The 72,089-nt window shown below is 40.6% G+C and overlaps 2 protein-coding genes across 4 annotated transcripts; both read right to left on the bottom strand.

Annotated features, from left to right (window-relative positions):
• Window positions 1-12,941: 12,941 nt before the first annotated feature.
• On the bottom strand, window positions 12,942-43,331 carry phf2 (PHD finger protein 2). 2 transcript variants are annotated; one of them, XM_062394615.1, is made up of 22 exons: window positions 42,955-43,331; window positions 30,392-30,477; window positions 30,127-30,241; window positions 29,562-29,722; window positions 28,108-28,249; window positions 27,796-27,982; window positions 27,391-27,553; window positions 27,028-27,115; window positions 26,609-26,715; window positions 24,688-24,779; window positions 24,510-24,599; window positions 23,527-23,871; window positions 23,265-23,381; window positions 21,471-21,586; window positions 21,075-21,253; window positions 20,470-20,537; window positions 19,600-19,766; window positions 18,389-18,702; window positions 17,559-17,654; window positions 17,365-17,474; window positions 16,968-17,283; window positions 12,942-15,561 (listed from the first exon to the last, which is right to left on the bottom strand). In XM_062394615.1, the coding sequence occupies exons 1-22, from the start codon at window positions 43,050-43,052 to the stop codon at window positions 15,473-15,475; spliced, it is 3,246 nt and encodes a 1,081-aa protein (XP_062250599.1). In that variant the 5' UTR covers window positions 43,053-43,331; the 3' UTR covers window positions 12,942-15,472. The 2 variants fall into 2 exon arrangements, with proteins under 2 accessions (XP_062250599.1, XP_062250600.1); XM_062394616.1 differs by having other exon boundaries at window positions 18,389-18,681.
• Window positions 43,332-45,211: 1,880 nt separating this feature from the next.
• LOC133959727 (constitutive coactivator of PPAR-gamma-like protein 1 homolog) lies at window positions 45,212-71,033 on the bottom strand. Of its 2 annotated transcripts, none has more exons than XM_062394619.1 (17): window positions 70,232-71,033; window positions 68,416-68,662; window positions 68,247-68,329; window positions 63,592-63,720; window positions 62,156-62,246; window positions 57,088-57,176; window positions 56,745-56,995; window positions 56,208-56,292; window positions 55,889-56,110; window positions 55,569-55,740; window positions 54,771-55,020; window positions 54,479-54,593; window positions 52,786-52,995; window positions 50,452-50,632; window positions 49,781-49,919; window positions 49,585-49,681; window positions 45,212-46,841 (listed from the first exon to the last, which is right to left on the bottom strand). In XM_062394619.1, exons 1-17 carry the CDS (start codon window positions 70,703-70,705, stop codon window positions 46,530-46,532), a joined length of 3,147 nt encoding a protein of 1,048 aa, XP_062250603.1. In that variant the 5' UTR covers window positions 70,706-71,033; the 3' UTR covers window positions 45,212-46,529. The 2 variants fall into 2 exon arrangements, with proteins under 2 accessions (XP_062250603.1, XP_062250601.1); XM_062394617.1 differs by having other exon boundaries at window positions 50,437-50,632; window positions 70,232-71,031.
• Between the last annotated feature and the right edge of the window lie 1,056 nt (window positions 71,034-72,089).

Genomic DNA, 72,089 nt, shown 5'->3' with positions numbered 1-72,089 from the left:
GTAAATACTTGCGCTCTGACAGTTCATTTATTTTGTTTGATTGCTGCCGACTATTTATAGAGGAAGCCAGCCTGAATGCAGATTCCATGTGTCATCTAGATTCTGCAACGGGACAAAAGTGGCTGGGATGATTATCGACTGGTTTCAGGGTGTTTATGTACTCACTGAGGTCAAGGAGAATATGGCTGTAATTGACATGCATTCAATCTTAGGTTGGCATTCCTCCAGCTCCGCATGGGAGTGTCTGACAGCAGCAAACACGACTCATTATCTCACAAACTTGTGTTCTGTGCAGAGTAATTGCTTACCATTGTTTTCTGTTGTAGACTGATGTCTAATGTGCACAGATTTTCTAGGTGCTGTTGCATGTAATCGCACCAATGGAACATGAACGCAGTCAAGACGATTGAGCTCAAATAACGGGCAATAGGACGTGAGCCTTTAAAGTGCTGTTTGTACTTGTAAATCAACATATGTAAAGCTTGTCAAATAAATCTGCATGAGAAGTTTTTACAAATGTTATCTTGGGTGACGTTTCACAAAGACAGAGGAAAAGGAAGTCAATAGATCATTTAAATTGTACTTGTACAGCCCTTATTCACAAATCCTAATTTGTCTCATAGGAAGATGTGACATCCTCTGCCATTAACCTTCAAAAAGAGTGAGGAAAAACTAGCCAAAAATCTGAAACATAGAAACCTCGGCAAGCACATCAATAGATGCAATAGAACATCAACAAAATAACAATATTCACAACATTCATGAGAAAAGGCAGTGTCTAACATAAATGGAGTGGTGTACCAAAGTTTAAAGTATATAAACATAAGAAAAGTCTGAAAGAGATGAAGGGAACTGCAACAAAAGTGTAATCTCTGCAGATCTGACTGCTGCACATTCATGCTGTCAATCTCCTGCTGTACCACATCACAAAGATGCTCTACTGGATTCACACCTGGTGACTGGAGGTCACTGAGGCTCACTGAACTCACTGTCCCGTTCTTGAAACCAGTTTGAGCCTGCTGGAAGAATCCATTACAAGATGGTAAACTGTGGCCATAACATGGTGAGCAACGATACTAGATAGACTGTGACATTTAAACTATGAATGATTGCTCAAATCAAGCAATCAATTAAAAGTCCAATGTGTAAGATTTAGGTGAAAGGGATCTATTGGAAGAAACTGAATATAAAATAATCTTACTAATGTTTTAACTATTGTGTTTCATCTAAACTTCATTAAATGTTGATCTCTGCCCAAGAATGAGTCCTTCATATTTAAATAGTTTATATTTACATCTACGCGCATATTCACAAATCACAATTTGCGTCACATTAAGAAGGTGTGACATCCTCTGTCCTTAACCCTCATTAAGAGTGAGGAAAAACGACCACAAAAAAACATTCAGCAAAGTGTGAAAAGAAAAATATCTCCACACCGTCACACCAACAGCAGCATGGACTGTTGATCATCGCAAGCTCCATGAATTCATGATGATGACATTCTGACTGTACCATCTGCAGCCTCAGCAGAAATCCAGATTCATGTTTGCGGAGCCTGAATGATCTCTGCTGTTGTGCACCATTCACCTTAAGGTCGAACATGAGAGATCACTTTTCACAGCTCTCATCAACCTCATTTCCAGCCACAGCTGTTTTGTATGAAAAGGTTTGAATATACCGACTGTACATTACCTACCCAGGATCAAACAACTGTGGCTGAGTGGCCGTCCTCCAACCTGACGGTCGGCAGTTCGATCCCTAGTCTTCCCCTTCTGCATGCCGAAGTGTCCTTTGGCAAGATGCTGAACCCTGAATTTCCCCTCACAGAACAACAAAGTGCTGCTAATAGATGCACTGTATGAATGTGTGTGTGAATGGGTGAATGTAAAACTGTACTGTAAAGCGCTCTGAGTGGTCATCAAGACTAGAAAAGCGCTATATAAATACAACAAAACCAACTACTGTAGTGGGGCTTTAACAGGTAAACAGCCGATGTCTCACTCATGAGTTGGTGGAGACCAAAAACAGAGCTAAAACCAGAATATTACATTTACAAGGTGACCAGAAACATGACTCCAAGCTGCTTTAGAATTAGAATCAGAATCAGAAGGTATTTATTGCCAAGTAGGTTTACACCTACCAGGAATTTGCTCTGGTTATTGGTGCATACAATGAACATAGAAAAAAAAAAAAACACAATAAATACAACACACAAAAGAAACCATCAAAACATTTTTTATATATATATTACTCACTATTTACAAAAAAAATACAAAATGGCGCCGTACTAACGGGTGCCTGTCGTAGCAGCTCCTGGTATTACTGTCGGTTTTTTGTGTTTTTATAACGTTTGCTATTTGTTTTTTATATTTATTTTTGCACTACTCTGTGCATCTTCGTACCGCAATAAGACTGTACAACGCATCTACCTCTGTCAGAGCCACCATCACAGAACTGCACTAAACATACCTGTCTCAATTCATCACTTTATACAATAATATTGTCTTTTGCACAACCAGTCTACATATTCTTACACTCATAGTATATTATATTATCTCTTGTATCGCCAAATACTTATATTTATACCCGTACTATATATCATATATTATATCATACTCTTTATATATTCTTTGTATATATAAGTCTATATACACATATTTATACATGTGTACATTGTTATTATTATTATTATTATATTTTACTATTTTACTACTACTACTATTATTATTATTATATATACTGTTGCTGCTATTATTACTATATACTGCTATTATATTGATATAATTACTTTCATATATAAATATATATTATATACTATATATACTGTACTATTTTTTATATACTGTCTAACAATAACATTACCATCATATCATCAGTACTATTACCATCATCTGCCACTGCACCTTATCTACCATTTATCTTGTGTTTCTGTTTTTATTCTTTCTACCGCAATATTTTATATTTTATTTTTTATTCTATTGTATTGTATTGTATTTTATTGTATTCAAATGTACCGGCTGCTATGATGACTTAATTTCCCTTCGGGGATGAATAAAGTTATCTATCTATCTATCTATCTATCTATCTATCTATCTATCTATCTATCTATCTATCTATCTATCTATCTATCTATCTATCTATCTATCTATCTATCTATCTATCTATCTATCTATCTATCTATCTATCTATCTATCTCATTTATTCACTTTTTCTAATATTAATACAAAGTAACGTTTATTTAGGCATAAACATATCTAAATAAAAATATATAAAAAATTTAAGATATAAAAAGTGAAGAAAAAGTTAAAAGTGTCAAATTGCAATATGCAATGTAATGCAGTACAATATAATGTAATATATTGTGTTAATTTAACACATCCTAGAGGCGTGGGGGCGGAATAAAAGTCAGTGTCAGGTGGGGGTCCCGGGCCTTGTTGATAAGGCCAACTGCAGCCGGGAAGAAGCTGGTCTTGTGGCCTGAGGTTTGGTCCTGATGGACCGCAGCCTCCTGCCCGAGGGAAGAACCTCAAAGAGTTTGTGACCCGGGTGGGAAGGATCAGCCACAATCTTGCCTGCACGCCTCAGGGTCCTCGAGGCAACAGGTCCTGTAGAGATGGCAGATTGCAGCCGATCACCTTCTCAGCAGAACGGATGATACGCTGCAGCCTCCTTTTGTCGTTAGCGGTGGCAGCAGCGAACCAGATGGTGATGGAGGAGGTGAGGATGGTGTCGATGATGCAGGTGTAGAAGTGCACCATCATTGACTTTGGCAGGTTGAATTTCTTCAGCTGCTTCAGGAAGCACATCCTCTGATGACCTCTTTTGGTCAGGGAGCTGATGTTCAGCTCCCATTTGAGGTCCTGGGAGATGATGGTGCCCAGAAAGAGGAAGGACTCCGCAGTGACGACTAGGGCGTCTCTCAGGGTGATGGGGGTGGGTGGGGCTGGGTTCCTTCTGAAGTCCACAACCATCTCCACTGTTTTCAGAGCATTGAGCTCCAGGTTGTTCTGATCACACCAGGTCACCAGATGGTCAATCTCCCACCTGTAGGCAGACTCATCCCCACCAGAGATGAGCCCAAGGAGGGTGGTGTCATTTTAGTTCCTTAAATGTGTCCGACTCTTAATCAAGATCCATGAATTATTTCCTGAGAAAATGTTAATATAGAAAGTGAAAAAAAATCCTGAATCCACCTCCTGGATAGTTTCATTATCTAAACTAAAATGTATTGGATTCTTCCCTGACTCCCAATCATATCCTTTCAATAAGTTTCCTGGTAATCTGTCCTGGAGTTTCATGTGTGATCTTGCTTGTAAACAAACAAACATACAAATCATTCAACAAATGAAAGGACTTAGGTGAAAACAGAACGTCCTTGGAGGAGGTCTTTCAAACTACTATCAACTCAGAGTTAAAAAAAAGAAGAAAAAAAGTGGCGTAATTCTGTTTTCCTGTGTATACTTTCATTTTGATCATGATCCCTGATAAAGTCAGCTGCACACACACACACACACACAAACATATGTGTACATATAGGTAACACAAGTCTTTTCACTCTCTACGATATCTAAAATATATTAAAACAGCAGAAACTCCACGGGAACCACATTTGACATTTTTTAAATCCATAGCCACTGATCATGATTAACTTCAGCAAAGCAATTCTAAGGTGTCACATACTTTAAAAGAACAAACTCTTGACTCTTTGTCCGCCCTCTCATGCTGTTTTCTCAGCAGTAGGCTGCACCCCCATCCCTGACACCTATGCTCCTCCAGCACACGGACAATTAAGCACAAAGGGGTGACAATGTGGCTGCCGTCCATCTCCTGAGAGTGCCACGCTCCGTTTCAGATCCACAAACACTGACTGAAGACCTGATAACGTGGCTGCGGTTGAACAGTGGCAGCTTGGCAGCCTAACTGCGTCACTGACACTGTCATACGGCGAGATGAGGCCAAACGTTCCTCCAGCTAGATAACTTCCAGAGTAATTGCCAGAATTAAGTATAATCAAGGACTCTTCAGTGATTGCTTTTTATTGCGATTTCAAAGTCGCAGTTTTCTTTTTGTCAAAGAGATTCAACAGCAGGATAGTTGTGAGTAGTGATGAGGGATTTTGGTAAGTACCCCAGTTTGGATCATTGCAGCTCAAGGCTCACATGGGACCTACACACAATGGCTAAAAAATTTGAGGATGATAAAATACACAAATTTGAAGTAAGACAGAGTCTCACACCACAATCTAATCATTTCCAGGTCCAAGTCAATGGGTGCGTGCAAACTTTCCTTGAAAGCCATTTTAATAATTTATCACTGATGATTCAGATCACCATGATGACCAGAGGATGTATCGTAATTGTTTCTTTTACCATGGCCTTTCAACTCTCCCCTGTATTCAAGTTTAGTGTCTGCAAGATAACTGCAAAACATTTATTTTCATAATCGAGCCTGGTTGGATTTGTCCCCCATAAGGAGCCCAACTTAGCTGGGTTAAAGGAAAGCATTACAGCCAGCAGGCATGTGACCGCGTAATTTCAGCCAGAGGCCTACGCTTCCTCTGCTAGCTGTCATTATGCCCTCAGTAAGCCACAAAAAGGCCCCAGCCATCCTGTGGAGATCACTGCACTCCTCGCCGCTCCGCCTGATTGGCTATTATCTAAATGAACCAATGTTCTATATCAGGGCTTTTGACTACATAACTACCCTGTTAATATTCGGAGGAAGTGCTGGAGGTCAGGGAGCTCTCAGCCGCTTGACCTCAGGGTTGCAGGAACCTGAGCCGCAGAGTGGCACATGGCAATGAATGAGCCCTAATGATTTAGATGGTATCTGTTACACAGCCCGGAGAAAGCCAATCTCTCTGGGCAATCTGGCTGTGGAGAAAAAGCAGAGGTTCGAAAATAAACCCCACTTGTTTCAGAGAGGGGCAAAGCCGCCTCACCAGCGCAGCACGTCATCGGAATCTACAACGATGAATAATTACACACAGATGACCACACGGCCACTCTAGATGCGCTGCCGCTGGACGCATGCTGTGCATGGAGCTGTTTGGAGAGCCGAGTCCAGGAAATGCAGCGGGTGATTGGAATTGTTTGTTTGCTCTGCGCTTAAGTGACTTCAGCACCTTGTTAAAGAGGCCCCACACAGTCTTTGACGGCGGGGCCCGTCACAGGGGCCTCTTCGGAGGATTAGCTGAGCAATGGCTTTAGTCGGGCTAGAAACAGGCCCTTTGTGCAGCCATTTAAGACGCTTGTTGATGCGTGGCGTGGCTCTGAGTTTCCACCAAATACTCTGGTAAACATTGGCCTTATGCACAGCAGCAAAACCATGACCTTAAAGAACGCTTTCAAGAGCAATTCTCCTCCTCTAGCGCTGCATGTAAACAGTGTAATTGTACTTGGGAGACTCCCAGTGCCAGCTGAGTGTACTCTATTTCCATGTCATCCACAATGAAATCAGAGCCACTGTGATATGAGCTGAAAACAAAACTGCATTTCTCCATAGTAATTTATTACTACCAAGACATCGCATCATGCTGTTATCATCCCAGCTCAGCTAATACTTCCTGTATGAGGCTAATGACCCCCCCCCCCAAAAAAAAAAAAAACCTTTACAGAGAAGAAGAGGCAGAAACCTGACTGATACTTGTAAGTGTGGGATCCATCATTCAGGACAGGAGGGTCTTGACAAATATATATATTAGAAAAATATATATGTTAAACATATTTAAACATGCTACAAATACATTAATGCACCAGCACAATAATACACAACAGTAAAACACTGACAAAAGTAATTTTTCAATATTATGGTAAATTCCGCTTTCGATAGGCGTCCACACTAATCCAGCGTTTTCCATCCCATAAAACAGAGAAGTTTGACAAAGCTGCTGGTCTCATTATAGTCTAAACTTTCAGGAGTTGTGTTTTAGTCTGGATGGGCAGGAAGTGACAGTTTTAGAAACATCCACATACACCTCCTGATTGGGTGTTATCAGTCACGACTCAAGTGTGCTAACACTTACTGTCAGTAGCAGTTACACCTCGTTGTTGGTCCAAGAAAAGAAATCCCTGCCCTTACTTTTCACCATTGCTATTTGTAGTTTGTAGAATTTTCTGCAACTAAGCCACCAACTGTATAGTGGACAGTCTTCTTCCCCTTTACATGGCACATGTGTGACCAGTATGTCGCTGTTTTCAGACATGCACTTATCTCCTGACAATATCCGGTGGGGCTGCATGTGAGAGCAGAAATGCCCTAGTCAGTTGCTGCGGACACTCTCCGGAGTTTCTCCAGCCACCAAGTACAAACTCCAGATAAGGAGTGTGAAAGAAAAGGTTATGAAACATTGCTGGATGCAAGCCTTTTTCTGGATCCATTCTAAAATAGTTTCTGAGTAACCCTGCGGACACATAGTTATGACAGCATTACTTCCTTGGCAGGGCAATAACGACGTCAACTGGATAACCTACGTTATGTTAGTGGGCATGATAATCACTAGACAAGAGGCATCCTTGAAAGCCAGTGGTGACAGTATTTTTCTACTTCTCCACCCAACATTAAACAATTAAAAAATCTGACAAATGATTCAAGAATCAAAATTAATATTAATTATGCTTCCAAAAAAAAACAATGCTTAAAAAAAAGAAAATTATATATAAAATGTTTATTTGGTCATCGCTTGTCGTAATTTAGTAAAGCGGCCTTGGGTACTAAAGTTCACCACTGAGGAGGAGGATAATGTCAGTATTAATGAATGTTCTGTTAACAGTCTAACGTAAACAAAAGTCCTCTAAAAATAACTTCTCAGCTATGTGAACTGATGTTTGCCTGTGGGTTTGCAGCGTGGCTGAATATGTTGCATCTGTTGTTTGGCTTCTCTGTTTACAAGGATCAGTCGCACAGTACACATCCTAGATGTTTTGAAGTCAGAAGGCATTGACGCAATGACAGTGTTCAACACTTGACTCCCTTATTTCCTCCCTCTCTATGTAATACTCTCAGAAACTGTGTTCACCTCTGAAACTTTCCAGCTTCTCCTTCCTCTTCTCCATCCCTATCCCCCTTCCCCGGAATCCCTTTGCTTTATCACCCGCAGATCCAGGGCCTCTATGGCCACACCATGGATTGCGGTTTGTGGATCGCGCACCGGGGGTCGCGGTGTTGGATCCAGTGTGGTGGATTCTGAGTCATGTGGGCTGATCGTGGTGCTGGTGGCGGACCCTGTGTCGCGTTGGCATTGGGCACGGGCGGTGGACCAGGACCGCGGTGGTGGCTTGTGATGGGTCCTGGTGGGCGGCGGTGGACGGTGACTGAGGACTGGAGTGGCGTCTGGTCTGGATGGTGGATCGTGGTCTAGATGGTTGCTGAGCATGGACTGTGCTTGCAGCGGGACTGCTTGGCATGTCATGTTGGGGTTGTCCTTCGGGATGTCTACCCTCATCAATGCTGCTAGAGACTTTGATTATTGATGATGTTCTCCTGCACGTGGCATCTATTGCACTTCTGTCCGTCCTGGGAGAGGGATCCCTCACATGTGGCTCTCTCTGAGGTTTCTACATATTTTTACCCTGTTAAAAGGGTTTTTTGTAGTTTTTCCTTACTCTTGCTGAGGGTTAAGGAAAGAGGATGTCACACCCTGTTAAGCCCTATGAGATGAATTGTAATTTGTGAATATAGGCTATACAAATAAAATTTGATTGATTGATTGAAACTATTGGATTAATTTAGCACTTACAGCTTTGTGTTTCCTGAGGATGAGTCAGGGGATAAAGGTGGAAAGTAAGAAATATAATAGAAATTAAAATGATGCAGGAGGTCTGTTCATTATAAAGTGATAAGAAAACCAGAGAAAGAGTCATTTATCCAAGGTTCTGTGCAACTATAAAAAATATGTGTAACAAAACATACCGGAAAATCTGACTGTCTAATGCCACAATGTTGTTAATATTCATTGAGTCTATCTCTGTCTCTCCCATTTCTATAACTATGTTAATTAGACAAATTATTACCTAAGTTAACATATTTATTATGTGACTTTCATTTTTAAATAAAAATGAGAGCACAGCTGTAATGTTACTGCTTCTGCTGCTTGCTAACGAGAAGGAGCTAGGTTTATTCTCTTCATCATGATTAATTTTAATCTCTCTCTTCATGTCAATTCAAACTCACAGAAACCAGCTTAAAAAAATACGGTAACTAACTTCAGTTGAAGTTAGTTGGATATATTTTATCTTGCTGACCAGTTGGCTGCCTCTTAATTGGTGGGGTTTATATTTGTACATCAGCCGATGAGTGTGATTCCAAGACATCAGAAATGCAACAGCTGAAGTGTTAATAAATAAAGATACAACATTAAATGCTACATTAGCTCTACTTCAGTCAGTTCAGCAACTGCAGCTAATTGACAATTTAAGTTGTTGCTATGAAAATATGTGAATGGGTGGTAAAAATAAAACCACTCTAATGGAGATTGCCTATGAGAGCAGTCCTGTTGTGTGTCTGATGTTGTGTGAGTGATAGCAGTAATTTAGGTGGGACCTTCTCTGCTCTTAACCTTCGACCAGAGTGAGCATTCTTTCCTAAATACAAATCAATTAGGCCAATATGGTGACTTAAGGGTGTTTTTTCATGTGTTGTTTCTAATGCTGAAAGAACTCTTCCCTGTTATTTCTCGCTGTCTATGTCTGTAGGAAATACAAAAGTATAATACAGCTCTTTTTTATAATGTAGTATAATGTTAAATGTATTTTTTTTATTTGCCTAATGTCTTTTTTTAATGGATGAATATTTTTCACAGCAGTTTGGTGAGTGTTTTTCTATTTTGTCAATTAGGTATATTTTGGGGTTATGTTTTGCATTTGGTAGTGCATTATTATTTTTGTGTTTATTTTATTTCATCATATTTTCAAATGATGATAATACAGCTAATTTAGTGATGTATGCAGAGCAGCAGTTGGTAATCATGGAATAATGTTAAGTGGGAATAACATTACAGAGCCCGAATGCACTATTTTCCATAGTGTATTTATGGAAATGATACATCTCTAAAGTATAATAATATTTTATATGGTAAAGCTAATATCAATGAGGCAGATCTAGTATTTAACTTGAGGAGATATATAGAGTGTGTTTGGGTAAAATGGTATTTTTCTTTATCATGGTGAACTTTAAACTTTATTATAATTACAAAACTTGAATGTGCTTACAAATGAAGCAAAACGTGTAAAGAAAACCACCAAGTGAAAGCAACCTGAACACATGCACAGCTGTCCTGCTGTGACTGTCACTGAGACAGGCAGCAGGTAGTGAATGAAACAAACTTTCCACCAGGCCTTGATCACGCTCACATTAATAACACTCTCATTTGGGTGGGCTCTCCCTTCACTCGTGACAGTCATTTCCTTGATGGGTGTCAGAAATTAACGATGAAGTGTTGTCTTCCAGTTCCAACATTTTAAGCCTGCCAAAGGTTAAGGAAACACGGCACCATAACACAGAGGCTCGGTGTTTGTCTTGAAACCAGGCAGCGCTCGCATCTGCACTCCTACTCTGGAGCTGTCGGACACTCGTTCCTACGCTGAGCGAACACTGTGTTTGGTCTCACAACTGGTCGTACTTCATTAGTGAAGGATCTTTAAAACCGCAAATAGAAATCTAGAAGAATATGAACTCTTTTTACACTTGGCAGAGCATTTGTCCTGAAAGTCAAACAGATGTGTCCAAAATGACTCAGGTTGGAATCAACGCTCCCTCAGTCAAAACCGACAGTGAAGTGCTATTTATAACAACAACCATCATAATAATAATAATAATAATAATAATAATGATAAAAATTAATAATAATAATACATCTTAAAAAAAATAAGTACATTGATACTGTGTGGGAAGCAAAATAAGAAACACTAAGAAAGTGTGTGTGTGTGTGTGTGTGTGTCAAACATCACTCTGCACTTGTGTGTGAGACACCAGCAGATAGTTCCTGTTGTCTGACAGAACAGTTAATCCACACAGTGGGGAGCGATGGCGAAATGCAGAGAAACACAGGTCTAGGAGTCGTCACTTTTCATCACCGCCACAAAAACAGGCAACTTAGGACTCTTTGTGAGGAGATGGCTGCAGGGCCCGGACACAGTTGCTGCTCCCCATAGCTTTACCAATCTGTTGGCAGGGGAATCACTGCTTATGATCACTAATGACAGGCCTGAACTCAGAGGAATGGGAAGAATAAAAGGCAGAGTAATGGGGGGGGCATTTTAACAACTTGCATCATTGCACAGCCACACAAAGGCAAAGCTTAACCTGACATTCCTGCGTAATTAAGACATCTCTTACATGGCACGTTTCTCCTGACCACTGGGGACTCCCATACAGAACGGGAGGGCTTTCAAAGCAGGCGAGGGCGGCCCATTCACATCTGTGATCACTAAGCATGTGCAGCGTGGCCATGAATGCAGTTAGACTGTAACACTCTGCAGGCGATGTTTTTAATACACTGACATTTAAATTGTGATCCCACTTGCCCTTTAGTGGGGACCAACAGCACCGGTGAAACTGAGGGACGACCAGAGAAAATGTTCAGCCAGTGAAACTTTAATAAGGAATTTAAATTATGTAGAGCAGTTTGTTTTTTATTATTAAAATAGGATAATATTTTATTTTATTTTAGTTTCCTATGCAATCCATTTTCACAATGTGACTCATTAAGATTTATTCTGGACAAATGAATTTGTTATATTTACTACTCTTACTACACTGAACATGTGGGGTTTATTAGAAAAACTGATTTTGGGCCTCAGTTATAGATAAAAGAAATATTACATGATTGATGATTTGCACTAAATTGACTTTGATTGTAAATGTCACATTCACACCTATATTGGGATTGCAAATATACAAAAGCAGGTTGAACATTTAAATGTAATTTTTTGTAATATTTTGCCTGTAGTTTTTCTGCAGCCACATTTCAGTTTTTTATTCAACTGCAAACAATGCAGCAGTGAATCTCTGAGTCTGTGTGTGTGTGTGCGTGTGTTTGTATGCCTCCACTTTCATCCCAGTGTAAACCTGCTTTCATGTCAGTGTGTGAAAATGATCCTGAGCGGACAAATTATGTGATTGTTTCGTGCGCTGATGTCGGCGCACTTCACGATCTTGTGTTAACAATTAGCCAACAATAACAACTCACTTTGATGCTCGCCAGGGTGGAAACGGGGTCACGACCTTAAAACAACCACACCGGTTCAATGCAGCCCCTCCCCCCCACCACCCGGATCTCATTCACACACATCTGATTGAGAAATTTAATAAAACACTGGTGCAGGAGGAAATGCAAGTTCCCATGAAGCCCACTGCTCACGTTTTATTCTTGTGTGAAATCAATTGTGTCCAGATGTGTTATTAGGCCTGGATTGACACAGTGGAGCAGAACGTATGAAGGCATCACATCATTTATCAGTTGATGTAATCAGGCTTTAATTGCACAGAGTGAGACTTGTTTTTGTTGGAGATGCTGATTTGAAACGTCCTGTAAATAAAAATGTATGATCTCGTTCTTTCCCCAAAAATTAGTTTTCCTTTCTTTTCTCTAGTTATAATAATACAGCTGGGAAAATTTTATAAAATCAGATAGAAAGCATCAGAATGTGTATTTAAATCAAAAAATTCAGCTCAACACGGCATCCTGCATTTTCACTCTACTCCAACAGCACTGCATTTTGTGTATTTAAAAAAATGCACATACACTTTATGACTCCATCTAGTGGCGTAGACTAATACAGGCTGCCACAGACTGGAGAACACAATCAAATTTTGTGAAGATGTTAATGTGAAAATGGGTATTTATTTCTATGAATTGTTTTGAACTGGTAAATCCTGTATGGATTTCTGTGTAGCTACATGATATTTAAACTTGGCAAAAAAAGAGTCTGACTACTGGAGAGCACGTTCACGTTAATACAGTTTTAATGGTGTTGACTTTGGCTTGGTTTTAATTAATGACTTGGCTAAAATAGCTGCTACAGCTTTGGGAGACAAGATCCCGAACCGAGACCAGGGGCTGAAGCTCGGCCTGAAAAAAAAAGGGAGCCGGATCAGAGTGTGATCAGTGTGCACTGGTAAAGGGTATGATGCAACTTGAAATATGACAATGTGAAGCAGGAAAAACATTTTTAGTCGACACCACAGAAGCCGTCACATTGCAAGTGGGAGAGGAACACATTACAAAGGAGGTTTTCCACAGTAACTGTATTGCAAAAGTAAACAAGGCGGACAATCATATCATTCAACAACAATATGTTTGCTCCTCGGAGTTTGCCATTTCTCTATGTCTTAAAAAAGTGAGCAATGATCTCAAACAGAATTGTCTAAATACAGAAAAATATAGATTCAGGTCAAAAAGGATTGTAAATACTTACTAGTACTGTAAATAACAGTGAGGGAAGACAGCTACAACAGGTATCATTCACTGCCCTGGCACAGTGGATGCATTTAATAGGTCGGACATAAAAAATAAACCACAACAACGCAACACACAAATTGTACAAATAAAAACCTGAAAATATGTCTCACTGGCAGAGTTTGATCGGAGCGCATCTCATGTGTGAGGAGTGGACTTGTGGTTTACATCTGTGACTAAAACACTGCTGCTATAGAGTGCAGCACATTAAACCAGGTTTAAATATGTCCTGACCCAAATGAAACGGCGTGACGGAGGCGAGGACGCGTCTGCTCGGACCTAGAATATTAACAATAATAACATGTCACATTTGAAATGGTTACCATGGCATCATGATAACATTGACAATGAGTGAAGATGGGATGGGGATGGGGAAAAAAGTTTTCTAAAGAAGATTCTGGTGCGATAAATGTCTGCGATGCCCCAAAACACACACACACACACACACACACACGCACACACACGTCCAAAACAAAAAAGGAAAAAAGAAATACTCAAATTTTCTGCTGGGGGAAATTTCACAAGTGGATGAAATATTCAAAACAATAACTCTTAAGAATTGTACAAGTATAAAAAAGCTACAAACATTAATAAATTACATCACTGACACATAAACACTTCACAAGGTGCTAGTAAAATAATTCCGAAACCCTTCAGGATACTAGAACTCGAACAAGAGGCTGGTCATAGAAACTTTAAGTATTTTTTTTTTCTTTTTATATCCTTTTTCCTCAAAGCTTCGTGTCTTGTTCAAACAGAATAACAATACAATTAGCTTTGTGTATGTAAGGCCATATGACAATAAAATGTATTAGTTCTTCAGTTGTTTTCCAGGCAACACCTTTCAATCTAAGGGGGGGGGGGGGAGGAAACAAGGTTAAAATTAATCTCTGCTGATTGAAAGAAAAAGCAAAACAACAAAATAAAAGTTCAAATATTAGGACTATTATGTATATCCATATATATATATTTGTATTCATTTATTCATAATTAGCAAAACCGGTAGAAATGTAGGATTAAGCCTTAAGGAAAAAAGATAAAAAAAGTAGTAATTTAAAAGGCTATGTACAAGCTACATTCTATATACTGTACTGTGTGAAGCTGTATAAATGCAGAGAGAGGCCTAAGTTGTCGGTGCTGCCTGCGAAAGCAAAAGAAGAGAGAAAGTATCCCCATGCAACTGCAGACCTGACATGGATGAGGCTTATCATTAGCTACAGGTCCCGCGTGGTGTGAGCAGTCCTATGCTTCTCATGTCCAAACACACAAATCCTCGGAGGCGTCCATGGCCATTTAGTCGTACGCTTTTCCTATGTTTAACTGCAGGAAACTTCCAGATGCCGCCGCCTCCTGGTGCACAGTGCTACTTGTGATTCACTTTGTGCTTTACAGTTGTTCCGTGAACTCTCATTTCCTATCTACGACACGAATAAATAAATATCAGGGCTGATAGTGCTCTGCAAACGTCAGTGTTAACATAAAGGGATAAATGCTTGAGTTGACTCCAATCAAAACCGTGCTCGACAGCAACACACAGGGAATCCGCGCTCCTGGGAGAGGCCGATCCATCCATCATCAGTGTTGCAATGATAAGCTGCATCCATACAGAAGGAATTAACAAGTCAAATCCCCAGACCCTGGCCAAAGCACACATGCAACTGAATACATGCAAGGGATACTTTCAAAAATCTTGGAATGACTGCAATGCACTTCTACTTCATGTTTTAGCAACCCCTGATAAACTAACAGCTGTAGTAAAATGACATGTTCTCTTAAAAAATATTTATAGTAGGTTCTGTACACTTTAATATCTGAAAGTTATAAAGTATAAGTAGAGGCAAAAACCTATTTGAGTGATGTTCTTCTTAGAAATTGAAAAATGCATGATTTTCTTCTTCTCCCATCTTGTTGCAGTTATTGTTTTTTTCCATTGTTGGCTTTAATCAGTGAACAGGGAGGGAGGTTGGGATGGGACCCAGCTCATGAGTTCCCAGTCCTACAACAGTCCGCTGCATACTACAGGAGAAGCTTTCCATTTCGATGGATCTTTAAAATCTTTCCAAGTCTTTGTTTGGCTGTTGCCATGCCTTTCTTTAGCCGCTTCGCTGTAGAAAGAACAAGAGGAGACAGGAGGTAAGACAGGGTGTCCAGCTACAGTGTGAGGGCTAATAACACAAGATATACTTTGTCTTCATCCATGTTTGCGAGCTGGGAGTCTTCTTCTTCCCCTTAACGCTGGAGCATTGATATGTTGCTTCCTAGAAGGCGGGACGTGTATTGTTCCTCTCTCCTCCTAAACTCATAAACATGCTCTATAGCACCACCAGTGGGCAAAACCCCACCGAGTGCCTTTACCCTAAAACACTATCACAGCAATATGTATTGTCATTCCTATTTGTTGCCAGCAGTGGTCCATCATTTCCGTGGACTATTCGGTATTCATTTAAAGAGCAATCAGTAGCTGGAGTCGTTTCAAGTCACTTCATTTTTTACTGTAGGAAATAACTGACTTCAAATGATATAAATTAATCAAATTAAATTCATTGAGTTATTTATGAAGCCATTTTCAGACATTTCAGCAAAATTGAATTACTTCTGGAGTCTTTGTCGTTCAAAAAATGTCCATCGCAGCAGGAGATTCCCCGCTTAGACACGCTCACGAAAACACAGAAATCTCTGGCGTGGTCCGGTGAGGGACGGATCAGCAGGTATAGGCATGTGTAGTTTACAGGACATGGATATAGCGTCAGCCCTTATCACCAAAAACTCTCTTGAAATCTTCGTCTGTGTCTTCTATGCTTATGGGCCTGCTTTTTCATCCTGAGATATTTGTATTCTTTCTTCCTTTTTTTTCATTTTTGCACCCATCACGTGTTATAAACTTCACCAACACGCCCACTCGCTTGTGTTCTATCATGGGTTCAATCAGGCATTCGGACACTCTTCAGAGGTTTTACCACTAGCTGGCAGGAGAAACTCTGGAGAAAGTGTGCAGCTTCTCACTTCTCACGCAGACATTTGTATTCTCTCATGCAGCCCCTCCAGAGATTCTCTGGAGTTCAGTGCATGTCTGAAAGCAGCTTCATTTACTTATCTGAGGAGGTCAGAGGTCATCCATCTCCAGTTTATAGACCCTTTCCGCATAAGAATATTAACTCAGACAATTTCCTGAAAAGATGTTTGATGATAACTACAACTACACACCCAGGTATATGGATGGAATGTTCATGGTCAATATGCTAAATTTAGGATATAGCTGAAAACTGTTGTGGAACCAGAATATTCCATTTAGAGTTGTATATGCATAATTTTCCATAATCAGCTACTTCAGCCCTTTATCTGTTTGCACATGGATTCAGTCAGAACTACTTTACAATCTACGAGAGTAAACTCTTGCTGGATTGACATGTTACACGTCATGCTGCTAGCGTGGCTAAAAAAAACCTACACACAGGAATCTTTAGACATGACACTGTAACATGGTGAATAAGGGTCTCTGATTACAGCCCACCTTTGGCATCTGCTGCTCCCACACGATCCCCCTTCGCCGTGCTGCTGCTGTTGGTGCTCGTGGAGTTGGTGCTGTTGTTGGGAGAAGACATGGACGGTCGCCTCTGACTGAGGAAGACCCCAGGAGCCATGGGCTGCGGCCCCCCCGGCGACTTGACCGTTCCAGTGTTGAACTCGTGGTCTGTCAGGCTGCCATCTTGGGAGTCCAGATTGTGCTCTGGCGAGCTACTGTCCTGAGAGATTTTTAGGGGCTCCTCAATTACTATTGCCTTCTTTTTGGTGCTTTTCTTCTTCTTCTTGGTTTTTTGTTGCTCCTCCTGTTGACACATAAAGGTTTTTGAGCACCACTTTCATCAATACTTATTAATATTGTGTAAAAGTATTGTTAATTAACAAACCTGATGAGAAAGCTTTGCTGCGGCTGCGGCCAGCCCCGTCTCTATGGACGCCACTCGGGCTCCTTCTCTTGCCGGCCTCTCTTGTCGGGGAACTGAGGGTCCTACACGGGCTGCAATCAGATTGGTATAGAGGTTAAATCCCACTCAATCCATAAAATACAGTTAACGTCCTTCAATAATATGCTTGTAATTACCTGTCGGGCTGTAGGGCGTGTCATCACTGCTTTTCCGTTTTTTCGATCTCGATTTGAAAACAGGGTTATCCTCTTCGGACTCCAACGAGGGGTAAACTACAATCACAAGTTGTAAAAGATTACTTACATGTGCTTCGTTGTCGAAGAGAATACAATATACTGTACAAGAATTGTCATATATAATGAACATAGGAACGAATGTGTGTACTTGTCTCTGCTTCCCAACTAACTAGAATAGTGGAAGTAGCAGGACAGCTGTGAGACAGCTGCTAAACGCTTCCTGCTCAGCACAACCATCACGATCTAGATCTTTAATAACTGATAATTGGATGATCAAGATAAAAAATGACCTGTTTACAAAAGAGGAAACGAGAGCCAGCATGTGAGAAACACTTCACGCTATACAGAGGATTTCAGAAGAGAACGTTTTTGCTTTGAAAAACTAATTAGACCATAATTAGAAGTTAAAAAAGGATGTAAAATAACAATTGATAATGCGTGTTAATGGCTTATTAAAGAGAATCTGAGCTTTTTATCACAAATTGGAGCAACACGAAAGGGAGGCATTGGAAAGAATGCATGAAAAATAAACATAAACCCTATCATCTAGTCCTAATGAAAAGATCAAATGAAAAGGCCAAATCTATAGTTAAAGAGCCACATGTTGATCCACTGGGGTCAAACAGTTTTTAACAGCACCTGTTGTGGAGCACTGAGAATCATGGCAGATCATTATTTTCTCATTCATTGCTTACAAAATAACCGTGTGACACTGGGCCGACCCCCGTGAGGGGATCAAATGGCACAGGAACAAGAGAAATTAGTCTCACCATAATCAGAGTCCTTGAAACACGCGTCTATGTGATCCCGGTCGTCATCGTAATCCAGACTCTCAATGCTGCTGCTTTTCCTGGGTTTCTTGGGGAGCCGTTTGGTGGGCCGCTTGCTGCTGTTGCTGCCTCCGCCGGCGCCTCCGCCGCCCTTCTTGCCGGCCTGCGCGCTGTGTGAGTTGCTCTTCGACTGGCTATTGTTTTTGGACTGGCTGTTGCTCCACGGCTGCTGCAAGCTGTCGGAAGACGACAGGTTGGCCATGGACAGCATGCCCTGAATGGCCTCCTGTGTGCTGGGAGATGCAGGTGGCTGACTGTAAGTACGTCAATAAGAAATACACAACAACGCAGCCATTACACAGCGGTCAACATGCAGGAAGAGGAGAAGAGCGACTGAGAAAATAAATTGAAGTCGGTTTTGAACTCCACGTCAATGTCACCAGTCGTGCTATTAAGCATCATTATCGTTTGACATCTGAAAAATGTTTAAAAAAAAACTCACAGAATCTGGAAAAGCAAAGTAAAACTGTCAAACCTAAATATTCTCCACAGACGTGCGATTGCTTTTAGAAGCAGCAATGAAAATAATTTCCCACACCTATTAGGGTTATTAGCTGCAGCAGTGAGCAAAGCGACCATCAACTCCCACAACGAGCTGTAGGTGGGCTGCTCTCCATGCTTTAACAAAGTTTCCTCTTCAAAGAATTTAAATGATTTGAGAAATTAACATATTTCAGTCGACGTTTGGCTCATTTGTAGCTTTCAGTGCGGTGGAAACAGACCATCAAGGGCTGAACAAAACAGCAAACAATAAAAGGCGAAAAGGAAGAGCCCTGAGCCACGCAGCGCTTGATAGATTAACACGGGATGAAACAAACATCGACTTAACGCTAACTGCTGACAGATTCTGTGTAAATTGTTGCCCCAGTCACTAGTTGATTTTTCAACTCTGAGCAAAGTTAAAATTCAGCTTTTTCATCCACTTATGTCCGCGCTGACTGGGCCGTCAGGTTGTCAGCGTGTCACCCCATTAAGTGGAGTAAGACCTACATTTCATTTATGCAGGGGAGAAAGTCCATTGGGAGCCATTTACAGAGTAAGACTTTGCACGTGCTGCAACTCGAGTTTGTTTAGACGTGAGCGTTTCATTGGTGTTGAAGGAAATGGAGTGAAAAAGTAGAAAGTAATGATGCGAGGAGAAGTCAGTCTACCTGTTGGTGCTGTAGTCAATCCCTCCCACTTGTTTGCTCGCCTGCAGCAGGTCAAGAATCCCTGCGGCACTGCCGGCCTTTTTCTTGACCTTAGAGTTGCGACCTTTGACCTCAGGCTTGGTCTCTGTGTCTATGTGCAGAGTCTCCTCATCTGAAGAGTCGGCGCTCTGATTTTGGAGAAAGCGGACAGAGTGGAAACAGACATGAGAGACAAATAAACAGTTTAACGCTCGGACATTCTGCAGGACACTTTCTTGAATTGAATGTGATTTATAGGAGATATTTTATTGGAGCTGTATTTCCTGAGTCTTAACCATTTCTTCTAGTTTAGTTTAGAGGGTATTTTTTCACCCAAGTTCATTAGTTGGTTGGTCGGTTGTTCGTTTGTTTGTTTGTAAGCAACATTACACAAAATGGGTTTTACTGCAGCCAGCCAGCAGGGGGAGATTCAGATGTTTTGGTTTACCTTTTGGGTGCTGTCCTAAAGTCCATCTTTATTATTCAAATTTTTCTCTGAACATAATCGTAAAGTAACTTGAAAGGAATTCCCACAAACTAAGTGACACAAAGTAAATCTGGTGTTTCTGCCACCTCTGAGGAAGTGGATCCACTGGGAGAGTTTCCTGTTTTTGACATTAATTATGAGTCTTCTGCCTAGTCGGAAGTGGAGAGGAAGCTCAGTGAAAATCAAGGTTGGGATATGGTTTGCATTCATGTGAAGTTTCAGTGTAAATGATACTGTACGGTACAAGTTACAGCATCCTGTACAAAGTGTATAATGACATCACAAACTGGTGAATAGCAGCTACTTAAGGGGAAAGGCACAACGTTTGGTTAATGTGTAGAACATTAGTCACATTTGATACGTACCTTAGTCACCAAGGGTTGCAACTTTGTTTTTTTGGCTGCCTGAATGGGCTCTCTGATATCTGACAGAACTGGGAAATACAGGAATTATAAATTGTGAGAATTACAAAAACAACTTTCCAGAATGAAAAAAAAACATCATATAGCTAAATAATTTCTCAGATTTACACCTAAAAATAATGCAACAAAAGAAGCCTTTTTTGATATGAACTCTGGAGGATGTCTGGACAGTTGGGTCCGGATTTTCTCCAGAGTTTACCTTCACACATGAACAGCGCAGTAGGAGATTCTCCACTCAAGCACATTCACAACAACACACTTATCGCTAGATTTTGGTTTTTATCTTTTCAGTTTTATACGATGGGGCTGGGAGGAGAAACTCCGGAAAAAGTCCAGAGTCTCTCCAAAGAATGTCCGGAGATTATTCAGAGCTCAGTACATGTAAGTAACCAAAAGTAATAATATGACCCAGCATTCAATGCCAATTTTTCACACTTTACAATACTCAATGCTGTGTATACTGAGACTTTAGAAGTTTTGAGGTTTGATAGTGGATTGTCCAAATCAATTGAAACCCAACAGTTTCCAATAAGTCCAAAAATACTCACAGGAAAGATCTCTCTTAACGGTGTTCTTTTTCCGTCTGATGGGGAATTCATCAATCTTCAGCTCTCCCTCATCTGAGACGTACTCATACTCGTCTCTCACTGGCTTGCTTTTGTCCTCTTTTAGGTTTTGTAATGAACCAAAAACACTTGAGTTGGTCTGAGGTTTCAGCGTCTTGGAGCTGGAGAGGAAACCACAGGACAATAAAGGGGTGATGTGAGGCTCAGCCAGGCCACTGGCAGCGAGAAGTCCTTGAATTAGCTCTAATGGACGTGGTGCTGATAGCCACATAGCTCTGTAATCACTGTTATATGCCACATGAGAAGGTTGACATGCTCTTCCCTCAAAAGACCTTTTATGAAACATTTATGTGGCAATCAGAGCTATACCATACATACCCAAGCATTTTCTTGTGAGACACAGTAAAGCTGAATTTGTCTTTATTGCTTGACAGTGGTGTTCTGTCGAATTTGCCCTCCTCTTCCATTTTCAGCAGGGAGTCAGGTTTACTGTTCTGTAAAGTTCAAAAGGAATCAAGTTTAGGTCATGGTGTTATATGACAGACAGTGATCAGCAACTGTAAAAAATATCACACTTTGAAAATTGATTTACAGCTGCACTGATCACTATTCCTAATATTAGACAAACTGAAATGATTATGTCTTATAATAATGAAAACGTGTTGATGAATGACAGAGAAATGTCATCCAGCTGCCCTCAGGTCACCAGAGCTTTTCAGCCTCGTTAGCTCATTGTTTTGTCTTTTCAGTCAACAAACCAATCCACATCATAAATCTTTCAACCCGCTGCACACCTCATTAGCGACTAGCTGCTGAACAGAGAGGAGCCTGTAGCTACCTCATTTTTCTCAAGCGTTGGTGGAGACCAAAATCTGAGCTAAAAGCACAGAGAATATTGAACTTCCATTGGTCAAACTTCAGATTAATGCTTATATTGCTCTGGGTCTGTTATTTGTCTTTAATGAGGTGAAATCACGTTAATGTCAATCTGCTGCTGCAGCAAATAGCCAATAACTAAATAAAATAAATGGATTAATAATAAAACTAATACAGGTATTGCTTTTAATGCATTTTCATTCATCAATCTTTATTAAAGCTTGGTTACATATTTATAAAAAAAAAGGTTGTAGCCCATTTCCACTTTGACTGAAGTGTACTTTAATTACTACTCAATCAAGTAGCGTCACATCTTAAGTGCAACATGTGAGTAACACAAAACTGTTCTGTATAAAGTAGCAGGGAGTCATTCTTTGATAATGAAAACATTAGCGTTTAAAATCCTGAAATCATCCTGATGTTTATCTCCATGGATCATTTTCAGTTTAAACTGAACCAAGACAAATGGCAAACAGCTGCCGTAAACTGCAATTAAGTGAAATCCAAGAATATACATTTTCAAATATTGACTCCTTAGCCATTTTGTCTCCTAAATTAAAGGCACATGACAACACGTGTGTAACGTGAAACTGAGACGTCACATTGTCTCATTCATGTTTCAACCTGACACTAACATGCACACTGTACATGGAGGAGCTGTGATAATGAGTGAAGATGAGGTCCACAGTGACCTTGGTAAACATCATCTAACAGCGTCTCTGCTCCATCTGCAAGTGTTTGGCCTGATTTGACGGAGCAGTGGGCCGGGGATCTTTGGAGGGACTACAAACATTCAGCACAAGTTTGACATTGAATTTTCCACTAAACTAAAGCACTTTAATATTTTTCTCTTGATAAAATTACAGTTTACCTGTGAAAAAGCCGCCCCGTGTTGGTAAGTAATAAGGATACACAAAGCTTTTGTAAAAGATGAGTGTGTGTTTGATGGAGGATACGGAAATAATGTAGTTTTCCTCTATAAACTCGGGGCTAGTGAAGGTCCCTCGAGCAGCTGTGATGAGCTGCAGACCTAAAATGTGCTACTAAGGCCACATCATTATTTTTGCTGATTGCTTTGAAGTGAAGTGTGCAAATCTCTTTTCGACAATCTCACTTTTACATTTTTTTCTCTTCAGCCGCTCAGCTTGTAACCTTCAAAAGTGCTACAAACATTTTTACCCTAAATGACAACAAACCTTCACGTTGTTTTAACTTATAACAGATTTTAATACTATTTACTTTGGCCTGTAACAGGCAGCCATTAGTTTTGAATGATGACTGCTGAAACGATCTTACCTTATACTTCCATTTTGCTTCAGTCTTGTTTTTATTCTGCTCTCTGATTTCAAACTTCTCCATGTTGTTCTGCTTCGATATTTCCTTCTCTGACATACTCAGGACATTTTTAACAGCCTGAGAAAATGGAAATATTTGAAAAGGCCCACGATTAATAACAGAAACATATTTAAGAGTCCCTATTAATTTAAAAAAGGATAAGAACCAAAATTTCACCACAAAACGTCAGTTTTACTTTATGCTAACATTACCAACTGCTCACCTTCATCTTTTTCGGCTGGTCCATTTTACTCAATATGTCCTTTGCATGGGACTCGAGAGCAGCGAAGCTGGAGGGTTTAGGAGGCGGCGACGGCTCTTTTGCCTTCTTCGCTTTCTTCTTTCCTCCTTCCTTGACCTTCGGCACCTTCGGAGGTTTGGGGGCCTTGGGTACCTTTGGGGGTTTGGGAGGCTTGGGAGGTTTGGAAGCCTTCTTTCTAGCCTTCTCTCTGCTGGGTGAGGGGACATGTGCCGGCGACACAGGCTCCTCAGGCTCAGAGTGGGTGGATGGCGACTCCTCCACTGGCACCTTAATGGTGGGCTCACTCTTAATGGCTTTTGTTGCATTCTACAAGTGGAGGCAGGGAATGGAGAAAGGCCAATATAATTTTGCAATCAGTAATAAAGTGTCACCCTGAAGACTGAAGATGAATTGAATATGAAGTCAAACATATTAAAATAAATAGTAAAAAGTTGATGATCAAGTATAGGGCTGAGCCACATGCTTCAAAGCTTCAACCCTAGCGAAATCCCAATAACAATAGTAAGATGTTAGAAAAGCCACGACTCTGCAATGACTAACTAACTAACTTTTGAAAAATAACCTTAAAAAAGTTGGAAGCTACATTTGCCTTAGTAAGTCTTGAATGTACTGCTTCTATTACTACAATAAAGGATTTGCATCATACTTTATTTTATTTTCAGAAGTTACTGTTTCAAAGTGAGTCTCTTGAGTTCAAATCAGCTGCAAAGGAAGTAATTCATCTTAACACATCCTTTCTTCCCACTGAACAGAGCCAAGGCCATCAATTGACTTTGCAAATTCAAATATAAAAAACTTAAGTTAAAGTCTGTGGGGGGCAGTAGAGGAAGGTTAAGTGTCATAAAATTAAAAAAGCTCATCCTATAGAGCTCATTAATGTTCTTGTAAATTTGACTCTATATATCACATCATATTGTATTTAAACTTAAATCAATTGAAAATACCTCTGACAGTCTGATCTCTTTGGCAAGATCCTTTATGAGCTGGGATGGTTTCATGTTCTCTGGAAGCTCATCTTCATGTTCTAAGAGCGCCTGTCAGGAGGTAAACAGACCACACCGTCAATCCTGTGACAACATCAGACACTTACTGTACAGTGAATCCTCTTAAGTAAATCTGTACCTGTTTTTTTGTCCAAGCTCTGAAAGCTCCATTGATGATTTTGGCACCATGTATCAGATATGGAGCTGGTTGTTTATTTGCTTTATGTAAACCTACGGGAGAAGAAGCACAGATGTTATATTTAAATCGACTGTGAACTTTAAAACTTGAGAAGTCGAGGCCATTAACTTAAAAGAGAAAGTCAAACTATAGCGTACAGCTGAGATTTATAGGATGTAACCGAACAGATGATTATTGCTCTCGTCAGTGAACAGGAGAAGAACTCTGTCAACAGTGTAACTGTGTGTTTAGACGAACCACAGATCTGTCCCAAAACAGTGGATTGGCGAGTTTGAGTCGTTGAGGAACAACATCAACATCATCCTGCTCTCTCAGGGCATCAGCCACACTCTCACACGAATTATAACAAAAAGTTCCTTTTCAGTTTTAGCTGTGACCAGTATAATTTAATAAAGCACAGTCAAATGACTGTACAGTAAATTCTATACACAGCTACTGGGATTAATCATATTTACTACAAAGAACATTTACTCTCTATCACAGGAAAACTATTCTGAAAGTGTGTTTGATTCATTACATTTTTTCTACAGTTCCTGATAAGTTTCAATTTACGTTTGGTCAAATTTACAGTGTCTTTATCTGAACGAACTAGATTTCCCATATCTACTTGAAGCACCATAGGTTGGTTTTAAAAATCTTTTTATATGACCTCTAAATATAATTTTAACAGTGTATGAAAATATAATGTAGATCAAATTAATTTGTTACCTGGAAAAATATATATAGAAAAACAGCCAAAGTTTTTGTCAGTTGAGTATCCTGAATATTTAACATACCTTTTCTTTTTTTCAGTTTAGTCTGAATTTGGTTGTGGTATTGTGTGTTTTTAATGTATATTTGACTTGTGCCAAACGAAAAGTGTTTAGATCATCTTTTACAGTTTATTTGTTTTATTCTTCTGTATTGTTGTGAGCTGCTGCAGTGTGAGCTCACAAAGGTGAAGACTTGTTCAAGAAAATACATCAGTGGAAAATAATTTAACTGGCATTAATGTTTCTAAGTGACCTCAAACATATGCACTGTGATATTTTGTTATTTTCTAGTTGACATGAGCAGATACTGTTACATCTACAAAAAGCAATTGCTGTCTCACTGATTTGGTCTTTTAAATAAACTAAAAATTGAATTAGCGTTAGTGATATTCTAGGTATACATCCACACTGCATCTACAACAATTAGTTCTAACCTTTGGCAAGTCTGGATTGAGATGCTTCAACTTCCAACGCTTCACTTTAGCAAACCAAGTCTTAATGTGGATTTACTCTTTAATGTAATGGTAAAAGATATTGGAGAAGTAGGTTTAGGATAAAATAGATAATTATTAGGAGGACAAAATATCAGCAGCAACGAACTGAATCACTTTCCTGCTCGGACCATGAAGTTAAAAAGAATAATGGTATATTAATGGCAAAGCCTGGTGAGTTAGAAATAGTCTGCACAGCCCACAATATACACACACACACATACACACAAGCACACACACACACACACATAGAAAATGGTGGAAACATAAACAATTGCCCCAGGCCAGCTGAGTGGAGTTTAAACACAGGCTTGTAATGGAGCAAATGATTCTAGCTGGGCCAAATCTTTTGAAGCTAATCATCTGTGAACTCAGCGATTCACCGATTTAATGACTGAAACAATATTAGAGCATCCAGCTCCTCATCTGTGCTGCAGACCTGCAGCGTTACGCCTGTGCCGCTTGGAAAAAAAACATTTTTGACAGTGTTTGTATATTCTCTCGTGCATTCTTCTGGAGAGATGGCCAGTTGAACAAGGATGCAAGTTTACACGAAAAAACTGCACGTGAGAGCACAGGCTTGGTCTATAAATACATGAAAGTGATTTAAGAGTTCACCTTTGAATCGCTCCAGGAGATGTCGTCCGACATACCAGCACGCTGTCTCAAAGTTGGGGAAGGGGTTGAGAGTTTTGACATTGAGCCGCTTCTCAATTTCATACGCTCTGAGGAGATAAACCCGGAATGCTCAGCTAAAAACTGTCATGTATAAACAACAAGTTTATTGCATCAAACTATGTAATTCTCAAGGTTTTCCAAACGTGGAGAGTTCATAAACACACACATAATATTTAGAGCTAAAAACAAGTCTTGAATGATGGAAACTAGTGAGTAAGATCAGCCAAGACCTTAGAGTCACATTAAATCACTCAAAAGTAGGACATGGTCATGAAAACAACAACAAGCCAGTTACCAAACACAACAACAACAACACATCATAAAGAATGAATGTGTGTTTGATGAATCTGTGAACAAACCTCATCTGCATCTCCACACTCAGGTTGTGGACAAAGTGTCCAGAGAACGCCAGACAGTCGACTGGGGTCAGTACTGCATTGATCCAACCTGCGATGACATAATTTATCATAAAATAGAAAAGTCAGTATATGTAATTAAAACATTTTATTATTAGCAATCAAGTATTTTGATGACTTTGAATCTCTGTAATGAAGCACTTTGATTTGTCATTAATTTGCTGTATAAAGAGTAATAAAAATGTATTTCATGTCTGATTTTTTGGAATAATTGTTCCAAGCAAAAGTATAAAACCCCAAGTTATTTAATGAAAGCAAACACACACACACACACACACACACACACACACACACACACACGCTGACCTGACGGGATGAACAGAGTCTGGCCTTGCTTCAGAGTGCATTTGTAACACTTGTCCACTTGGTCAGCGAAGAACATTTCGCTGTGATTGGACGATGATCTCCAACGCTCGTACAGAGACAGGTTGGCAGACATGGGTTTGATGAGGAAGAAGATCTTCTCCCCCTGCAAACACAAATGCAATCAGAATTTCTGGCATCATCTCCATCATCAGCATCATCATAATCATGTGAGAGACATAATGTCTTCCACATTGTCTTCTGACGGCCTCCTAAGAATCCTTTCAGAATAGAAGGAAATCAGTGCAGTGTAAACACTATTCTCCTCATATTAGAGGCAGATGACACTGACTGTGTGATACACGCGTTTTATTGCAGCATCCTGCTCTAAGCAAAAGAGTGACAGACCTTGAGGATATGGTACCAGACTGAGGCGCCGCCACACTCGATGTGGAAGTCTGTGTAGCTGTCTTTGACACAGATCAGACAGTACTTGGTGACTTTTGGCTTCCCAAGCAGAGCATCGTCAGGCCAGTAGTTTTCTACCCAAGACAACCGTCGCACAATCTGCGGACTCTCCACTATACTGTCCATCCTGTCTCAGGAAAACAGAGAGAGAAATCATCAGCAGGATTTTTCCAGACTTCACCTGGCCCCCTTCATCAGGCAGATTTCATTTTAGAAACGTGACTGTCAGACATACAGAGCCACAGTATGTACCTTGTGTCCGAGAACTCCAAGTTGATGACGTTTAACACTTTCTTTCTGTTTGTGCTATAGTAATAGTCGACAAACTCTTTGAGCTTCATCTTGCTGTCCGTCTGTTTGGGGACGTCAACGACGTCCACGCCAACGTCGGGACCTGAGATGATAACATGGGACACAAACAACACAATAAGACAAGCTGCAGAAAAACTAACCATTAGGCCTTACACCTTCTTTAGGCTGGAAACATGTCAGCTGCAGTAGACTGTTGAAATCTAACAAGTGATCTCATCACTGAGCACCAGGAGAAAAGGGGAACAAAGAGCAGCAGCGCCCCCTTACTGAAAAGCAAAACGGTACATTGGTCTTGTGATTCACGTGAGGGTGGATATTATTATTGTTTGCATCTTAATATATATTATTGTTCCCTCACAATTTTAATGGCGAGTTGGTTTAGTACAACAAAAAATATATTTTATGTATAAAATCTTAATTTGAAAGGTTAATAGTAACTACAGCTGTCACAAAAATGTGTGTTGAAAAAGACATTTCCCTGAGAAAAGATGTATAAAGTGATAATAAATGGAAAAAATCAACTAAAATATCTCATATTCCTACTTTATAATAATTCCATAGGCAAATGTACCTAGTTACATTTCAACATTGCTGGAGTGGTAGTGAAAGTCATACAGGTTATTGTATTGATACAAGGGTAATATTATTACTACTGCATGTAACACTATTGGTGCAGTAGTCATATTTGTCCAGTGATATTAGAGGTATCATTAGTCATCCTAAATCAAACCACTAACACCAGTAAAATGTAGAGTTACAGCAACAAAAGCTTTGATAGTGTTAGTGAAAGTATTAAAATGGGAGGTTGCTAGTAGTACTAAAACTGTAGTTAAATACAAACAGTAGCACCAGCACTACTACTATTGTATAAGAAATTATTATTGGTATAGTAACATTAATTACAGTAGTAGTTATAGCAATAGTAGTAATAGCAATTTAAAACTGTTGTAGTCGTAATTGCAGTAATAGTAGTATTGTTATTAGTGGAAACAGTAGTTTATTCTATCTATTAGATGAGTGAATGCAATAATTAAAATATTAAAACTAGTAGCAATGGTAATACAAATTATTAGTAGTATTAACTGTGGTAGTAACAGGAGCAGTAAGTTCAGTAGTAGTATAACTAAAGTGTTAACTGCAGTAGGGTTTCAACAATTGTACCTCAATTAGTAGGAATAGATGTACAAGTACTGCTATGGGTGCAGAAGTGTAGAAGCTGTAGTAACAGCTCTTGAAGTAGCGCAAGAAGTACTGGTAGTAACAGAGTATCAGATGAACTATCAGCTGCAGTGGGAGTAGTTTTAGTAGTAGCAGTAGTACTAATGGTATTAGCAGAAAGCATCAGATGAACTGTCAGCAGCAGCGGCAGTAGAAACAGTCAGGGCGCTCCTTACCAACATAGTTCTCCACATCACTGATGTAGAAGGTGGGAGCGGGCATAGATATGCCCAGACCGTCTTTCTTCTGAACCAGGATTGGTTCATTGAAGCCGTTCTCCTCCAGGTAATCCATGTTGAGCTGACTGCCGCTCAGCTTCACCACCACATCCTCAGCACTGCAAACCACAAGCAAGCAGCATGAAGCAGAGAGCAACATGACAGATGTGTGATGGAGGGTTCCACTGACTTTGAAGAAATTCAATGAGATGTGAAAACTGTCAATGTCAACAACATGTGAAACTATCTGAGGGCAGATATCTTAAAAGTTGTGAGACAGTGCCCCCTTTTGGAGTAATTAGTAAAAGACAAGAGGAGAATATTTACATAATATGAATGGAATTTAAGGAGGGATAATCATTGTGAGGAATCATTTTATTTTACTGTATTTTTATTTTATCTAATCCTAATATCCTTTTGCTTACTTGAATATTTGAAGTAAACACCACAGTTTGTGGTGATGAGTTGTACAGTTCCATGAGGAGGTGAGGAAAAAAATCGAATGTGTCTAAATTGTCTTTACCTTGGGAAAGTCCGACTGCGAAGCTCCTTGATGAAAACCTGACTGCCGTTCTGAACAGCCTTGATATCTGTGCTTTGCCCCGTGTCATGTTTGCTCCAGTTCTTTTTCTTTTTAACTGAAGAGCAGAGAAAAAAGAAGAAAGAAAACTGTATTACACAAGAAAATAATACGGCAATTGATTGAATATAAATCTGGTGAGTGAAAGAGTCACATCAGCTGCTAAGGACAGGACATTTAGTGACGCCACCTGACGGTTGCCACTTACATGTGGATTTACCAAGGGCCTTCGCGCAGTTTGGACAGTGATATATGTCAATATCGGGAGCGTCATCTTCATCCACTCCAACACAGCTGAAACAAGAAAAGAATACATTTTACTGTCAAGTTAATGTGACCTTAAAGGACCCCTCAACTTCAACAGTTTTTCTTTCTTTTACCGCTGTACTGATTAAGTAATTTCTTAGACACCAGTACTGCAACCAGCTGCTATTTTAAGAGGACAATTATTTTCTTCTAAACCTAGAAAAACACTGGAATGGTCCTTCACAATGACTCCTGGTTTAAAGTGAAATACAGTCCAGTCCCATGCAGGACAGAGAGGCAGGACAGACGAGGACAGTACAATAGACAGGGGGCTATAAATATCTGTCTACACTCTGTATATGAGCATTGTATATCACTGTAGCTGCTGAGCAAAATGACACAATTATCACGAGGCAGTTTGTCTTTGATGCAATGATCATTTCTTTATTTCATAATTTTTCAGAAATGAGAAATATAAAAAAAATACTTTACTGCTGTTTATATCCCATGATACTTTAGTAACTTGTGCTTAATTATCATTTAAAAGTATCACAAATAAAAACGGTAATTGAGTGAGCTATGTTAGCTCAAACTCAAAATGTTGTAATAAATTCTTCAGCAGTGATGAAAATAAGCCATCACCAATGTAGACAAGTGATGAAATGTCGAAAAGATGCCCAGACGATTGAAGCTGATGCATTTGTCTGGTTTGATAACAGTGAAACACGTCCTCCCACTATTTCAAGCAGCAGCGGTCACTGTGTCTTATGCAAGCACATTCCTCCCATTTGGCGCCGCTGCTCCCAAACTCATTGAGCTGGGAGTTTCCCAGAATGCTTTCCTTTTTCCCCAGGGAACTCCACAGCTTTACTGTAAGGCCTGCTCACTTTCAATGTAGGCAGTGGATTTGGTGGCAGTGCAGACATCGTGGAACAGCCTGTTTATGACATGCTTGACTTGGTGGCTTGGAGGAGAACTCCTAAACTAAAATAGTGCAAGCAAACTCAGATGTTCAGACACTCTTGCTCAAGAATGTATGTAATGCAGTCAGTCTGGCAGTGTGTTGACTTCTGTTTGAGATTTATATAAAATAGTGCTGTCAGTTAGACGCGTTATTAACGGCGTTAACGTAAACCCATTTTAACAACGTCAATTTTTATCTCGCGAGATTAGCGCAGAGCTGCCAACTCTCACGCTTTCGCTGTGTGACACACGCTTTTGGTTGGTGGTTGACTAAGTCACAATAATTTTTAAAAAATCATCGTATCAGGCCGTCATGAAGTACCAGGAGCGGGCGAGTCTGCGAGTCTGTGTGTCTGTGTGTGTGTCCATAGATACGTATAAAGTCTAGATGTCTCGGCCAACGGAGTCGAACGTCCGCACATGGCGGCCATCTTGCCACAGGCAGCTCGCCCACTCATAACATTGTGTTGTAGTGGTACGAACTTTTTAAATAACCATAACTTGCTAAATTCTCAACCAATTTTTAAATAGTTAGGTTTGTTACAAACGTCAGAGATGTAGTTATGACACATCATGCATACTAATTATGTTATTTTCAAAAAAATAGAATAATGTTCTATATAGGTACAAGATTTCCCTTTACAAATATACATCAAGATTTATTTATTTTTAAAGTACATGTACCACTACCAACACAATGTTATGGGTGGACGAGCTGCATGTGGCAAGATGGCCGCCATGTGCGGTCGTTCGACTCCGTTGACCGGAAAACCGGATGAGACATCTAGCCTTTATATATATATATATCTATTTGAGTGTCCTCCCAGATAGTGCACCGGTCCAGGGGCTCCGACCCCCGCCCCCGCTCACTCGCTCAGACAGACACAGTGAGATCAGAGCTCGTTCATGTGTAGCAGCCGCTCAGTGACTGAGTGCTTCTTAACTATGGAAACAGTGAAAACACAGAGTTTCTCTGGGCTCAGCTGATCACAGATCAGCACCTCAGCTTCTTGATCAGAGCAGAAGCTGCAGTTGGTTTCTATCGAGCTTCAGTATCTGTGTTCGCCTCCAGTCTGTCCTGCTCTCGCTTTTTGTTTTAATATTTCACCAACTAAAATATATATTTTAAAGCTATTAGGCTGCACCTACATGTTTTTATTTTATTTCAAAATAGGGTACTTCTTATTTCATACATTTTTTACATCACAAATATGGGGAGGAGTCAAATAGCCCTACAAAGTTCTGTGTTTAATTTATTTCAAAGTAGGCCTACACTTGCCTGTGTATTTTGTTTGTTTGTTATTTTGTTGCTTGTCTGTTTGAGTAGCTGGCTGAAAGCAAAGATGTATTAGGCTTACCTTTTGTCGGTAACCTAACTGTTACAGTATATTGTTTCTGAAATAAGAGGCCTGACTGCAATGTTCAAAGCAAACTTGAAAAAAAGAAAATATTAAGCCATGGTTTAACTGCATTATAGGCAGGTTTACCTGAAATGTGCACTTTATAATTTTCTACTGCCCTGTTTGGCTATGTTGTTTTTCAATAAAATAAAACATTTGCATAAAGCAACAAAAAATGAAGGGACATTTAGAATAGATAAAAATTGGCGATTAATCGTGATTAATTTTGAGTTAACTATGACATAAATGCGATTAATTTGGATTAAATATTTGTATCCATGACAGCACTAATATAAACATTTCCCCTTGACTTCAGGCTGCTGATAAGCTAAAACGCCCAACATGGGGTCAGATTACCTCGACTTTACCTTCTCCGCTTCAGTTTCGAAATGTATTTTATGAGAACAGGATTTATTTTTAAACCTGGACCAGGTCTGAACTACATCTGAATCTGTAATCACCTAATGAGCTGCAGAGCAGCGTCGACCTTGAACGCTTCAGAAACTGACTGCGACCATTTACCTTCCTGTGTGAGGCACAAGAGAAATGACTGCTTCTCTTCAAAGACTGACAACGTATCATACAACATGTCAAAACTTTTACGTTTTTATGTTAACGTTTTTAAAGATCAAATACACTTAATGAAACCTAGGTTATCTAAAGTACACTCACTTTATGTTTATGAGCGTTTAAGACAATATTACTTACAGGTAGGAGGCCAGTACAGAGTGAATTTATGCTGCTCAATCCAAAATCCTTCCCTACATTATTCAGTGATTTCTTGTTATGGGTGTATTCAACAACACTTTTTGGTTTTCTAATGCTATTTTGCATGTTCTGCTTTCAAGAACATATGAAACAGTGGGTTGGATGATAGGTGGACAAACTTTTTAAAGATACCACTCAGTGGAATAAATGCACTTACAGTTTTGGTTTTTAACTAATGTTTAAAAATACTATGCAACATTATTTTAGGTTTCTACTGTAGTGTTGATTTCAAATAAAAAATGGTAGTTTTGTTCAATATTATTACAGCAGCTATGACAAAGTACTAAGCATCTGGCATAGTGACTGTAAATAAAGATGGACGACATAGCTCCGCTTTCTCTCACTGTTCAAAAGTGATGCTTCATATCTCGTATAGTGGTGATGTCATGTTGCACTGCTGACGTCATGAGGATCTAGAGTCTGCACAGAAGTGATCGGGAGTGAAGACGTTGTATCGAGGAGCCAATCATTTGACCCTGTTTTAATAGCATTATTTATTGTACAGCTACCGACATAGCTTGAATTACTTTTGTTTGAAACACGGCAAGGAAAGTGAAAAAAAATCTGTGATCCGTCAATGTATCCCCTCGAAAATTCAATGGTGTTTTCCTTGTGTATGTCCCACCCACTTCACAACATTTCATGGAAATTGGTTTTCCAGTAGTTTTGCAGAATCCATGTTATTGACAAACTAGCAAAACGTAGACAAAAACAAAATCTCCCTGGCAGAGGCCATCGAAGCCAAACTTCTAAGAAACTTGAACATATATCAAAGTCTTAATGACAGAGAAGATCTTTGGAAAGACAATTTGGCGAGTACATTGACCTTTTAGTTTGGCAATTCAGAGTTGTACGCCTCACTGGCCATTCTGGTTTCACTGAAGATTAAGAGTATCAAGCTGCCCCCATTCTGTCTAAATAACAAAATGTTAATTACATTTTTATAAATATATTATTTTCATTTTAAGCCTTCAACTGTGGGGTGTTCCAAAAACTACTTTTCTAAGTTTTTATAATGTTTTTGCTGCTACTAACCTTGTGTGTGCAGGAGTCTTAATTTATTTTAAAGGTATATTGCATACCAGTTTTAACAGGTAATTTTGTAATTTCAAGTTGTACCTGAGGGTGGCACAGTAGTCCCATAGTTATTATAAATAGAGACAGACACATGATGTCACAGAAACATGCTGACACAGAACCTGGGTTAGGCAAATCAGCACTTTCCTGATATCAGAGGGTTAAGATGACAGCGACTCTGCCAATTCAAAAGCCTTAAGATGAGTCTTTAGGAAAATCATAATTTTCTTCAGATGTATTTATAAATAACAAAGAAAAACTCAATACAACAAAAATGTCAATACATACAATGGCCACCCAAGGAAAATAGTACCAGGGGGTTCTCTAAGTGCCATTTTGGAGGTTGATTGCTGGTGTTGGCTAAATGCTTACTTAAAGCACTTAACATAAAATAAAATACATAAAAAGATAAGTGTCCTGGTGGCATATCCGTTTAGTTATGTTTTACTTCATTTCGTAGTGAATGAAGCCATGAAAGAGTTTTTGTTTCAAATGAATAATCTCAGGAGTCAGCTATTAGTGCTAGCAATTAGCTGGTTCATTCATTAGCGAGCAATATATAAAAAATAAGTGAAAGAAGCTTTTATTTGAGTCACACCAGATCAGCTGCTATGCAAACTAATGTAAACTGACATACAAACACTAGCTGACATGGAACAAGCTATGGTCTGAACATGAAATAAATTAGGGATGTCAGGCAGGTCATTTGATTTTGATGATAAAAAAACAAACTCAAAACAAGGTTAGGATCAATACTATCAGTTAAATCCTCAATACTCCTCTCTTCAGTCATTGGGTCCTGTGATGTGCAATATGGCTAAGGTGGAGCATGTTACATCTGCTGACACATTTCTTTCATTCTAGTGGTGGTGGGGAGGCGCAGTCACTTGCACTAAGTTCGCTCTCAGGCACCCAGACTACGGTGAGAGAGATGTTCTAACTAGAGAGAGAGATCGAAGCTAAAACTATGAGGTCTGACTGACTGTGTGGATAGAAATAAATGTATGGATAATAGCGCGGCCAGTTGGGCTGCAAACGAGACTGGGGCTTAGTATTACACCTGTGATACCTTGGCTATCGAAGCTAACATGGACAACTGAAATTACAATTTACAGATTTACAATTGTTAGGCTTTGAATTTCATGTGAACTACAGTAAATGGTACATAACTGATATTATACATAATAAATTTCATTTTTTGCAATAGTAGCCTAGAAAGACATAGGAAATTGTACGTAAAGTCACACTTTAGGTCTCCTTGAGCAGAGTGCTGTTACAGTACTTAACAAACCGGAGCACCATGATGGTGCATTAATCTATTCCATCGAACCAAAATCAGGGGAAGAATAACGCCAATTGGTTTGAACAACATAAATATTTTGATGGATCAAACTATCATGAAAAAAAAAAACAATCACAAGAACCTTATTAGTGAGATTCAATTTGAATGTGTTTTTTTTTTATTTTCAGGGCCAACTTTATATTGGTTCTTCCTGGACTGATGGATGATACCACTCATCCGTGGAGAGTTGTCCTGTCATTTTTCAGATTCACATTTTCAGCTGGTCTTTATAGGAGGGTTTTTCTATCTGATTCATTTCCAGGGATGTACTCATCCAGGTCATTAATTTAAATGTTCTTCTTTACAAACTATTTATTTTGGTAAGGGTGCAATGATTACAAAAAAATCGATGACAAAAATAGTCGCCGATGATTTTACTTGTCGGTGATTCGTTAGTTATGTCATAGCGTGTGTTTTTCGTGCCTTGCAGCTGAACTAAACGTTGTTTTACTGTAGGTGCTGATGTAAATATCTGAGGAATGAGCCATCTCGATTCCTTCCTACCTCTGAAAGTCGCGCATATGCAAAAGCTACAAAACATAGACCAATGGCGAGGTCCGTTGCAACAGCATCATGTACCAGGAAGTCAATAGTTAGGGAGAATTTCCCCCTTAACATGGCCCGGAAAAAAACTACGTGCAATATCTGTACGGCGGACCCGCTGTACGCTGGGTGGCTCGGTGGACACGCGCATTTGAGGTGGAGGCACGTTTGACATCTTACCATAAACGATGCAGACTCGCCTCGGTAAGAAAGCCTGTTAGCTAGCTTGCTATATAAACGTATATACCTTGTGCAGGATTCTAGAATCAATTACAAAAATATGGTTTAAACTTTTTTAACGAGTTTAAAAGCGTAATGTTATCCTATTGACTGATAAACGTCTTTTTTAATTACAATTATGCAGTCCGAAGAAGACTGTAGTTTCCTTTGTCGATGTTATTATTTTATTATTGCTGATACTTTTCCTGTCCTTTTGTTAACAGGAAAAATGGACACTTGATTTTCAATTTATTTTTAGTAACAGCAATTGGCCTGTTCTTGGTTCACAGGAAAAAGGGAAACTTGAATTTAAAAGACATTTTTTTTTTTTAAATTAAGTATCGACCTTTATTGTCTTTATTTTCAGTCATCACATGCCTCGAACAACCTCAAGCTAAATTTGAAAGCTGTTGGCTAAATAAGAGCAATTGAGAATTTGTGTCATTCATAATCAGATTAGTCGATTAATCGTTTCAATAATCGATGAGTAATCGACTATCAGAATAGTCGTTAGTTTCAGCCCTAATGTTTGGATGATTGCCCTGTTGGAAAATTCTCTCCTGCCAAACTTCTTAAGACTGGGAGTCATTTTCTCTTTCAGTATTGGAAACTAACTTACATCCAGAGTGCTGCCTATAGATGTCACCTCACATGTCAGCCCTGCATTCACTGTGGTGGCCCTGGCCTGGTCCACAAAAAAACAGGCTGGACCCCATATGATCCAAATACATTTATTTTAATATTTCATGACCAAAGAATATGGTGCCAATATTAATCAGGTTTCTTTGGCAAAGTATAGTCTTCTAATTTCTCCCATTTTCTTGAGCAATGATTTTTTTCTTGGACAGGTTCCATAGAGTCTGACTTCATGCAATGTCCTACTCACTCCCTGATCGGTCACTGAAACAACAATTTCTACAGATAATCCTTCTGCCAAATCAGAAGCACTTATCCGTCTGTTTTTCTATCCAAGGTTGCTTTAATAGTGAATTGTGTGTAGCGTCATTTGTCAAGGGCGAGCCACTGTGCCTGTGTGTTATTGATAGTATGACTCTTCCTTTACATCCTAACACAGCTGTGCTTCAGCTCATGTTCAGTAATCTACCGATGCTTCCCTTCCTCACCATCTTAATGAACTGCCTCCCAGTCTGGTTTCTTACTTGGTCAAGCACAGTGCCTCACAGTGTGGAGCCATGATGAAGTAGACACAACCCAGGCCACAACTGAACCTGTTGTTTCATAACCTTGTTGATACAGTTATGCCTCAATAGACATTATAGGTGTGCTCATGTTTGCTGCATTAAGGTTGTACTTTAGATTCAGGGCCTGTAACGTCAAGGTAGGAACCTGTTATTTTAACTATACAAATAATTAACTAAATACAACAAATCAAATCATAAAAGCACTTCAACTTATAAAAATAGGCCTATGATTGTTGGAGGAAAGTACAAATTGTAGTCATTTAAAATGTTAGTGATACTGTACAAAGGTGAACTCACTTTTGTTGTATAGTGTAAATAATGTGATTGTTAATTATGAACAAGTTATAAGGAATGACTGGTCCTGCATTCAGCCACTGTTTGTGGATCAGCTCTTCTATTTTGTGCCAGCAGGGCTGCGATGACGTCTCAACGTCTAACCTCTGCACACCCAGCCTCTCCGGGAGGTCCTTTCCCAAGTGAACCACTGGAAGTTTTTCGTTGTGAAGGAGCTGCAGGAGATACTATATACTATATATTAAGGGGTTGATAGACCCTCTTTCACGCTGGGTTTGAAGGTGGCCTGTGACGTGTCAGGTGTGTTATAGTGGAGGTGAAATGATTTGCTATGAGGTCAGAAATTATGTTAAGTAATTATCAGGTACTTGCATGGAGGTGTTTAGTGGGCGCCTTCCTCAGCCAAGGCTAACACACTATCCAGCCATGTTAAAGAAGTGAAAAGATCCTGGATCCCTCCATTAATCTGGGTATACTCCAAAATTGAATGGGTTTTTCCTAGAAGGTCATGCACCACGCCTCCACAAAATTTCATGGAAATTTGTTCAAACAAACACTGATATCAATTCCTTGGCAGAGTTAATAAGGTTACACTTACTGACATCATCAAAGTTGCGACTGACCCTCTCCACTGAAGAGTTTAGCTTGAATATAAAGCTATATCTTGTCACTGTGGTGTTTCATGGTACTGTTGGGGGGGGGGGGGGGGTGTACAAAATGACTAAACAATGCAGAGATGGGTTTTCACCCAAACGTGTTGGGAATATTACTTGAGGGAATATCTACAGATGATGAAGTTTTGAAGCTGATCAGTTGAAGGGCAAAGGTTAAGTCAACAAAAACATGGTGCAAGATACCTGTGCAAACAATCTGATCAGAAAATTTGTATTTTCTGAACCAGGTCAAAGAAAAGGCACAGACAGGCAGACAATTACGTCATGACCATGTCATAGGACAATGATGTAATATTGCTATTCCATGACATCATTATGAAAAGAAATCATTAGAAATATAAAAAGCATTAGCATTGAGAGATTGAGGCATATACAGCACATGTACAGTACGCATCGCATCTTTAATGCTTTTCATTTTTAAATTGAAAATCATTCAAAAATATCTATACAACAATCTTTTGGGAAAGGTTTTAAGGTATTTTATATAAACAGATTACACTTTAACACATTGATCTGTTCCAAAACTTAATACTTACAAATCGATGCCAATAAGTAAAGCAACAATTTTAAAATTGTGTTTTAGATTTTCTAAACATGATTTTCCTGCATTGCTGCACAGCTATTATAGTTTCTTAGCAGCTGACATATTTGCCAATATTAATAAATCTGAGCAAACACTGGCAGATCAAATAAGTTGCTCAATTTATCAGTTTGACTCTAATTTAAGGTCTGATAATCAATATTCTTTAGGCTTGGTTTTGTCTGTTTGAATGTAATAAAAGCCTTTTCTTATAAGATATAATATGTTATACCCCGGGACACCTCTAAACGTTGACTAAACAGTGTGGAAGGATCCTGCTGCTGCGCCAGCTCCATCTCCCACTGCTCCCATTGAGGGGCTAACTTGGGCGCTGGGCTTGTCGCAGGCAGGCTCTGGCCCACCTGACTCTGGTTCAAAACGATATGGTTTCAAGATTGTATCTTCGTCTACAGTAGCCATATTTCTACAGAGGTAATGGATAGCTAAAAATCTGGGCGCTTGTATATCGTGAAGGAGGGAGGAGGGTGAGAGATGGGGGGGGGGTGAGAGGGGGGCGGGGCACTCAAAACAGGTCAATCTGAGGAGGGCTGTTTTAGACAGGGTAAAAAGGGTGCTGTTTTAAATTATCCTTGTGGTATTTTGACCAAAGTTTGTTACAGACATTTCATTACGATCGAAAGGAACCATATTAACTGTTGTAAAATGGGCAAACGATGAGTCCTTTAAGTAAAAAGCTGAGTGAGGCTGCAGAGTGAGAGAACAACCCTCAGGGTTTTTCCTTATGAGCGACCCTTTTCACAATAAACACATTCATTTAATGCTATATTGATGTTTAAAAAAGCAATTTTAGAATTCCAGCCATTCCATAACAGTCTCATGAAAACACTGGGCCTCGCTCATTTAACATGGAAAACAGAAATGTACAGTAAAAACCCGATACTGTGGTTTTTGGAGCGGTTAGTTGGAACTATTTCCTGATCAACAACAGCTGGGCACAATAAATGCATGCAGCATCTTAGAGGAACCTCCTCTGAACACAGATGTGACTCAAACGTGGACAAAGACAAACGTAAAAACAAGTGTCGTTTTTCAGTTTGACTGGAGGTGGGCTCCTCAGCGCTTCCTGCTGTGGGTGTTTGTGAAGCTGAGATGATCACACCTCTGTACTGATGCACAGAGATTGACCCCGGCTTATCCTCTGAAAATGTGACTGCAAATAGACATACAGCTTTTCTTTGAATGAAATCAACATCACTTCTACATTATTACTGCTACATACATGCGATGTTCATGTTGTTATTGCATCTTCTTACAACTAGTGTAATCATACTCCCACGACACATGTAATACTGTAGTTTTAGTATGACAATGTAATTACCGGTAATTACTTCCTCTCGCTACGGAGACGTGAACATGCCAGATAACAGCACACAATAAACTGCTCCCCCTTGCCACCTCCAATGTAAACACTGAATCTGGTCCCCATCATAAACAGACTATTTAGATGTGTGAGGATGGCTCAGCTGAGAGATCCCCTGTGGTTCCTGGTTCACTGCTTTTTCATTTTGTGCCTGCTTCCACTCGGCCACGTCACCTGGTGACAGCACCTTTCATATAATTATGGTGGTGACACACAGGACAAATTCTACACATCACATAAATGTACCTCTGCTATGAGTGGCCACAGATCCACACCATGGATTCTCGGCACGTTCAACTTTGAATGTTTCACTCTGAAATTGCACACCTGTTATAATATTGCAACTCATCCGCTCCATATCGGCCTAATCTGACCCTGCGGCCACATAGGGCATCGTGGGGGATTATGATTACAACTAGATTGCTGAGATGTACAATATGACATATACTACCACTATTGGCCATACCACTATCATTACTGTTTTCATTACTTTTGTATAAATACTTTGATACGCTTCTCCGTGAATGTTGTAAGTATGTGCTTACTTGTGACATCTATTGCACTTCCGCCCACCCTGGGAAAGGGATCCCTCTCATGTGACTCTCTGAGGTCACTAAATGTTGTTTTGTCCCTGTTAAGAGTAAGTTTTCCTCACTCATATTGAGGATCAAGGGCAGAGAATGTCTCAAATGCGTGTGCATATAGGCTCACAAATTCGATTTGATAGATGAAGTCACACGTATCTTTAACACTTGGTCCAGTAATGAGTGGAAAGCATTGTTTTGAGATTTGTGGCCGGGTTTAGTCATAAACTGGTATGTACACTAGTTAAACATTATGTTTGCAAGATACAGCTTCTCCTTTTCAACAGAAGACATTTACGAAGCATTGTAACTGTATTTCTGATTCTGTCCGTTCACTGATGTGGTGTATGTTATACAAGCATGTGAAGACTATTTAAACATGATGCTTTACTATCATAAACATGAATCAGTGGTCGTGTGGGTGGTAGTCTGGAGTTCAGAGGCTGATGTCCAGTGTTTAAGTCCACGACATGATGTGTAGCAGACGGGTTGCAGAGCTCCATGCTGGCAGAGGCAGCCAGGGGGAGCAGCAAAGGGTTAACGTTCAGGCGCGTAAATACTGTCCCTGGCTCCAAAGCCTTGTTCGCCCAACGAAACACGGTTAACAAACGACCCGCTCCCCTCGCGGACTCCCGGAGAGCGGTCAAACGGCCTGCAGCGAGCCAAGAGAAAGGACGGCAGCGGGGACGGGGTTGTGTAACAAGGCGAGCAGCGGCAGGAGGGAAAGGAGACATGATGAGCACAGGGATTTGTGCAGCGTATGTTCCGCGGTATGGACAGCGATGATCCGCCACTGTACGACACGTCTAATCACACTGAAACCGAACAGAAGCCCCCACACTCATGAACCAGCTCGCTGGGGGTCACACATTTAGTCCATTTCCCCCGCCACAGCCGAGAGAAGACATCCACCACGGGCTATTGTCAGCCATCGCTGCTGCCGCCTGCTGCCAGGAAGGCTGCGCGAGGCTGAGCTGCCCTCTCTCCGGTCGTGATTTCCAGCCGCGCTCCGTCTGTGGAGCCAGTGAAAGCCCGGGGAGCGGTTTCAATATGGCAGCGTTAATCTGTAATAACGGGCGTAGCGTCAGCCCGAGAGAAGCCGGGGAGTTGGAGGCGAACACACGGCGAGTGGAGCCGAGGCTTCCGCCGCTGCCTCCGCTCGGTACGGCGGCTCAGTCCGGGGCGAAGCGGGGAGGTTGAACCCATCAAGCGCGATCAATACACCCAGCCCGCACCGAAATATCTCCATTAACCCCCGTATTTAATGTATAACATTCATTTACTTTGTGTTATTAGCGATAAAATGTCACAAGCCTGCTCGGCTACATGAAACTCCGCCTTCTTCTTCTCCGAGCGGCCTGTCCTCAGATGCAGACGGGCGCCTCGGAGCCACAAAGCTGTCAAACGCACCGAGCAGCTCGCCATTTTTGTTTGTTTTCAACAAATGCAAAGCGCCAGAAACACACAACACGGCACGGCGAACAAAGTGGGCCCTTACCTGCCGTGGAACCAGTCCTTGCAGCCGTCGCACTCGATCATAAACTGGGTCACGTCGTAAGGCAATCTGCAGACGCAATACACTGGTACAGTCGCCATGTTCAATTCACAGCTACGTCGGGATAGACTTGGGGGGCTGCGGGAGGAACCGCGTCCTGCAAACAATATGATCCAGTATGATCTTCCCCAGAAAAAAAAGCCAGGGGCAGTCCCGCCGGACACATGCGGCTACACGCACGTCTCCACCACGCCGCGGTCGTGTTCGCGATCGTGCGGAGCGCTGGGAACGATGGAGCTCCGTCGTGGCGAAGCTATCCTGAAACGCATCATTATTATTATCACTATTATTGTTGTTATTACTGTGTGCGTGCCCCCTGGTGCCCGCGCGCCACCGTCATGTCAGCAGCCGGAGCCAAAGCGTCGATGTCGCTGCGAAATGAGAAAATAAATAAATAAGCAACGTGAAAGTTACGTCAGGGAGCAGGTTAATCGGCAGAGCTCAAATCAGATGAATGAACGTCCGGGGATCAATCAGCATTAAGCGCTTTCATTCGGAGGCAGAAACCTGCTTATTGACAGCCATACAAAGGAAGATGTCACATGTTGAGGACATAAAATCACCATTTACTTATTACTTCAACTCGGATACGCGCGATGAAAACAATATAATCATTTATTAATAATAAATTTGTTTAATGTTAAATTTAATTATTTTACACATTGTACCTCGGGGCAAGCTTTTCAGGTCGATGATTACATCTGGTACTATACATTAGCGTTAATAGATTCTGAGGATAAGGATATTAGATTCAGTTAAAATAAATAAATGCAACATCAAGAATAACAATGCATTTTAGTACATGGATTATTCTCCACCCATATATAGCATAGGACGATAGACGAAGGCTTTGAAATGTTGACCCTGAGACAAATCATACAGAAAATATAGCTGATTTTAAATATTTTATATTGTATTTTACTTACTAAGTTAGATTTAATGAATTATATAACTATTATTTGTATTTTGCTTTTCATTTACAAGAAAGATCCACTGAAGATAGAAACATGAATGCATTAAAGGTTTAAAGCCTGTTCAAATAAGTTGAGTATTGCAAGTCATTATTAAAATTGTAAAATAAAATGTAATACTTTGATATCATTTGAATCAATGAAAGCTTGCAAACATGTTTTAGAGTTTAATAAGAACTAGAGCTTGATTGTTGATTCAAAGTCCCCTCTAATTGCTGCATTTACTTAGAGGCACAAGCATATTATAAAAATAATTTGACTGTCAATTCATAAATTGAAAAAAATAAAACGTATAATTGGTCACGCTTTCAAAAACTATCCTTGAAATAATAATAAAATTAAATATTGAAGTATGAGCTGGGTTTAAAGAACCATCAGCCAACGGTTGCAGAGAAGTATAATATTTATTTATTGATCATAAGTCCTAGCTCATAATGATGCTGAAGGTCAAAGTCAAGTTTTATTATTTATTATGATCTTTTATAGGATGGTGAACTGCTTTATCAGAGAGCAATCACTGTGTGATAAATAACTCAACAATAATTCAGGTCATAAAATAGTTAGATAATGTGCCTGATTACCATGTACAGTATACTTGCACATTTACTAGACACATGACCAGTATTATGTTATTAATTACTTTTACCTACAACTAACATCTTTAAGTTGTAAGCTACTTTTCCCTTGGTATAAATGGCATATTTGGTTGGATGCTTCAATTACCGTTAATTACGCACTACTATATAAGCTGAATACGTCTGTAATGGATTTGTATTAGGAATTGAAACACTTTATTGGCCTCTGTAATCTTTCATTGTCACTTCATCAGAATATCAAGTTTATTCAGTCATCATAGAGATGGAGTTGTTGCCAAGTGATGTCAGGGACCTTTGTGATGTCATCCCTGGCGACCAAGCCCCAACAGATCAAACTCCATCCACTAAAGAAGACTGTCAATCAGTTGAAAGGCTCCCAACAAAACAGAATTAGCTACATTTTGTAGAAAATTTGTATTAGTCTGAAAAATATATAATAAAATCATAGGAATTAAATGTTGACCTTGGTGTATTTTGACATCTTCATTTTTGTGTGTATTTTAAGATCAGATGTTAGTATTGGGAGCAGATTTGCTCACTGTCCTGCATTAGAAAATGGAAGAAGTATAAAGCATAATTGTGTTCCTTCTGCTTCAGTATGAAGAGCAATAAATAAATCAAACAAACAACAACTGTTGTACTAAAAGAATATAGTTTTATTAAGCACTGTAGCTAAGTTTCCTTCAAATACACCATCCCCATGATCCAACATCCAATCCAACAGCAGTTCATCTTTCACATCCATGAGTTAGGAAGAAACTGTGATCAGCTCACATAGAAGGTAACCTATATTCAGCTCTTGCAGAGGGACTGGGGGGGGGGGGGGGGTACAGTACACCATTTCTCTGATCACTAATGGACAATGAGAAGCTTTAGGAGAATTATTAAGTGGACATGATAAATTATGATCCTGGTGTAGAGGTGGTGTGAGGGTAAAAACAACACTAAAGTCAATTACTGGCTGATGGCTAAAGTTTTCATTAGAAGGTCGAGTACGTTGCTTTGAGCTACAAAAGGGTAGACTTTGATCCAAGCTATGAATAATTTTTTTCTTAGTTATTTGACTAATGCAGAACAGCAACAGAGAACAATACAGTATGAATACACTAGTTCAAAGTAGCTACATAATATTGTTTTTTAGTTTTTTAACTAAATGCAACAGAGGTCAGTATCACAGGGGAAATAAACAAGGTCAGAACAAATCTGTTACTAGCAGTTAACATCATTTATCGGATATCACTGGTATTCTTCGTTTCTTCAATTTGCAAATGGGCACGGTGCTTGTAAAGATGGAAGAAAAAGGACGACATGCATAATAACTACACACCTCTTTGATGTGTGAACCATGCAGAAGGTTTGTGTTAAAGCGGAGCTGCTACAGCTCCACTCGTGAGGAAACCTAACAGGGTGTGAAGAGATCTTTTGTGTCTCATTTTTGAAAAAAATAAATTTAAACGTTACAGCTAAGTGGCAGAAACCTCAGAGAGCTGCTGCTTCAGTGGGAATCAAACACAAAAGTGTTTGACCAAAAGGGGACATGTTGCATTTTGCTTTTCTGTTTCTACGTGTAGTTTTCAACGTGCAGCTATCATGACAACACAAAACTGATTAAACTGTACTGTCACGTGTACATGGTGCCAAGTACTGGTAGATCATTAACCTATAAGAACAAAAATATTCCCAATCAAAGCTTCTTAAAGCTTTTAGTATTAAAAGAAAAGGAAAAGTGTAATTCTCTTAAACATGTAGAAACGATGGTGACGCTGGGATGTCACCAGGGACTCCTTCATATCGCGGTGTGTCATATATTGTGTGTTTACTGAGAGAGATCTGAAATTCATCTCTATTCTTTGAGAGGTAACATGTACATTTGACTGTAGGCTTTTCAAATTATCAGGTATTCCTAACGCTGCTCCATCTTTCATCCATCACCCTCTCTAGAAAAATAGGCTTACACTTCTCTTTTTGAGACGGCGGCCTCCAGGCCCTCATCTCTATGGCAGCCCCCATCTACATTTAGTGCATTTAAGTGAGGATTAGTATTGCACGTCTTGGAGTCATTGCTGAAGGCACTTTCGACGATGAGCGCCCTGCAATCCTCTTTATCTCCATTCAGCTGCTCCTGCTCTTTGTCTGTACCGTTCTCCGTGGCCGAGCCGTCACACGGTGCAGGGGAGGATGCCTTCTCCTCCGGCTTGGGATCCTTCTTCTCCTTCACTGCATCGTGTCCGGATGTATGAGGCGGCTTATAAGCAGACTTACTCTGGTACAGATGTCAGACAATAAAGGATGTTAGAAAATGATGCAGTTAAACAGCAGCAGTGACTGTGAAAGATCATGTTAGACCCGGAACAAAAAAAAACACAGACGTGGGTTGACGGTTCAGGTTAAACAGAAAGATTGGAGAGTAAGAAGTAGAAGTCAATTAAGGATAAAATCAAGGGGGTTTAAACAGCACAAAGACCTGCAGAGAGGCTCTTTAGTTCCCACACATCACATGCTGAAAGCCCACACAATGGTTGTGTACTTTGTTGTTGCACTGTAATTAAAATGTGAAAAGCGAAACAGTGTTGTGATCTTTGTGAATCACATATGGTGAAGCTTAACAACTGGCAGGATTATACTTCATTATTGAAAAACAGATAGTAGAGGCTGTTCTTCCAGGTTTTCAGTAATGTTTATATGACCTGCCGTATGGTGCCCCGACCCATCACCATAGCTGCCTTCAGACATGCACTGAACTCCAGATATTCTCCTGAAATGATGTGGAGGGACTGTATTTGAGTGTAAATGTGCAAGTCAGAGGCTCTCGAGAGTTTTTCCAGCCACTGCCCAGGTAAATATTCTGAATAAGCACATTTGAGAAAGCAGTAGATTCCTCTGAGGAAATTGGGTGTGAAGATGATGTGTCTGGACGGACACAAAATAGAAAAATAATAAGGATGAATCAGGTTGAGAAGACTAAAAGAGGTGTCACGCCAACTTGGAAAGATGAGGTTAAAGAGTTTTTGGTGATTAGGGCTGATGCTGGTGTAGATGTGGTGTAAACAAAACACATGATCTCAGTAGCGTTATTTAGACATTACATCGTGAATCTGCATCACCCCACACTCAAACTCCTGAGATTTCTGTGTTATGAATGCGTCTGAGCGGAGATTCTCCTACTGCATTTGGTCCAGACACTTTAACTCCAGACTACTGGTGGGACTACCATGAAATCTGAATTAAACATTCACCATTTGCATACGATTCAGAAGATTTCCTCCACAAAAGCCAAAACTCAGATACCCACAAATTTTGCAATGGATATTCATAGTCGGTAGAGCCTTATGTTTTATTTTATTCATTCATTTTGAACCACATTAAAGAGAACTTCTAAATATCCCAAAATTATATTGGTGTTAGAAATGCCGAGCACATTCTTTCTTTTCACAAGATGGTTTCTTTCTTTAGTGGACACTTCCATGAGATTTTCAAACAAACACTGAGGCATAAATACACCACTTACAGCAGCACTAGACTAACATGTTACAAATTTCTTGAATTGTTTTAGAAGCCACTTTCCCACATGGAATCTGAATTATTTCTGTTGTACAGCAGAAAGAGCTGCAATGCTTGAGTAACATTAGATCCCTGATGCATTAGAGTGGTACTGCCTGATACCAGGGATTAAGCATATATGACATGTTCTAAGGTCACTACATCTACATTTAGTTTTGCTATTGACTTCTTGAAGAATCCTATGAAGAACCATAGTGAGAGAATGGGATGCTTGATTCCTTTCTCATGGTGAATCCCCTCATACAGTGGATCAGTTTTAGTTGGGACTTCCATGCTGTATATTCAGGATTTCACTGGACATTGACATGCATTTCCACCAGGAGGTTTTGTTTTTTCCCCCTGTTAGTTTGTTTGCTGGTTGGTTACAAAACTACAAAAGGGATTTCCATGAAACTTGGTGGAAAGATGGGACATGGACAGAGAAAGAACCGATTCAATTCAGGCTGATCTAGACAAAGGGGCAGATGCAGGACTTTTATTCAATTCCTTTAAAATTTCAAAAAAGGACATTTTACATTTTGAACAATTTCAAACAGAAATAATATATGCAAAAGAGTAATTGGTATATTTAGAGGAATGATATCATTGAATGTGTCCACTTAGGTGCTTACTTGAATTCAAGGGCCTTGGGAGAGGTATGAGCTATACTGAATACCATTCTAGTTCATCCATGTAATTATGAATATCAATTTCACACTTTAAAATTTATATTTTCACTCCCGTACTTTGATCGTGTTAGTTTAAATGTCAAGGTAACGACAGTTGCTCTGACTTCGATATCAAAGGAGGACTTGCAAGTTCAATATGAGTAATAGGCAACAAAATCCGAAGAGCTTTTCTATCATTTTACTAATATTAAGTGTCACTTTGGGCTTCCTCTATGAGCTGCAGTGGAAGGACTGTGAAAAAGTGGTGACACACACAGAAGACACAGACGAAGATGTAAAGAGAGTTTGTGGTGATAAGAGATGACGAAGGTGTTGGGGCGCTATAAGAAACAGATTCACGTTATCGCAGCAGCAGAGTGAATAGTCACTTCCTGCCTCTGTCTGCTACACCCGGCGGCTCCATCCCTCGCCTGAATAACACACAGGATTTGTTGCTGATGCGAATGAGTCTGTGCAGAAAACCTCCTGCTTTGTTGTGCATGTGTGAAAAGGAGACTCTGGGTAAACTCCGTAGCAATTCTCCGGATATTACCTGGATGTCGTGTCTGAAAACTGCTCTGCTGTGTTCAAACATAAGCTCATTCAGACATTCTTTAGAGTTTATACTAGGGGGCCAGCCAGAGAAACTCAGGTGAAAGTCTAGAGGCTCTCACTCCAACATTTGACATCTCACATACAGCCCCTCCAGAGGATCTCCAGAGATTAGCCGGTAGTCAGTGCATGTCTGAAAGCAGCTGTACTCTTGTGTATGTTAATAATGATACATCACTGACTTACCAGGTACGCTCCATGACTCTGTAAGGCTTGAGTGTGGTACCTGCCTCCTCGACCAAATGCCCTTATGACAGGTGTGGATATCACACCTCGCAGACGACTACAGAAGACAGACGGATGAAAGAATAAACGTAGTTTACAATTAATGAAAATTTGCAAAAATACATGAGGCTGCGTCTTAACTTCCTTCTGCTCTTACCCTCTGTTTCCTCCCCCAACAGACACCACCTGAATAGGGAAGCCCCCTCTTCCTCTGCTGCGTCGACTTCCGGCCCACTGACCCACAACAGTACCAGCGATCTCCAGCTTCCCACCCTGAGACGCGATTCCTTGAAGGCCTGATTAGAAAAGGAAAAGCAAGTTACTGAATAGCAGACAGACGCAAATATTAAAAAATAAGAAGAAAACAAATATTTCCTGGTGAAAAAAGCAGTGTCATACACATAGAAGACACAAACGAAGATGTCAGGAGAGTTTGTGGGGATAAGAGCAGACGATGGTGTCGGGGTGTTGTAAACAAAATCACATAATCTCTGCAGCAGAGTTAAATCTTGCTTCCTGCCTCTGTCTGCTGCAGCCGGCTGCTCCTCTTGCCTGAATAATGCGGAGGATTTGTTGCTGTTGTGAAAGTGTCTGTGCAGAGAACCTCCTGATGCGCTGTGCATCTGTGAAAGGCAGACTCGGAGGTCATGCCTGAAAACGGCTAGTGATAAGAAAAGTTGGGTTTAAGGGGGAATATTCTAAGATTTACTTTAAATCTTAGAATAATGACTTCAGAGAAATAACTTCAGGATCAACACTTTTAGGACCGAATCCAAAACTACATGGCATCTTACTGTTTGTGGCTGTACTCACCAGGTATCCCCCTACCTCTTCCCTGAGGAGGCATCACAGTGGGTGGGGGGTAGAAGGAACCGCTGGGGGCGTAGAAAGGCATCCCGTGAGGATTTGGTGGCGGCGGGGGGAAGACAGGAGGGTGAGGTGGACGAGTGAAGCTGAGACCTTCCAAGATACCCTGACGCATCCTCTCCACCTTGGAAACCAGCTCAGACTGAAGATAGAAAAAAACGAATCACAACCACGGAAAAACACCTGCCCTCCCATTCAACAAACTTTTTTTACAACTGTATCCTTTTTTAAAAAAACAGCAAAATATTTAGAATGAGAACAAATGGGTGCAGTCTTTCATTCTAAAATTAATTCGAAGAGGACCTGTAGAGGCTTGCATTTATTAGGTGTGTTCCTGAGTCTTGAGGATTGTCAGCTAGGTCTTAAAGGTTCAATGTGTAAAATGTTGTGACATCTAGTGGTAAAGGTGCATGTTGCAGTGGAATCACCCTCCCCTCACCCTCCCCTTCCAAACATGAAACAACCTGTGAAAACCATTTTGTTGCAATAAAAACTCAAACAGTGTTTGGTTTGTCCACTGTCTACTAACAATTTAGTAGCACTTATAGCATTTTGTCTTGCTTTATTTTTGTAGACATTTTAATTTCTTGATTCTTTTTGTTCTGGGTTTGTACCCTCGGGGTTGATGCACTTAAGGCCGGCGCATGCTTCTGCGATTTCAGAGACATGCAAGAAGGGCTATGCAAGCACTTCTTGCGTGCTTGAGTGCGTTGCCCAATTTTTGTAACTACACGACAAAGCTACGCAAGCCTCATGCAGCCCGCATGGCTGTGATTGGTCCGCTAACTATAACTATATCCAGGTGGTCGTTCTGGCGGGGAATTGCTATGCAACAAGCGCAACCCTTGGAGAACCATCAATTAAAACGAGTCCATCTACACAACTGCGTGAAAGTTGCAGCCGCAGAACTATGCGCCGGCCTTTATTGTAAGTCGCTATGGATAAAAGTGTCAGCTAAATGAAATGTAACGTAATATAATGGACTATGGCACACTGTATTGCACTTCTCAGCCCTGACTTGCCAGCTGTCCCTCAGAAGGCCGCCACGCCCCCCCCCAACCCTGTGCGACGCGGTTGAGTCGCACTGTCAACAGTCCGCTCCAGGACAGGGGGGCGTGGCAGGGTGAGTGGCCCAGTCCTTCTTATTTTTTCTGTATGTGGCCCCTCGGGACAAAAAGTTTGTACACCCCTGGTCTACAGTGTTATGACATCATAGCTTCAGACCCTGATCATTATCAGCGTTATTTAACAGACTGCTACATTAGTTCAAGCTGTGGCTATTCCATTGAAGGTGGTGGACAAGTACACATTCCAGCACAGCTTTTTGATCAGCTTGTTACTGATCCACTGAACTGCAGCCTCTTAACTGAATGAACGTTAACCACAACAACACAGAGTCCTCCACCGATCTGAGAAAGGAAATGTGTTTGCTTTAGTACAAGATGATTTCATTGTTCTAACTTTTTAAGTTTAAATATCTAGATAACATCTTTTGTGGTAATTCATTACAACATATACTCTTGTAAATTGAGAGTACCAGTCTAACAACAGTGCACTAGGGGATGTTTGTAGCCTTATCGTTTTAATTGTGTTAAAAGTGTTTTCAAGTCCATCCACAGTGAGTCTTTCAAAGATAATCAGCCCCTTAAGAGTTTGGGTAGCGACACTGATTCAGACACGACCCGACTCACTACAGTAAGTCAGTCAGATGTTCACAACGCACTGAGCCCAGATTCCTCCACCAACATAACCTATACAACCTCACAACCACCACAGCATCTAGGTAGTCCAGTGAAGCCTGCTTTTCAATATTATATAAGTAATACAGTGATCACTATCACATCTGGAGGCTCATCATGGTAATGCATATTAAGGAATAAGCATTTTTATTATATACATTTGGAGCCTATAGCTACAAAAAACAATGTTCTGCATGTGTTTCATTAGAAAAGAGAAGACGAAAATTATAGTCATCCATTAATCGTAATCGAGGTAAATATTTGAAATAATCGTGATATTGATTTTATGCCATATTGCCTAGCCTAGAGTGTAGGGTATGGAGTGAAAGCATTACAAAATCTGAACATGATATCAATGAAACCCTACTCTCACACTGGAAGACCATGCTCTTGATTAAAGATGGGGAAAACAACCACACTATGATGGAAAGCTTATTAATCCATGTCCATTCAGAACATGATTTTGCATTTAGATGTTGTTCAGCTAAAGTGAATCACACCGAGGCCTGAAGTGGAAGCATGCTTTGCTGACTTGTGGGTAGTGTGAACAAGCTACCTGACCATCACAGAGGTCAATGAGCTGGGCCTTCTCCCTGTTGGCCCGGATGAGTTTACTCTGCAGCAGTTTGCCGTCAAAGTACATCCACGGACAGCAGTGCTCCCAGGGAATAGGCTGTCCGCACGCGTCGTTGGCAAACAGAGCCATTTCCACACCGCTCAAGAACAGAGCGGCCAGCTGGACTCCTCGTGGGTCCAGGTGGTCGATCTGTGGGGGGGGGAACCAACACATTTTAAAATTTTTGCTGAAATGAAACGAAAAGAGAGTATGTCCCTCTATTTGACCCCCTAACACCCAGAGCATTCAGATTAGGGTTGCAAAGGGGCGGACAATTTCCGGTAAATTTCCCGAAACTTTTCATGGGAATATTCAGCTTGGGAATTTTGAAAAAAAATATACACGCAAATTAAACGCTGAGCAATAAAAGCATCATTCAAAACTCTATTTTAAAGATGTATGTAATGCAGCACACCCAGCACGTTGAATTTCAAACCTCCACTGTGCAATATCTCCATCACTTATGCAGATAATTCCCAGCATCCTGCACACTACAGCAGGGCTATTGAGGCCTGATGTAGTGTGCAGGACTAGTCAGGTAAGTTTTGATGATATTACTGGGGAAATATACTAACATGCTGATTGAGGATTGTTCATCTGTTCATCTAGCCTATTTCTATTCATTTATCCATCAATTGTAAAATATTGTTAAAGACGATTCCAATTGTTTGGCCAACTATTAATCTCTCTGGCATTGCTTTTTTAGAAACTTTTTTCTCATCTTATTCTACAGAACAATTCCACGTGCACTATCTCATGTATGGAGACATTTCACCGCAGCCAATGTAGAAGGAAAGGCTGTGTAAATTTGCAAATACTGTGCAAAGACCTATGTTAAGAATGACACAGATCCAGAAGCATATATTCAAGTGCCCAAAGTTTCCTCAGGGCTCAAATCAGCCTATGACAAAACAAATGTTTATATTTATGTCTGTATATGACAAGGTAAATACAGTTAGTATAAATTACCCACAACATTTTCCCCTTAATGTCCGGTAATTCCCGTATATTCCCATAGAAAGTTTCCAACTTTGATATTCCCGGAATTTTGCAACCCTAATTCAGATTAATCAACAGCGAAGCAAAGCACAGAGCAAGCGTAAGCAGCCCATTCACCCCGATCTGCAAAAAACACATCATTAGACGACCAGATCCAGCCAACACAGAAAGCCAGCAGACACAAACTACATGTTCTGACAGAGCTACACACAGACAGATCACAAGCACACAGCGGGTGTGGATGGTTTACACTAACAAAGGCCGAATGTAAACAGAGCTTCGACTTCTTTACAACTCTGTGTGAGGCATGGAGTTGATAAACCATCCACACGGAATATGAGCACGCCTCAAAAGCTCTACAAATATATGTCTCAGAGCAAAGCTACGGAACAACATGCTTGTACCCAAACAGGGTTTCACACAAGCATGTTGCTTTGTCTGCAGAATATGAGGAGTATGAGAGAAACACATACAACATGATGTCCAACAGGAGACACCAACCAATTCACTCGTCAATCCCCGGCTCTCTGAGCAGGAGAGTACATGCAACTCTCGGGTGTGACTGACAACCGGCCATTCATGATGTGTGCGTGTTTCTCAGACACTCCCCATATCGTGAACACTACAAAATCACCTTCAGTTCCTGCAGCTGGTCAGGCTCATAAAGTTTAGGAGAAAGTGCTTGGGCTAGGAAAGCATCAAGTTCGTTACGACGCAAAATTCTTACTCCTGGCCAATGTAACATAAACCTGAAGCAAAACACAGAAGGTTAACAGTGTTACAAATAACAGGAACTGATCAGATTCATCTCAATAAATCCTCACTCTCCTTCACACAGGTCTCCCTCCTTACATCGACAGTGAAATCATCATACTGTATCTGTGTGTAAAACTACACCTGGTTCTGGATATTAGCAGCCTACTAACCGCAGCACACAACAGAGCACCAAGAGGGGTGTGGGGATGTTGGCAGGGTTTAGCATAGCTGGAGTGTCGGAGCGGAAGCAGGCCAGGAACGCCCTCATCCTGCGCTTCTTGTCCTCCACGGCCTTCCCCAACCACAGCTTCTTCAGGTTGGGACAGGTCCACTCCCTGAAGGGCAGTGCCTCCACCAGCTCTGGAGTATGGGGAGACTTGCCTTTATAGGCAGCCCACTCTTTGACCATCACATATGTGTCTGAGGGAGGGAACAAAGGGATTTAAAGATATCGTGTCGTATTCACGGTTCCAATTGACTAAAATAAATACAAATCAGTCTATCTATCTTCAAATAGATAGATGAGAGCTCATCAGAGACTCTGCTGCACGTCAGAGAGAGCTAGACTGATAAATCGGCCTTACGTAAACTGGCAGTATTAGCTGACTGCAGTTAAATCTGTCAGTAAACAGTACCCGAGACTTCAGAAAGAATTCAGACCTCTCGAAGCTCCCTTTATTATGTTGTAGATTTGATCTTAAATGGATAAAGTTTTCATTTAAAAAAGTATTTAGCCGTTTTTTTCTGGCTCCACCTTTCAGTCAGGAGCATCCTATTTTCTTTAATTACCCATAAGAGTTATCTGACATGAGTCCATCTGTGGCGAACTGAGTTGAATTGACATAGCTTAGGACCTAGTTTCTGTGTATGTGGGTCCCACAATTCAGGCTACATGTCAGAAATAATACAAAACCACTACTTCCACGGAATAAAGTAATCAAGAAGGTAAGAGACACTGTCGGACTCACATTCAGGGAGGCAATTATTCCTCATGGCGAGTCTCTCTGCCTTCTTCCTGGTCTCTGCCAGGCTGAAGAGCACTCCGTAAACATATTGACGTACAGGACGAAACAGCTGCACTGCTGTAGGCAGGTCTTTGTTGGCTTCATCTTCAATGGTGACAGACAGCTTAATCTCCCCCTGCACACAGACACACATTTACATTAATGCTGCTCAATGACACAGACGACTGACTACACACAAATATGGTGTGTATATGCATTGCATCAGATCTGAATAGACGCGTGAATCTCTGTCCATTCAGTCTTGATGGCCCAGACCTCCTAACCTTGGTGAGAACATGGTAGACGTAAGGGAACATCAGGCCCTTCTTGTGTCTGTGCTCGGCCACCCTTAGAACTTCGGGGGTCACATCAGGGAGAGGTGGGATGGTTATATCCATGTGGTTCCTAGTGGGCATGGAGAGCAGAGAGGGGATCTGGGCATTCAGGCTGTGGAGACCTGCAGCCTTCAACCCGGGGCTCACAGCAGAGGTCACAGAGAAGTCAGTCTGAGGATAGAGGAGACACAAGTTTAAGTATGTTTAACTGGTGAGATAGTGACCTGGTGTTATCAGCGGGTCCGATGTGTTTCTGATGTTAAACCACCTTTGTTTGGTCTCCCAGTTGTCCGTCTCTTGTGTTCTCAGAGTGAGGAGGATGTCCATTCTTCTCCCAACCTCCCTTATGGTCACTTAAATGAATAAATATAAAACAACATACACGTGAGTCATGTAGCAGTTAAAAGATGAACAGTTGAACATCTGACAGGTGGTTTATCATTATGGAAAAGGCTGGTATGTAGAGGGCAATAAAAACTGTAGCTGTTGGCTGATGACTTCCCTGGATATGAAGGCAGCAAAGAGCTGCCACATAAGAGTGAAACACATGAAGGAGACTGACACATAGAGAGACTGGAGAGAACACAGAGACAGAGCAGAGACACGCTACCTGAAAAGGTTCTGTGTTGGACAATTTACGTTGATTAAAGAATTTTCTGTGAAATTAAAGGATGTTCAATGATGAAGTCAATGGCTGATGTCTGGCTGTTGTTGGGAGATCCAAGTGGGAAAGTCCCTTGCCACAACCCTTCTCCTGGAAAGAGGACAGTCACACAGAGAGAGAGCTGGTTTGTGCCGAACTCACTTGGCAGTTGAGCCTGAGCTCTCATCGTTCTCCGAGGAGGAGGAAGTGGAGGAGGCATTAAAGAAAGCAGCCTCTGTGTGGTTGGGGCTCCCGGCCTGGCCCCGGGTGATGGGAGAAGACCTCTCATACAGCGGTGTGTGCTTCCCTTCAGGAGGAATGTGGCTGAAGCTGTTCGGCTCTGGGAGGCCTTTGTTCAACGTGTCCAGAGCCAGGCTGCGCTCCAACAGAGGCTCCGGGTAAGAGTGCTGGACCTGAGAATAACAGAGGGAAACATGAACATGTGGTGTCTGGTGAAGACGAGCCACCTGCAGTACTGGTGCATCAGTCTCCTCGAAAGCCTTACCCCAGGTTTTAAAAGCAGCGGCGCCTGCGGAATGTTGAGCATTTTGGGAGATGGCACTGAAGCAGGCACTCCCATGAGTTTTGGTGAGACTGTAAAAGACACACAAAGCTTCAGTATATAGACTTGATAAAGGCTGGAGATGCTGCACAGAGCCACAGATAACACACAGTTCATGTCCGTATTCGTATGTGGGAACATGCAAGTGGGGAGGTTTTATAGATATACTAATATACCAATTAGTTAAATCTATAATTACAGTACATATTAACTGACAACGTGAAAATAATGTTACAATGTGAAAAACATTCCTGGTGCTGGGGAATGGTAAATGGTTAATGGTTTGTATTTACAGTTGCAATCAGAAATACTCAACACCCCAAAGATTTTAAGGATTTATCAATTAAAGTAGACAGAATCTTGTTCTTTGATTAAGATTCTGCTTCGGATGCCTTCTTTATGAGTTGAATGATAAAGAAAATCAACATGGAAAATGCATGATATAGTATTTGTGTGTAGCAGCATATTTTGTTAAGATAGCCATGTCACAATTATTCAACCCCTATATAATATTGTGGTTTTTAAAGCTGTCTGACAGTTTTTTTTGTCCTAAAGTTGAGTTGAAACATTATTAAGCCTTTGGGAACTCTATACTGATCCTTCATTTGCTTCAGCTGTGATGCATATATAAACCCCACCCATGAAGGTATTCAAGGTGAGTTGCAATCATGGGAAAGACAAAGGAGCTTACACAAAAGCTGAGAGAGGAGATAATTTCATCACACCTGAAAAGCCTTGGGTAGAAGAAGAACTCCCCAAAAAATGATATTCCAAGAGACACAATTGGGAACATTATAAGGAAGTTTACAACTGATGGAGCAGCTTCAAACATGCCTGGCCGTGGAAGAAAGCCCAACATTTCATCAAGGACCCTCAGCAACTTAGTCAGAACAACTCAGATAAATCCCTGTGTGACTGCAAGACACCTACAGGATAACCTGATGAAGGCTGGTACAAGTGCTGCAGTGGCAACTATAAGACATGCAGTGCATAATAAAGGACTTAATGGCAGGCTCCAAGACGCACTCAGCTCTTGACCACAAGCAACATCAAAAGTCGACTAGAATATGCCAGGAGGAATTTGGATAAGCCTACAGAGTTTTGGGTGACAGTTCTATGGACTGATGAAACCAAACTGGAACTTTTTGGACATATGGACCAGCGGTATGTCTGGCGTGTGAAAGGACAGGCTTATGACCAGAAGAATACCATCCCCACAGTCCAGCATGGAGGTTGGTCAAAGATGATGTTGGGCTGTTTTTCTGCAGCAGGAACTAGCAATCTTTATTGTGTACATGGCACCATGGATTCACTGTGTACATGGCACCATGGATTCACAGAAATACCATGCCATTTTAAAGAGGAATGTTGACAAATTAAACCTTGGTGATCATTGGACTTTCCAGCAAGACAATGATCCAAAGCAAAATCTCCAAGTCCACCAAAGCTTGGTTGAGAAAAAGATCCTGGAACGTCCTGGAGTGGCATTCACAGTCACCAGATTCAAATTTGATTGAAAATCTTTGGTGGGATTTAAAGAAGGCAGTTGCAGCATGGAAGCCATCAAACATCACTGATCTAGAGGCTTTTGCACTTGAAAAAATGGGCAAAGATTCCAATCGAGAGGTGTAAGAAGCTTGTCCGCACTTACCGAATTTTTTTTTTAGAAGTTATAAAAGCTAGAGGATGCGCCACAGAGTACTGAAGCTGGGGGGTTGAATAATACTGCACATGCACATGTGTTGAAAGAGTTACATTTTTCATTTGAACTTCAAAGTTAAGTCAACTTCTGTTGTCAAAAAAACTAAAATACGCATCAATAAATATCTTTTGTTGTTTGATGAGGTTTTTTTTGTAATTTGTCATTATCTGTCATCCACATCACTATAATGTCTATTGAGGTGAGGGGGTTGAATATTTCTAATTGCAACTGTATATAGCGCTTTTCTAGTCTTGATGACCACTCAAAGCGCTTTACAGTACAGTTTTACATTCACCCATTCAAACACACATTCATACAGTGCATCTATTTGCAGCAGTGTTAATTTTGGCAGCTATTTTTGATTTAGTCTTAGTCTTTTGACGAAAATGCATATTAGTTTTAGTCACCTTTTAGTCATTTTAATCCTTCTTAGTTTTAGTCGACGAAAATAAATTCCATTTTAGTCTAGTTTTAGTCACATTTAATAGCCACATTAAACTCCTTTTCTATAAAAACATATAGCTGCAGCCTAATAGCTTAAAAATATATATTTAATTTTAAATGTGAAAACAAAAAGGGAGAGCAGGTCAGACTGGAGCCTGACACAGAAACTGAACATCGGTACAAACCAACTGCAGCTTCTGCTCTGATGAAGAAGCTGAGGGGCTGATCTCTGAGCAGCTGAGACCAGAGAAACTCTGGTTTTCACTGTTTTCATAGTTAAGAAGCAGTCACTGAGAGGCTGCTCCACAAGAACGCGCTCTGCTTTCACTGTGTCTCACTGAGCGAATGCGCGAGGCGGGGGGCGGAGCTACGGACCGGAGCCCTATCTGGGGCGCACACACACACATACACAGACACACACAGACACACTCACTCGCCCGCTCCTGATACTTCATGACGGCCTGATACGACGATGTTTTAAAAATGATTGTGACTTAGTCAACCACCAACATTTTCGTCTCGTCTCGTCAACGAAAATTAAAATAGATTTCGTCATAGTTTTTATTTTCAAAGATTCGTTTTCGTTACGTCTTCGTCTCGTCTTCGTCATGGAAAAAAGGTCGTTAACGAATATATTTCGTCATAGTCTTCGTCAACGAAATTAACACTGATTTGCAGCACTTAGTTATTCTATGGGGGGCCATCCAGGGCTCAGCATCTTGCCCAAGGACACTTCGGCATGCAGATGGGTCAGACTGGGGATCGAACTGCCGACCTTCAGGTTGGCGGACAACCACTCTACCCCTCAGCCACAGCCGCCCAGAATATACAGATAATTATCAACTGGATCTGAAGCTCCCTTCACCTTGACTAGAGCAGCTCCCTTCACCTCGACTAGAGCAGCTCCCTTCACCTCGACTAGAGCAGCTCCCTTCACCTCGACTAGAGCAGCTCCCTTCACCTCGACTAGAGCAGCTCCCCTCACCTCGACTAGAGCACTTTCAGAAGTAAACATGTCTGCACAAGACCGGAAAAATGTTTCCTAGTCTTTTTCTTCTATGTTTATGGCTTCTCTTTTTTATCCTGAGATATTTGTTTTCAGTTTGATATTTGTTTTTAGTTTGAATCAGTTTCTTTATATTGTTCGATATTGTTGTTTTTAATTTGTTGTTTGTAAAGTGCACCAACCACACCAAGGCAATTTCCCAAATTTTCCAATTTTGTGCAAATATGCATGGCAATAAAAAAATAATTCTGATTCTGATTCTGATTTTGCATCTGTTGCACGTTAGACATTAACATACCCACTGGCTTGCAGTGAATCTCCAGCTATGTTCTCACGTTTTGCTTTAGTAGTTTTAACTAGGGGGCCGGCTGGAAAAACTCAGAAGATACAGTCCTTCTGGATAATTTCTAGCGATATCGTGGAGTTCAGTGCATATAATCAATAGTTTCACTGTTCTTGTTCATTGTCACTGCTCTGTTTTTTTTCAAAGAATTAAACAATGTACAAATCCACTGCGCACTTCCTGCTCAGCAGCAGACACACACAGTTAGAAAACAGCTGGTGAACTAACTATGTTCTAGGGACACAGATCCTTTTCAGACATGGTGTTAACATCCGTCTCTAAGGCGAACAAGTTCATCAGATCACACCTGATGAACATGAAATTATGTCAATATGAAACGTGTGAGCAGAAGGGAGAGAACAGGAGGTCCTGTGTGAGACACAAAATTTAATTTCAATTATTTGAAATAGAAAAAAAAAAAATCTATATCTAGTGTTCAATGTTAATATTGTAGTAGTGGACACTGATTTATTGTCAGTGAAACATTGAAAAGTGTAGAAATACGTCTTAATTGAAAACTTTCAGAGGACGTCAGCTGAATAGCTGGTCATCAATGTAGCACAGGACACATTTGCGTTCACATAAGAATGTGGCCACATGCGTCTTGAGTGATCAAAACTCAAATGTGTCTATAATGTGTATCTGATGTGATCACTGTTGAACTTAGAGCCGTCCACTTGTTAGCGCTCATTTCAAACTAATTAAAATGACTACTTTTTTGCAAAGAAGGCAGAGGAAAAGGATTTAATATTAGCTCATGAAAATAACTTTTACACAGAATATGGAACATGTTCTCAGGTAGAAAGACTTCATTACGTGTTGTCATTCTTGTGGTTACAACCTAGTAAGGCCAACATTGAGAAAATCAGGACTGGAATTCACCAAAACGTCCTTACTTCCTGCAACAGTCAAAGGATGTAACTGATGGAAAACCTGGATGTAGAATATGGCTTTGCAAAATAACAACTGACTTATTAACATAAATAATGTATTTTTAATAACTAATGAAGAACCAATATGCTGCTAATAACCAGCTAGTTAATGGTGAATAAGTGCAGCTCTGTTTAGTATGTTGCCCTTATTAATTACTACAGTTGTAAATATTCTCTAAATCCGCAGTTTGGATTTGCTCTTTGTTTGCGTTTTCTCGGAGGGGGGGCACTCAGTGATGATTAATAGTCACATGATACATGTAGTCAGAGGACAATAAAATAGGTGTGATGTGTAATATTTACTATATACAGGTCTGAAAACGTCAGACTATAGGTCCATCATCCTCTATCACAAAACAAGATTGTGAACATTCTTGTAATGGTCTCAGTCTTGGTTTCAAATTGTTGTCTCTTTATTAATTACCCCTGTGTTTACTAAAATGGCAAAACTTCTAGACCTCATTGTGTAGATAATTTGCTTAAGTGTGTAGCTCTCTAAACAATTTGGAGGACAACACTGTAAGTGTACTGAATTATACTGCAGCAGCCGATACACAAAGACAAGAGATCATTTATAAACCCACCAAACTGTGGAGGGAGATGAGGCGCTTTGCTGGCCATTGAGTAGTACTCCACTGCCTTCCTGAAGCGGATGACTTTGTCATCAGTGCATGACTGAAAAGAAAAGACATCAAGAAATCACACACTGTACACAAGCAGAGGGAAGAATTATTTATGGTTTAACTGGATATTGTAATTTGGTGAATGGTATAATGTGAAACATGCAGCCAGATTTCTTGTTTGCCAAAAATTAATGGTGTTTGAATAACGCAGCACAGTCCGACAGTATGTTTAACCGACATCTCTGTATTTTCACTGAGGGATAAACATATTACAGCAATGTTCGTTTATTACAAAATTCGAATGAGAAACTAAAAACACTAAACAGTGATTTTAGTCCTCATTATTTATTTTCTCTTTTCAGATTAGCACATTTATGACCTATATTCTATGTTCACTTCACAAAATGCAATTGTGTAATTTAGATTTGACAATGTAAGATTGTTGCAACCAAAATGAGTAAATAAGATCATACTGTTAAACATAACTAGCAATTAAAAACCATTTATTCAGTTTCGCATCTTGTGTGACTGTTGCTTTTCTATTAAGTCCCAAACTGAATCATTATGACAATGATTTGGCCTCCAGCTTTGTTATGGGTCATGACTCCCACTTCAGCTTTGAAGTGCCCACGTTTGTATCCATAGCACTTCTTTGTGCAGCCCAGGTCAACATGTTTGCTTTTCCAAACAAGATGAATTAAAAAAAACTTGACAGCAGATGGGAATTTAAAGTGCCCCAATTCAGTTTCGGTAAAATATTTTCTTGACATGTAAATAAATGTTCTAGAAGTTCTACGTCCTATAATTATGACCAAGCAAGCAATGATTCAATTAATTGGAAAGCTCACTTTGCTGTGGTTCACTACAACAGTAATGTTGATGTACAATAATCATCCTGTTGACATAGGAGCACCTGCTGTAAAACGCTGGCTTCACGCTAACTCCTGAAGTCACAACTGTAACTGCTGCTTTTCAAAAAGATCACTGAATATTTTGTTTATTCAGCCTTTAGTCTGCTGAATAATTAAGTGCCGCAAAACTGTTATTAATTTAGTTCATTCCAATTTGAAGGACAAATTTTGTAATAGAACTATTTAATAGTTTTAAGGTTCTACCTCTGATCTTGGATGTGTCATCGTTTAACAAGGATTTTTCATTTTCTGTCTAAAAGTTAAGACCACATTTAACTGTGGTAACTTCAAATTTCATTCCTGAGGAAAAACCGTCTTAGAAGTTGAAGGAAAAAATGAGTTGATATTTTACTGTAATAGTTTAACAGACTGATATATCTAAGTAAATGATCTAATCTTTCTACATCACAACCATCACCTCCAGTGTAGAAAACTGTTTTTTCAAAAGAGCCAGTGTCCTCCTGGCACATCTACCACTTCTCCTACCTGTGAAAGTTTGAAGATGTCTTTAGCGATGGCCTCCAGGTCAGTGATGTCCGGGATATTGCGGACGTAGTCGGCCACAGCCTTGATTACGACATCACAGGGCGGGAGCACAAGCTGGTGGGCACGCACCTGAGGATCGACCACACATGGTGGTCACAACAGGTCAGCCAATCATGTTTGAGTATACAGTTGTAATAACCTCTGCTTTGAATCCAGCTCTATATATGTTACAATAAATCTGGGGATTCAGAGATTACAGCAGGTCTGTACAGCTTGAATTGTACATCAGAATGTACAGCAAGGTCCTGTTACTGTATTTTAACAGGAGTTTGTGCCCAACCCACTAACTGGTTCATCACATACATCATTAGACAGTTTAATCTACCTGCCACCTCTGTCACACATTCCCCAGCCTCTCAACAGGCTAGTAGAGCTTTTGGAAGTTGGGTCTAAATACTGTGACACCATGAGCTGTCCTCAGCCACTGCAGCCCTAGTAAAGAAGCTTTTGGGGCAGCTGTGGCTCAGACGTAGAGGGTCGTCCACTAACTAGAATATGGCTGGCTTGATCCCCGGTTTCTCCAGTCTGTCCAATGTGCACTTGGACAAGATGCTGAGCCCTGAACTCCCTCTGACAGTTGTGCAGAGAGTGTATGAATGGTAACGGTGGTAGAAAAAAAGGGCTGTGTTGTATGAATGACTGTGTGTGTGTTGTCTATCTGTGTTCGGGCGGCTGTGGCTGAGGGGTAGAGTGGTCGTCCTCCAACCTGAAGGTCGGCGGTTTGATCCCCAGTCTGACCCATCTGCATGCCGAAGTGTCCTTGGGTAAGATGCTGAACCCTGAATGGCCCCCCCAATAGAATAACAAAGTGCTGAGATAAGATGCACTGTATGAATGTGAGTGTGAATGGTGAATGTAAAGCTGTAATGTAAAGCGCTTTGAGTGGTCATCAAGACTAGAAAAGCGCTATATAAATACAAAACCATTTAAATGTGAGTTGTGAATGGGTGAATGTGACTTGTACTGTTAAGCATCTTCTTCTGCAGTTGTTGACCTTTTATTTGAATGAATCATGATGATCTGTGTTTCAGCTCATGAAGTCTGTGGGGAAAATGAATGAGCATTTCGCTGTCAAAACCAGGGACACCAAAAACTGCATTTCCTAATGTGCAACTCAGTGTCTTGGTTAGAAATGGTCAATGGCTGCATTTTTAATCAGATGGTTTTACAATGTTGCCTTTCACTCAACCACTCCATGCAAGGTTCTAGTCCAACCATTTGGAGCAACTCTGTGTTCTCTGTCTTTATTTATTGAAGGCTATTGGGATTTAAGAGGATAACAAATAAGACAAAAGGTTTTTCAAAAACAAATTATCATCCCTGCCTTTAATTTGATCTGATCATTTTAAGATGATAATAGAAATGTTGGTTGTTTTCACATTCAGCAACAAAAAAACAAAATGGGGTAATGACAAGAGCAACTAGAAAATTCCTCTTGCCAAGAAATTTCAAATGGGTTCCTGGTGCTTAATCCCGGCTCTTTTTTAAAGCTGCATGTTAATAACACAAAATGGCTGGTTCAAAAAAGAGACAGACTGGATACGTAGGTGGCGCTATCACTATCACTGCATACACACTAATAGATCTGTTCAGGTCGGGGCTCTGACGAAGTTTGAGAAATTTGGAACCGATTGCTCATGCTTCATTTTCACACTGATCAGTAGGTGGCGCTGTAACGCTGAGTCATATTGAAGTTTGAGGGTAATTGTTCAAAATCTTTGAAAATTTAAAAAACGTTCATAAAGTTCTGCCCTCATGTGGAATTGAACTCACCACCTCTGACTCACTGTCCAAGTGATAGCCCTCCTCATCTTGTGTATCTAACTAACGACTGCAACTGTGTGAGAGAAAGAGAGATCGGAGCTCGGGAGCAACCCCCAAACAAAACACTCATTCAAAATCTATAAATCCTATCTGTAAAATATGAACGCCCTGGCAATCAAAACAACCGTACAATGAAATATCTGTTTTATTGGTTAAAGTAAAAAAAATGGGACGGTGCGAGCGAGTTAGAAAAGTCCTTCTCCTTTAGAAAATGTCCTTTTAAAATTAACATTAGACCAAATGGGGAAGAGAAAGTGCTACACTCTGGCGCAGTCCTCAAACAACTGCTTCTTACTCAAAACTATAAGTCCTAAAAGTAAAATGAAAACACCATGAGAATCCCAAGACTTTTCCGAACAACCAAATAATATATTTTTTATTGGTGAGATTTCAGAAATGGGACCTGTGGAGCGAGTTAGAAAAGTTTCTGTGATTTTCTCCTCTAAAATTAACATTAGACCAAATGGAGAGGTTTGTGAAAATAATATATCAATAAATTGTAACAGCCAGAAAATTTGCTCTGGGAGATTTCAGAGTAACATGTCTGCGAAGGAAGCAATTTATCCTACTTTTTAATCAAAAATCATGTCTGACCTTAAATCCCATTCGTCCTTTTGTGAAGTTTTATCGTGACATTTGAAGGAACCATTTAACGAAATTCTTAGAAAAGACATAGCACACCATTCGACGAAATCCACAGGTTTGAAGAAAAGAGCAAACAGAGAGGATTAGACACCAATCAAGACATTTGGGTAGTGTGTGTGTGTGTGGTGTGTGTGTCATAGAGGGCGTTTGTCTGCAACATGTGAACCAGATGGCTTTCGGTTTAATCACAGCTCATCGCAAACTAGCAGCTGAACCATTCACACAGTGTGCCCTCGAACTGTCGGGCACTGTTGTCATGCAACTGTCTCACTCAACCCTTCACCAATCCAATAAAGCTGTACCATCCATTCATATCCAGCTTTACTGAGAGATCCAGCTTGGTGGCAGCTGGTGGTGGAGCTCAGTCTTCTACTCATTTACATCTTCGGTTTATTAGGTGGTGTGAATATTCAACCTCATATTCCAGAAAGATCTACCAACAGTTCCACATCAGTTGGTCAAACTAGTCATTTCAAAAGCATTTATTATCAAGCAGCAGTGTTCCCAAACACACTATGAACTGGATGACAGCGACAGGTAATGTCACTGTCATCCAGTTGTGGAATCAATAAAACAGCCACTATGAGCTGGTCCACCTTTGGTCATCCAGGGTAAGCTCAGCAGGAGTTTACAAAAATAAAAAAATAAAATGCCTAGACAGGGCTTCTTCATTGATGCAATTATGTGCAGGCTGTTTTGGTTAAATCCGATTTTTTGAATGGCCCTTAAAAGCCATTCAAGCTTGTTACAATGAACTAAGCGGGGCAATTAAGCTAAAATGTATCGAAACCAACATTTATAACATCTAACCGACCTCATTTTGCATCATGTCGGTTAATTCGGTTAAAACTCCCCGATGCATGCTTTCACAAACTGTCGGGTTTCCCCTACGTTTCGGGCTTTATCACCCTGCTGCATGTCCTCACTCCTCCTGACTTGCACTCACATTACACTAATAACAATAAACACCAACATTAATCAGAAGTTATGAGGACACGTAGGCTACAGGACTTGAAGTTAACTTTGTGTTTGTTTGATTTGCTCTAAAGTTTAGGAGACACAATCCAAAACACAGCGATTTGTGCGTTTATCTCTATGCCCTGTGTCAAGTAGGCAGGGCTCTGTTGGAAATGGCCAAGTACTTCCATAGCTGCTTAAAGACATTCACTAAAACTCCAGATTCTTTTTGGAAATTCTCCAGTTTCTCCTGCCAGCCCCCCAGTCAAAACTCTGGATAAGGTCCATATGAGTTGATGTGAAACACAGCACGAGATTCTCGGTAGGATTTACTGCAAGTGAGTTGGGTTAATGTGACAAACGTGTGATAAATGCAAAAATAAAAAATAAATTTAAAAAAGGAGATTACATTTATCTCAGTATGATAAAGCGGATTTCTGTGTTGTTGTAAACGTGTCTTTCTGGAGTTGACTATGAAAATGGCTCATGTTATGTGCCTGAATCAAAATGTATAGCATGTGTGGCTGTCTAAATCCTAAAATGTTAAAACACACTTGTAGTGTCCTCACTAGAATACCAAATGCATATTAAAAAGCTAAAATACATCCCCTCTCCAAAAACTAGGGAACCCTCCAGTTCTGAATCACTTTTGGTGAAAACTGAAGAAAAAACTGCTTTAGTTTGTCATGTGTTTAATAAGAATCTGTCCATCTTCAGCAGAAACAAACAGGTCAGGGGATGAGAGTCACAGACAGGAAGGGGAAGGGCTATCCTTACTATTCTGATGTGCTGATGCAAATGGTCTGTGGAAAGTGCAACGTTATCCTTGCAATGCGTCTAACTCCCAACAGACGAATTAAATATACACTGAAGCAACAGAGTCCGGGATATCTTTAATACTTCCAAAATCACCAAATCTTATATTACACATCATGCAACTCAATGGCATCTCAACATGCGAGTGAGATCGGTGACTTTCTGAGAAATGCCTTGACTACTTAGTTCCACTGGAAGAACAATTCACTGATCTGTCACAACAGGTCAATGTGCTGAACCACAGTTCAAGTCACACATCAAGCTTCACCTCTCCCCAATCTTAGTATTATCATTAATATTATTATTATTATTATTACACTGGACTGTAAGATAAGAGAGAGAACACAGTTTACCTTCAAAGATGCTAATGGATGCTCTGGACCAAGTAAGCTCCAGTGAAAGGCAGCCAAGTCTTCATCAGGCAGTATGTGGTTTCCTGTAAAACACCATCAAGCACACCTTTTAGTCGGCCTCTTCTGAACCATCATCAGCCCAATCTGTGAGCGGCAGAGTCGTGCTGACCTAGGAGTGACGCAAAAATGACAAAATGGCTCGGGTTGAGCTCGAGCTGCTGCGCCACTTCGTGCATCAGGTACTGGCTGGTCGTGAGGCTTTTTCCGTTGCGGCTCAGCTTGAGGGCGTGGGCGCTGAAGTAGTGTGGCACGTTGCACAGGGTGTAATCGGAGTCGTGGGCCACCAGGCCGTGGAAGCCGTTCTCCTTGCATAAGGTTATCACTTCCAGGTGGTGGTCGTCCGTGGTCTGGACAACCTGAGGAGGGGCCGAGATGACAATTAGGCCTGAGCTGGGACAACCTCAAAATAAACCTCTCACACAGACATGATGAGTCAGGCACTCGACTGAAGGAAAACAAAGCAACGCAAAGCAGGTGCAGGTTTGAAGGAGCAGCTCGAAGTGGGTTAAACTCTACACATCTGAAAGCTATACAAACAACTAACAGGCTACATATTTGAAGTGTTATCAAGACTCTGTGATAACAGTAAAAATAGAATCATCATTTGATTGCTGAGAGCAGGAACTAGAAGTCACCACTCACAGCGTCATCATGACAGTCTGATCGATTTGTTGCCTGGCTGATAGTAAGTGCATCAATGTTCAGATTTTACCTGAAACAATTTTCTTTTTTTTTTTAAATGCAACTATATATATATATATATATATATATATATATATATATATCGGGTTGTATTTCCCTTTCTATTTATTGGTTGCCTAAAATACTTTTATGGGTAAACTGTAAAATATCGACTCTCAAATACATTTCATTGTCATATGGGTTTGACAACGCTAATCTTTTTTTTTAATATATCTCAGTCACTATCTTGGTATTAGGATTTTTTAACTTTAACAAATCAGTATCGGCATCAGCCCCCCCCCCAAAAAAAAAAATCCATACCGGATCTGATGAGGTTAGCATCAGGTTCACATCAGTGCTAGGGATGCACCCAATTAACTTATGTTATATGTCCTGACACCTCAACTCTGACAATCCAAAGAGTCATTATTCAAACTCATTGTGTAACATGACAGGTGAACAGCCGGACACAAGCTAATGCATTTAACTGGCAGCAGAAAAAAAGGTTTAGCTCAAATTTGACACACCAACTGTATTTAATGTGGATCAGTATCCATTTGTGGACACGACAGCTGCCCAAGAGCCAACCCACTTAGTGGTGGGTCCAGCACAGCCTTAATGTATACATGTAAATTGAAAGAATAAAGAAATCTATATTTACTATAAGGCTGTAAATCACTTAATTATTAATTATTTAATTATTAACGTATTTGAGGCTATAGCTAACAAATACTGTCATTACATGATGAGAAAATTACAGTAATGATTTCTCAGAGCTACGTGTGATGTCTTCATTTGTCGTCAACATCATATGAGACAGACATACTACATGTTTTCAATCAAGCCCCCTCTGGTAATAATGTGTGTGTGTTCTGGTGTCAGCAGTCAGTTTCTGTCTGTGGCCTCTAATACCCGCAGGTGAGTCAGTTGTCTTTGCAAACTGGATCAGACCAACTCAATATGTGGCCTTTAATCAAATGAATGGAACGATCAGAAACTGTTGTAGTGTTCGTCCCATGCATCCTCACATATGTTAGGTCACGAGATCAAAAGGACTGTGGTGTTAAAGAAGGTCGCTGACGCCACTGCCAACCACGCTCCGCTCCGAGTGTGGAAGCAGATGGGTGTCATGGGTGAAGTTGGCAGTGGTGTCATGGTGGGCAGGCTAGCAGGCTAACCACAGAGTCTGCTAACGCTGGTGGTGCACCGCTCAACAGGCAGCACCAGGCCGGGCATTCACTCACTCCGACGCGGAACCTGAGGAGCGCCAGTCGGATGCAGTGGGCCATGCACACGGGAGGGAGGAACCAGACTTTGGGCGGAGGGGTGCCCTTGTTCTGGACGTGGCTGATGATCTGCTGGGCGGTCTGCCTCTCGTTCACCTGCCGCTTGACCCACTCGTGAAGGCGGCCTTTCTCCAGGGCGCCATTGAAGCACACCAGGAGCTCAATGTTGCCACTGAAGCAGGCCTTGGAGAGGGCGGCCAGGTAGCCCAGCATGTGGTTCCACTGGCCCCCGCTCACCCAGTCGGTGTAGAAGCCTCCATAGAGCCGGTGGAGGCAGTTCTCGGCGTCGACCAGCAGTCGCAGCGGGCTCTGAGGGCGTCTCTGCCGGCCACCTCCGACCATACTCCCCTGGGCCAGCTTCTGGAGCTCCACCGGCACCACGGCGCTGGGGCAGTGCTTTTCTATGTACTCGAGGAAGCCGTGAACACCCATGATGAACTGAGCTGGAGTGGAAACTTAAACTGTAAAAAACTGAACTAGCAGTAAAATGAAGCCGGTGCAGGCTGCGGTGCCTGGGCCGGTGACAGGCGCTGACAGACGGCTGGCTGCTGCTGAGGGTACCGCAGGAAAGGGGGTATTTCCCAAATAAAAGAACCGAGGCTGTTATTTGAGCATTGTCAGTCTGTAGTGGGTAGTTGTCGGGTCATGGCTGCGCGACGCCATGTGTCCTCTCACGAAGCCATGAGGGTGTGAGAGTCTGACCGGAGCGAAAGGGGCGGGCAGGCGGCAGCACGGGACGCGATGACGCACAGGCACGAACAGAGACACTCAAAGGGAAGCAAGAGGGTAACTTACTCTGTACTTCCGCGTTTGATACATTTCATCCCGTTAAAACGAGGAGATTGAGATAAATATTTACATATTAACATACCTCCATATATACATCCAAATATTCATCTATCCATATATCAATATATCCATCTATCTATCCATCCACCCATAACTCCATTTTCATCTATCATTGTATCTAGCAATCTATTTATCCATCTACCTATCTATCATCCATCCATCCAGCTATATATCTATCCATCTATATAGCATCTATCGATGTATCCATCCACCCATCTATCCATCTATCCAGCAATCTATCTATCCATCTATCTATCATCTATCCATCATCCATCCATCCATCCATCCATCCTTCCATCCATCCATCCATCTATCCATCCATCCATCTATCGATCCATCTATAGACTATATTCACATTGTTTATGAAGTGCTTATAATAAATTATATTGTACATGAATGAATTGCATTAAGTGGAGACTTTTTAAAGTCTAATTGAATCAACTTTATATTGGCCCATTAAAAAAATAATCGGTATAAATGAGAGAGTACCGAACGCAAATATCTCAACGTAAAACGTTGTATGTAGCCTTTATAAGTGTCAGTTGACTTTTAAAATACATTTCTAATCAATAACATTTGTATATCTAGATATGTTTGTGCGTTACTCTTGGGATAAATCCCTGCAAGTGTTCACACATCACGGGGGAGAAAACCACAGAAAACGTTCTGGGATCACATTATTCCTGTCATCCACTGGCATCCACTGGAACTGCATTAGCTAATGAAACATATGGTAATCTGAACCAGTGTTGCCCACTCCTCAATAAGGAAAGTAACTTTTGGTGTCCTAAAAGTCGCTAGATATCGCTAAATGACGTCATCGCCTAATTTGCATAATGTAATGGTCGCTATAAGACGTACAGAAAGTAAGAAAAAAACACCCTAAACATGTTTAGAACTTAAAATAAGCTTTCTTCTACAGAAGCGTATTACATTAACTTCCCAAAAAAAATATTCTGTGTTCAGG

This window comes from Platichthys flesus, chromosome 2, assembly GCF_949316205.1.
Source record: "Platichthys flesus chromosome 2, fPlaFle2.1, whole genome shotgun sequence".
NCBI classification, from domain to species: Eukaryota; Metazoa; Chordata; class Actinopteri; order Pleuronectiformes; family Pleuronectidae; genus Platichthys; species Platichthys flesus.
Note: the sequence above shows the minus strand (reverse complement) of the source record. Positions and strands in the feature narration are given on the sequence as shown.

Bases quoted from the DNA above. Each gene is read 5' to 3' on its own strand.
- phf2 (XM_062394615.1), bottom strand. From the start codon at position 43,052: ATGGCGACTGTACCAGTGTATTGCGTCTGCAGATTGCCTTACGACGTG. The intron at 21,587-23,264 runs GTAAGATCGTTT...TGAACTTTACAG, and splicing joins AAGCAAAATGGAAGTATAAG to AACAGTAAACCTGACTCCCT. The intron at 15,562-16,967 runs GTGGGCTGTAAT...TTCTTTCTACAG, and splicing joins GGGAGCAGCAGATGCCAAAG to CGAAGCGGCTAAAGAAAGGC.
- LOC133959727 (XM_062394617.1), bottom strand. From the start codon at position 70,705: ATGGGTGTTCACGGCTTCCTCGAGTACATAGAAAAGCACTGCCCCAGC. The intron at 63,721-68,246 runs GTAAACTGTGTT...GTCGATCCTCAG, and splicing joins ATCCATTAGCATCTTTGAAG to GTGCGTGCCCACCAGCTTGT. The intron at 56,996-57,087 runs GTAAGGCTTTCG...TGTTATTCTCAG, and splicing joins CGCTGCTTTTAAAACCTGGG to GTCCAGCACTCTTACCCGGA.